Source organism: Chrysemys picta, chromosome 11 (assembly GCF_011386835.1).
Source record: "Chrysemys picta bellii isolate R12L10 chromosome 11, ASM1138683v2, whole genome shotgun sequence".
NCBI classification, from domain to species: domain Eukaryota; kingdom Metazoa; phylum Chordata; order Testudines; family Emydidae; genus Chrysemys; species Chrysemys picta.
Genome location: NC_088801.1, coordinates 61,758,197 through 61,825,564, shown reverse-complemented (window position 1 = coordinate 61,825,564; position 67,368 = coordinate 61,758,197). Strand labels below are relative to the sequence as shown.

Sequence of the window (67,368 nt, the reverse complement as noted above, 5' to 3'; positions counted from 1 at the left end):
TCTTTAAAAAAATAATAATCTGTTACTCTTCAGATTGGTTTTAAAGGAAAATATATAATTATTTAAACTCTTATTTAAATATAGTCAATTATTTAATTTTTAAAAAAATCACTGACTTAGGGCCCTACTTACAAAAGATTTTTCATGCAAAAGTGCATAACATTTTTTACATTCTAAAGTTTTCAACATGTGGCTATTATGAGGTTCCAAGGGAAAGTTGTGTATGTGGGAGAAACACAAGTTTACAATTGATGAACATGAAGGACAGTCCATTTATTGACCGTAAGTTATATAATTTTATATCTCACACACACACATAATTGTTCTCAAGTAGAATGTGCACAAAACCTTATTTACAAACAGAACTATGCATATCTGAAAATGAGTCAGAACAGGTTAGGTAGAGACGACATTCTTATACCATAAAAATATGTCAGCATGAGATTTACCTATGGTACTAACTTAGTTTAAAACTTTGATTTAAAACATAAGTTTACCTCTAAAGAAAACCCTTTTGTTTTAAAACGTTTATTTAAAAATTAGCTTTGCTATAAAAACCTTTCCTTTACAACTTTGCTTTAAAAAAATCAGTTATATTATTAGACAAAATATCAAATTAAAGAGGCACAATTAGTTAATGGGGCTACCAGTGGTGTTTTTTTTTTTTTTTTTTTTTTTTTTTAAAGAAACCCTTATTTCCAGTTATTTATAACATGGTCCTAGGATTCTGTCTTGGACGGACAAGTGTATAAGAAGGTCTCTGGGAAAATAAAAGCTATTTCCAAAGTTAAAAAAAATAATTAGTTGGACCAAGAGTTATAAAAGAATCTGATCTCTGGTGATGTAAATACATGCAACCTCTTACTTCTCATGGGAATTATGCACATGCACCAAAGAAGAGATGCCAAGAGTATTATTTAAAAAATATATTAGTTGTTTATGGTGCTTTTTTAATTAATAAAATTCAGCAATGGTGTTTTTTAAAACCAACATTTTGAGGTCCATTAAGTCCTTAACTCAAACTAGTGACCATGGGCACTTTGGAAAAATGCAAATAAACCAGTTGTTTAAACTTTTTCTTTTTTCTTTTTGCATACGCACAATCATCCTGTGCATGGGCAAGAAGATGTATAACAAGGCTAGATGGGTCTTTTCCATTCCAAATTACTGCTATTTTTTGTTTAATTTTCAAATGGATTTCAGAAGATTCCAAACAATTTTGTATTGTTTATTAAGTTGTACATCTCCAAATTAAGGTGCTGATCCTGCAGATATTATAAGCACACGCTATACCTGACCTAGGTGAACAGTCTCATGCAGGGCCGGCTCCAGGTTTTCTGCCGCCCCAAGTGGCAGGAAAAAAAACCCAACCAACCAATCAAAAAAAAAAAAAAAAAAAAATCAATCGGCGGCACTTCGGCGGCAGCTCAAACATGCCACTCCATTCTTCGGCGGAAGTTCGGTGGCGGGTCCTTCACTCCCTCTCTTCCTCTTCGGCGGCAGCTCAAAGAGGAAGAGAGGGACCCGCCGCCGAATTCCTGCCAAAGACCCGGACGGGCCACCCCAATAGCGGATGGAGTGCCGCCCCTTTGTTTTGGCTGCCCCAAGCACCTGCTTCCTTAGCTGGTGCCGGCCCTGGTCTCATGGAGTTCAAAGTGCAGAAGTATTTGCAGGATTGGGGTTTGTGTCTTCTAAATATGCCTTGACAAAAGAGGCTGTCACTATAATAGTTCTAAAAAGAAAAAAGGCTATGGGCTTTTGCACTGTTGCCTTCAGAGCTGGGTGGTCGTAGTGTGGCAGCTGCTGGCCAGAAGCCCAGCTCTGAAGGCAGCAGCAGCACAGAAGTAAAGGTGGCACGACGTGATATTGCCACTCTCTTTTCTATGTTGCTGCTGGCAGCAGCGCTGCCTTCAGAGCTGGGCTCCCAGCCAGCAGCCACAGAACTTCCTACAGCCTGGGGAGGTACCCAGAGATGGGTGTGACCTGTGCAGAGGAAGAGGAAGTCCCACCCCTTCCCACCCAAGTCAGAACTAGCAGCTGGAGCCCAGCGCATGGTAGAAGCCCCCAACTGGGGCTCCCACAGCCCGGCCCCTCCCCAGCTCCAGGGCCAGTGCTTGGGGGTTAAAGAGGCCTTAGTTGTGTGGGGGGGAAGGGGAGGGTGAGACCACAGTGCCCTTCTGACCATGGCACCCTGGGAAGTTAACCCACATCGCCCACTGTAAGGTGAGCCCTGCTCCCCTCAAAAGTGATGACCCCACCCATACTATGCCACTCCTACTTCTGCACGGCTGGTGGTGGACGCCTGGCCAGCAGCTGCCACTCTGGCCGCCCAGTTCTGAAGGCAGCACAAATATAAGGGTGGTAATACTGTGACCACTCTACAATAGCCAGATTTCACAGGGGAGACCAGATTTCATGGTCCATGAGGTGTTTTTCATGGCTGTGAATTTAGTAGGGACCACCTATAGGCATGTGGAATTGTTAAGACTGTCAATAACCAACCATAAGTCAGTATGGAATATGATTATTTAAAAACTGCAGTTAAGTATTTACAAAATAGTCCTTCGCTGACTAAACTCTCATGGCCACAGATAATAAAATATTAAAAAAAAAAAAAACAATCTATGGCCATGAGAGTTTCCTTCTTTTTAAAACTTATATTTTACAAAATAGTCCTTAGCTGACTAAACTCTCAACTACAGTAAACTAAGTTTAAGTAAAAACAGGTCTGCTTTAAATACACAAAAAAACCAAAAGGACTTCACAGTTAAGGCTGAAATTTAGGATAACCCACTGCCATTCACACTCACTAGTACAACCTTTTTCTCTGCTCTATTCAACGATGCAAAGGTGAATTATGAAACAAACCATTAAGCTAAATTTTCAGATTTAACTCTAACTTTCTTTTGGTTTTTGAGGTTTCATTAGGATCTCAACCATGTTGCTTGTATAGCACTGGAAAGATTATTATTTCCTTACCAACACCATCCATTATTGCTAGTGTGAAAGTCCACAGTGCTCTTGTTTTGTCCAATAAAGCTGGACATGGTTTTAGAAAAACACTAATTACGCAACTTGCCACAATACTGTAATTGTATATTTGTTGAAGACACCATTGCACTGATCTGCTTTGTATCATACTGTATTAATTTAAACTGCCTTTGAAACAGTCTTGAAAATGTATTGTATGTATAATTGGGTGTGAATATACACATACAAACACAAAATACATATTCCCTACAAATTAATATTACTCCATTTAATTTAGCGCAATTGTTTAATCATATTTTTACACTTTACAATTTTGAGGAAAGGTAGGCACAATAAGTAATGGTGATTCTACATGATACTTTATTATAGTCTAGTGCAACATAATGCACTGAATTTACTATCACACAATACAATATGATACAATTTAAGCTCACAGTTTTTCTCCTGTAAAAGGCGACAGTGCACTGAAGTGTAGTAAATAGGGTCCTAAGTGCTTAATTTAAACAAATACACAATTTCTGTAACTTTACACAATAGAAAAGGAGGTTACTTACCCTCGAGTTGGGTGGTCCCTATCTGTATTCTGCAGAGGGTTTATGCATGCATGCCACGTGTCAGGAGCCAGAAAATTTGAAAGCAGTAGTGTCCTTTGGTCCGCACACACACCCTTCCCTTGCCTCATGGATTTGTCCAAGGCAATAAAGGGTGGAGCAGACCAATCGTGTCTCCAGTTCCTTCTCCACCAGAAATTGAATAGATCCACAGCAGAGTGGCAAGCAGAGAAGAAAGTGGAATACAGACAGGGACCCACACCTCAAAGAACCTCCAGTTACAGGTAAGTAACATGTTCTTCTTCAAGTGATAGTCCTTACTGTATTCCACTGAGCGTGAAGGTGTGAGAAAGAGGAAAAATAAAGGACCCTAGTGTGCCTGTGGTGGGCTGCTATGACAAAGAAAACCTTGGTGAAGACCCGGGGAGCAGTGGTGAGTCCAAATGGTAGGACCCCGCATTGAAAATGCTGAGGACCCAACGTGAACCTCAGGAATCTCCTGTGGGTTGGATGGATGTCTATGTGAAAATAGAGCCGTAACCCACATGCCTTTTTCTAAAGAAGGTATGATGGCTGCTAAGGTAACCATACTAAACTTGGGCTTGCAGATGAAGCGGCTGAAGTGCCGTAGGTCCAGGATTGGTCTCCAGACGCCCTTTTTCTTGGGTACCAGGAAGTAAGTGAAATAACCCTGTGCCCTGATAGTTTGGAAGAATGTGCTCTATTGCTCCCCTTTGCAGGAAAAGTCTATTTTTAGGCCAAGGATGCTGTCGTGAGAGTGGTCCCTGAAAAGGGAATCAAGGCAGGGGATCTGGATGAGGTAGTGTGGTGAACTCGATTGTATAATCCATAGTGGATGTCATCCAGGACCCACTTATCAGTTATTATTGCACTCCAAGCTGGTAAGAAGAGTGCTAGATGACTCCCAAAGGGGATGGGTTGGCTCCATGGCAGAGGGCCTGGTGGTTGACTGTTCTTTAGTGGTACACAGAAATATCGCTTCTGAGAAGATTGCATGTAAGATGACGAAGACTGAGAAGCTGGGCCTGGAGGGTGGGATCCGTTGGGTCTTCTGCCACTTACAATGAGGTTTATATGGCCTCTGATGGAAGAACTAGGGAGATGTGAATCACTGTAGGTGGTGGGCAGTAGAATTTTTCTTGCGTTCAAGTGTATAGATACCCAGAAATCTAAGTGTGGCTCTGGAAGCCTTGAGAGAATGGAGGGATTTTTGGTTTTCTGATTAAACTCATCAAAAGGAAGGTCCTCAATGGTATTCTGCCATTCTCTGGGAAAACTGCATGAGTGAAGCCATGATTCCCTTCGCATGACAATGCCTGTGGCCATCGAGCGTGAGGCAGAATCTGCAGCATTCACAGCTGGCTGAAGCACCATTCTAGCCACCAGCTTACCCTCCCCCAGGATAGACCGGAAACATGCTCAATCTTGCTGAGGCAGCTTTTCAGTAAAGTCCTTCACTTTGCCATCGTTAATTTTAAGATTAAGCTAGATAAGTTTATGGAGGGAATGGTTTAATGGAAAAACATGATTTTAGTCAAAGGAATACCGTGCCATGGCAGGTAAATAGTATAATGGCTAACGAGGGTCAGGCTGGAGACTCTTGCCTACATGCTCGGGGTTTTACTGATCGCCATATTTGGGGTCGGGAAGGAATTTTCCTCCAGGGTAGATTGGCTGAGGCCCTGGAGGTTTTTCGCCTTCCTCCGCAGCATGGGGCAGGGATCTCTAGCAGGAGGGTTCTCTGCCAATTGAAGTCTCTAAGCCACAGGATTTGGGGACTTCAACAGCAGAGTCAAGGGAAAGGGTAGGGACGGCTTTGTGGCCTGCATCATGCAGGGGGTCAGACCAGATGATCATAATGGTCCCTTCTGACCTTAAAGTCTATGAGTCTATAATTGGCCAACAAGGCCTGTTAGTTTGAAATTTGGAATTGGAGGCTTGCTGAAGAGAAGACCTTGCATCCCAGAAGCTCTAAATGTTTGCCCTGCTTATCTGTCAGGATGGAGCACAGATGTTGCTGTCTGGAGCGTTCCATTGCTGCTTACACCATGAGAGAATTGGGGTGGGGAAAGAAAACTCCGACCCCTGGGTTGGTACGTAGTATCTCTTCTCTGTGTGCAAGTTGCCGGGGTATTCCAAACTGTTCAAGCTGGCTGAAGAATAGCATTGTTGATTGGTAGGGCAACCCTGCTCAGTACCAAGGAATGAAAGATGTCCAGGCATTGATGCAGCTTGTCTTGTACTTTCTCCAGTGGACTATGCAGCTCATCCGCCATCCTTTGCAGAAGTTCTTGGAACTGGCAAAAGTCACCAGGAGACAAGGGGGAGGCTGAAGTGACTGCAGCATTTGAAGAGGATGAAGGGAAGCCTTTCTGCTCTGGCGGTACCGTTGGAACAGGACTGAGCAGTTCATCCTCCATAACTTGTTCAGAGTATCTGCTAAAGGGTGCCCTAATTGGGAACAGAGGCAAAGCCTCCCTCGTGGAATAGACAGGTTCTGAGGGTAGGTACTGAGACCAGGACCCTCAATAGGGCCAGAAAGACTGATCGAGTGGATGTTGCAAGGGGAAGGCAACCAGTGGCTTCTCTGTTGTTGGGGGAGGGAGGGTATTGCCATACGACTGGCAGTCCTTTTGGGTACTCATACTGGCAATAAGGAACGAGCGGCTCTTGTGCTCCGTCAGAATCCAAGGATGACGAGAACTCAGATCCTGGTTCCAATGGCAGTACCGTCGGAAGTGTGCAATCCACAGAAGGAGGCATCCAAGTAGGGCCTGACTGTGGCAAGTGCCAGATAGGAGATCAGCCTTCTCTAGGTGCAGGTGGCAGAGGAAGGTGTGAACATCTTGGTTCCCCCCAGGACAAACCGCTCATGGGACTCCGGTGCTTTCTCTAAGCATCCCAGCGTCAACGGTACCTGTTCTGTAGCCAGCACCAGAGCAGAGGACTGTCCAGGAACTGATGGATCCCTTGTCTTAAGGGAAGCTGACAGTGAAGGCATGTGTAGCTGGGTTCTCTGTACCAGCAGATCTGTTGGTCTGCACAAATTTTGTGTCATGCATGGGCGCCTTGGAACACACTGCTTCTCTGTGGCTGGAACTCATGTAAGGCACATCATTCTTTTTTGGCTTGGAGGAAGACTTACTGCCATGCTTATGTCCATGCTTCCTTTCCTCCCGACTAGGCCCTGGCATGGGGTCCATACCAGCGGTACCACCAGAGCCAGGTTCAAGCTCTGAGGCCAGAGGCACACTACTGGGTTTCTCAGTCAGATGTACAGGGGTGGGTCACTGGACTGGGTCCAACTGCGGCGTCATGGTGACCTCCATGAGGTGCTTCTTGAGGAGGAAAGCCCGGCCTTCTCAGGTATGACTTGGGAAGGACTGGCAGATACTGCTGATGAAATGTGGGCTTCTCCCAAGCAGTAGAAGCAGCATTGGTGCTCATCACTGATGGAGAACAAAACGGGGGCAGGAAGCGCAAATCTTGAATCCTGGCATCTTTGGCATAATCCAGCACTGGCGTGTAGCTGCTGGGGACTAGAAAAACAGATTCCCCCAAAGTCCAAATCCTACAAAAACTATTACTAAAAACTTAACTACCTAAGAAACAGTAATAACAGCAGAATAAAAAACTAACTATAGACAATTTCTAAAACATTTTTCTTTTAAAAGTGCATCAGAGTCGAGAGGACACTATTAGCTCTGACTTGGACCATGCAGCTGTGAGAAGGAACTGGATATGCAGTCTGTCCACCCCGACCTTTATCACCTAGTATGAATCCACGAGGCAAGGCAAGGGTGATGCACAGACCAATGGACACTACTACTTTCAAACTCTCCAGCTCCAGATGCATGGCACACATGCAAATTCTCAGTGGAATTCAATGGGAACCATCACTCGAAGAAAAACAGTGCAATATATAGTGTGCCCATATTCCAACAACATGAAATTAGTTTGTTGCTACAGTAGTTTATTACTGGACTTTCGATTCATTGTATCTGCAGTTCTGGCACATCACCTGGATTTTGTATAACCACCTTCTGTTCACTTTTTCCTCAGCCTATTCCCAGTTGTTGGGTAAGTAAAAGTTTGTTGTTGTTTTATTGGCTAGCTATCTCCTGGTAAAACAAGATAGCCTCCCAATACAGGTATACTAGAAGTTCTTCCAGAGGGCCGTTTCACCGTGCTGGGGAGACCCTTATCTCCCAGCTCCTAACTTTGGAAGAGGCTAGTTCTGGCTTCTTCGGAAAAGACCCTGCTGTGATTTTCTGCCTCTTTTCAGTAATCCCTGAAATGACTGTAGAGTTCAAAAATGACCTCCTGGGTTTCCTCCTAACCTTTAGCTTTTTAGCATCAAGTTTTTCCTTTTTGAGGTGCTTTCCCAAAGTAGGTTTCCTTGTCTGGTGCCTATGAATGGAGAAGACAGAAGAGGATTTTTGGGCACAAGAGGAGAGCTTCCTTCTTATATGCTCCTTTTTTTGCTTTTTAGTTCTGGATGCTTGTTTGCCTGAGGCTACTCTACTTCCTCTTCTCACAAGGCCACAATTGACAGACATGGGTCCTGAAGCCTTTTTGGAAAAACCTGGTTCTCTACTAGTGCCTTCTTTCCTCTTCCACATTGTCTTTGAATTCTCCCTCTCCAACCGTTCGCTCCTGATTGACTTCAAAGGTGTTTTGGCAACCCTGCTATTAATTGGGGTTAATCTAACATCTCCTTCTATCTGAGACTGATGGGAGTTGAAAGGTGAAATGACTACGTGTTTATAGGACTTCTCTGAGTGAACAAATACCGGAAAATCAGACCTTTCTGTGGAAATGGAAGCTCCATCTGTCCTCAGACTTGAATTCATATCATTCCCTTTAACTGGATCTGACAGGAAAGTCGCTGAAGAAGAACTATAGAAGCCTGGCCAATTGAAGGATTTAGATGGTGTACATTCTCTCTGTGTATCAGATAGTTTCTGTGTGTTTGCATCAAGGCTTAGACTCCTAAACAGTTGTCGAACATGGGAGGGCTTTTTGGCTTTTTCTCTAACTGTGCTCTTGGGAGGGGTTTTCAGAATTCGATTTGTCAGTGGGTCATAATACTTAAGAGAACATTGTTTGTATCTGTACCTTACAGAATCCTTGCTGTCTGTGGAGTTGCGATTTCTCCTCATTTTGGGAACATCTATGGGTTTGCCTTTATATTGTTTAATCTCTGGACATGAAAGGACATAAACCACTGTCTTGGGCTGCAGAGGGCTCATAATTTTGGTATATGCTTCAGGAAGCTTGAGGGCACACAGTCTGGTTTTCATGTTTGAAATTCTTTCATTCTCTGACCAAATAATGTTTGCTTTCTGATCCGGTGGATCCGGCTCCTTTCTAATGATTTTTCTTTTTACTATTGGATAGTTCACTAAACTGGTTTGGGTTCCATGGCTGACTTTGACCACTTGGCATCTTGAAGCAAGGCGCCACGTCCTCTTTCTGGGCATTTGAAGTATTTGTGGGTTGCATAGTGTATCAGAGGCCAAAAGATTATCAAAATCAGAACCACCACTTATAGCATCATTAAATTCTGCCAATGCTTTAACTGATGAAGTTTCTGTTCTGTTACCTGTAACAATGTCACTCTTCCTTTCATCTTTCTTCTTCTTCTTCTTCCTCATCCTCTTCCCTGTACAGTTGGCAGAGGGTTCACTGTTGAAATGACAACGGAAACGACCTTCCTTGAAATCACGCACAAGTGCTTCAATTTTTATATCATCTTCATACATTATCTGGGACCACGTCTTTCCCACAAAGGAAGGAGGCACATGAGGCAGAGCTGGAAGAATGGATTCCTCATTATGAATTATTATATCCTGTTTTGCTGCTTCTGTTTGCTCCACTGAACCACCTTTTAGAACAGAACTAAGTTGGGTTCCATAGTTCCTATCTTCCAGGTTTACTTGGACCTCTTTTAGGAATTCTATATCCTTTGTAACTGCCTTGGGTAGGCCTGCTCCTGAGCAAACAGGTGCCTCACAATCAAAACTCATTTCAGAGCCCTCTAGACTATTGTGATCCAGAAGTGATGAAATATTTAAATAGGAATTACTCTCTTCATCTTTGCAATACAACTCATTAGGTGGAGCTCCATGGCAGTACTTCAGAATGACTTCTTCAATTATCTCATCTACTGAAGTTTCATCAACCCTGCTCACCTTCAGGTCTTTGTATCTTGTTAATTGTGGAGATGCCCCAAAACTTAGTGAGTTGCTAGTACCCACAAGATCCCTGAGACAGAAGTCAGACACCAAAGTTTCATCCTGAGATTGTAAACCATCTAGTTTAAAAAAAGATTGACCTGAGATAATATATGAAGCATTGACTTGGCTGCAGGTAGGACTCTGATGTGAAAATGAAGGTTTTTTTGGGTCGACTGATGCCAGAACAGGATTAGGATTTGTGTTTAATGATCCATCCTTATGGCATACATCCTTCTGCATGTGATCATATCTAATACTTGGAATCAAATTTGAGGTTGCTGAGCACCTAATATTTTTTGCAAATACAGGGCTAACAGGAGAACTGTGACATAAAGGGGTGCTACGCAAATGGTGAGATATTGGGCTCACAGCTGTAAACTGGCCATCATGGCTACTATTTGCAATCTGAGCACCATCCATTAGTGTATGTTTTTTCTCACTGCTACAGAGGTCCAAAGTTTGCTGGGATATTTCTAAGATGTGTTCCTGTCCCATCTTTAGGTTTTGGATAAATGTCTGTGGCACAGAAACTGACTTTATGCCCTCCTGAGATCTGCAAGGAGGAGGGGAGCATGATTTAACAATGGATTCACTGTCTGTGCCAGGCATCTCCTGTATGCTTCTTACCACCTCTTTCTCCTCCTCTTCTGGAAGCAGGAAAACATCCTGGGGAGCCATTGGGGAGATGGGAAATGGTATGTCATCATATGTTGGTCTGGAAAAAACAAACTGTATAAATGTTGTAAATACAAATAAAGTTTTTCAAACAAAGGAATTAAGAGTTCCATAACCATTATTAAAGTATAGTGCATTAGGACTAAGAACAAACTCAAATCACTACCTACAGTACTTTATAAAGTAAAGCTTCAAGAAAAGAAAGGAAACAAAGTCAATGTTCCATAAAGCACCCCAAAGAAAGAAGACAAACTGGGCATTTTTCTGATTCCATAAAGCAGAGGTGGGCAAAGTTTTTGGCCTGAGGGCTACATCTGGGTATGGAAATTGTATGGTGGGCCATAAATGCTCACAAAATAGGGGGTAGGGGTGTGGGTTCCGGATGGGGGTGCAGGCTCTAGAGTGGGGCAGAAATGAGGAGTTCAGGGTGTGGGAGGGAGCTCCAGGCGGGGGCAGTGGGTTGTGGTGCAGGGAGTGGGGTGAGTGCTCCGGCTGGGGGTGCAGGCTCTGGGGTGGGGCCGTGGATGAGGGATTTGGGGTACAGGAGGAGGCTCCATACTGGGATTGAGGGGTTTGGAGGGCGGGGGGGATCGGGGTGGGGGTAGGGGGTTGCGGGGAGGGGGAGGCCTCAGGGGTGCAGACTCCGGGCAGTGCTTACCTCGAACATCTTCTGGAAGCCCCAGCTCTGCCTCCTATGCGGAGGCGCGGCCAGGCAGCTTTGCACGCTGCCCTGTCCACAGGCCCCGCCCCCGCAGCTCCCACTGGCTAGGAACCGTAGCCAATGGGAGGGGCGGGGCTTGGAGCAGGGGCAGTGTGTGGAGCCCCCTGGCTGCTCCTATGCATAGGAGCCAGAGGGGGGACATGTCGCCTGTTTCCTGGGAGCCACGTGGAGTGGGGCAAGCCCCCGACCCCGCTCCCTGGCGGGAGCTCAAGGACCAGATTAAAGGTCTGACAGGCCGGATGTGGCCCGCGAGCCGTAGTTTGCTCACCCCTGCCATAAAGGATCAGGTAGATATTATTTTCACCCTCTCCTAGCAGGGAGCTTTTCAGAATGGCTAAAAACACATTATCATTATTCTACAAATGATAGCAGAGAAAGGGAAGAGAAAATCTTTTTCTTCTTTTAATCCCATTGATTTATAAAGAACAATTAAGTTATTTTAATTTATAGTTGATCTACTAATCATTCTGCTATACAGAGCTTTATAAGCATCTTTGTACATAAATTCTCTTCTTTTAAAGAGTGGTTCTCTGAAATATGACTCTACAAATATCATCATAGGGTTCCATAGGGGGAGCAAATCTGTGGAGTAAGGAGCAAGCATTTCTACCTAGCCACTTTTCATTGTACAGTCCCACCTTAAGGATTTACTCCAATACAGACATTAACACGTTTGCTGATTTAAGTTGGCAGACAAATTCTCAGCGTGGGAGAACTATTGCCTTCAACAGTAAAACATTCGGTTTGGCTATTTTTTCAAAATTATATTTTTATGTAACAATCAAAATGTTTAGCTAGCTCAAAAGTGTTTCAATTTTAAAACTAAAAAAGTACATGCCATTAATTCATTAAAAAACAAAGTCTAATTATCCTGTTTAGAAACATGCAATTTCTTTAATCTAAGCATTTATAAAGATTTTAACACGTACAGTAATAGATACACCTCACAAATAGGTGCGTATACTTCTAATGAATTAATCATTTTATCAATTTTTTTTTAAATCTACTTTTAAAATGCTAAATATGGATCCACGGATCAATCCTTCACTCCTTATAACAGCAAACTCAAGAGTTTTGCCCAAGTAAGGAGTGCATTTGGCCCTTACATGGTCAGCAAGGCCTACTACTAACAAAGGTGCATGTCCAAAAGCAACAAAAACTTACAGTACTGAAATGCATATCTACCTGGGACAGTAGAAGATCTAAAGGAACTGGTAATGCTGACTAGTTAAGTAATACATATTAATTTGTAATATGCAAAGAGCCTATTTGGAAAGGAGGTAGGCTGGAATGGAGAGACATAAGAGTCTTTGTCCATGCAGGTCTGGCCAGGTTGAAGGCGTACTACACTCTCACAGGCCTTGGGAGGCAAGCCAGTCCTCGCTTACAGACAGCTCCCAAATCTGAAGCAAATACTCACCAGCAACTACACACCACAGAAACACTAACCCAGGAACTAATCCCTGTAACAAACCCCATTGCCTACTCTATCCCCATCTCTAGTGACACCATCAGAAGACCCAACCACATCAGCCACACCATCAGGGGCTCATTCACCTGCACATCTACTAATGTGATATATGCCATCATGTGCCAGCAATGCCCCTCTGCCATGTACATTGGCCAAACCGGACAGTCTCTACTTAAAAAAATAAATGGACACAAATCAGACATCAGGAATGGTAACATACAAAAGCCAGAAGGAGAACACTTCAATCTCCCTGGACATTCAATAATAGATTTAGAAGTAGCCAACCTTTAATAAAAAAAACTTCAAAAACAGACTTCAAAGAGAAACTGCAGAGCTACAATTCATTTGCAAACTTAACACCATTAATTTGGGCTTGAATAGGGACTGGGAGAGGCTGGCTCACTACAAAAGCAATTTTCCCTCTCTTGGTATTGACACCTCCTCCTCAATTATTAGGCGTGGACTACATCCATCCTGACTGAATTGGCCTTGTCAACACTGGTTCTCCACTTGTAAGGCAAGTCCCTTCTCTTCATGTGCCAGTATATATATTTATGCTTGTGGTACCTTTAAGACTAACAGAAGTATTGGGAGCATAAGCTTTCGTGGGTAAGAACCTCTTACCCACGAAAGCTTATGCTCTAATAAATTTGTTAGTCTCTAAGGTGCCACAAGTACTCCTGTTCTTTTTGTGGATACAGACTAACACGGCTGCTACTCTGAAACAGGACCCTCTGTTGCTTTTTACAGATTCAGACTAACACGGCTACCCCTCTGATATATTTATGCTTGTATCTGTAATTTTCACTCCATGCATCGGAAGAGGTGGGGGGGGGGGGGAGGGTTACCCACGAAAGTTTATGCACAAATAAATCTGTTAGTCTTTAAGATGCCACCAGACTCCTTGTTGCTTTTGTGGATACAGACTAATACAGTTACCCCTCTGATACTTTACACTATTTATGATCTTGTAACCTGTACTGCTCCCCAAGAAATAAATGGATATTTCCATTCCTGGAGCAGATACCTTTTACCATATCAGCTCAGAAATTTGAATACTTGCTATCCAGTGAAAGTTGTCAAGTTATATGGACTGCTGCCTTATTTGTCTGGTCAGCCATAAAAATATGAAAATATGTGAAAGTGAGGCTAATTTTGACCAAAAGGAAATCGTGTTCTAATATATTTCTCTTGGTTTTGTATATCATTTTAGTGGTGGTGATGTTAGGGAAGGGTTAATCTTATATATTGATTTGTATTTCTAAAATTTGTATCTGTTTTTTTGAGTTGTCAATTTAAAATTTGTCTCTACTGTATTATGTGCAGTGGCCTATGACAAACACTACATTAATAAAAACTAAACTAACGCAATCTGTAAACTGTGATATATTTATGCTTTTAAAAAAGTCTAGTACTATCAGGATAGTAAATTTGTTTATTTAATATACTGGCTTATAAAGGAAGTAACAGATTTTAAACTTTCATTAGCTTTTTTTAAATTAAAATTACACAACTTTGACAAAGTTAATACATATGTACTACAATTAAATAATGCTAATGAGCATAGTAAAAGCAAGTAAATGGATGGATAGTATGAGGTTGTAACATAAACCAGCCAAAGTCAGACTATCAAAGTTCACACTCACAAAATGTCCTTAACTTACACTATTTTTTCCTCAGAATACAGTGAATTAAACAAATGAATGTCATGGAAACCTTAATGTTGATGTTTGGGTTTTTTGTTTTTTAACTCTGAATTTAAATAAAATGTAGGGTGGATAATAGTTCAACCTCACATTCCGTCCTAAACTCACACCATTCTTTCCCCAGGACATCATGAATTAAAGTTTGAATTTTTAATTTCATGAAAACCTAAACATTCTTTAAATATGTATTTTTAGTTTTCAGTCTGTGAATGTAAATACAGTGTATGAGGGGGAGGAAAGACCTGGAGAATCTTCTGCTTACAAGAGACTGCAGCACTATTCCCAGAAGCACTCCTGGTGCCAAGAATCCTTATCACCGTGATTAACAGTACTCTGACCTACCAGAGCAATGGGGGAGAACGGTTTATAAAATTTTATTTTGGGGACAGCAAAACCAGAAAAGAAATCTGCCCGCTCCTTCTTGAGCTAGCTCCACTGCATTTGATTGGTAGCGCTATGCTGCAGGAAAGCTTAGTGTAATGTTGCAGCGTTGCAGCTCGAGTAGCCTGTGGTTATCAAGCACTTGTGCAAAGGAAGCAAATAATTTCACTCATGTCTTTACATTATAAATAGCTGGACAGGAATATAAGTGTGTGTCCACACACAACAGAATACACATAGGCACACAGGAACTATATGTATATACATGGACTGCACAAGTAATAAATAAATGCAATTTTTCAGATAGATAAACATTCAAGGGTTGTAAATATAAACAAAGTGTTATATGCATTATGTCAACATCATTTCTTTATTCTGAGCTATTCCCTTTATACACTAGGAAATCAATTTCAAACCACAAATTAGTGCTCTACAACACTGGAACATCAGCCGGTTAGAATGTTACAGATCTGTGACAGCATCCCACAGTATAGGGATTATTCCATTGTCCCTTTGAAAGAAAACACTGTCAATAGTGTGGAACATTCTTCAGAAATATTCCTCCTTCCATCAATGCAACATGCAAGAAAATCATAATGGCTAAAACATAAAGTAATAAAACACTTTCACTATCTTCTTATAAATCATATATATCAGTTGCCGGGGTGAAATACTATTTTAGTCTTCACTCATTAGGGTGACCTACTCACTGATTCTTGGTGGTTACATGTGAATGATGTGATTACACTAAAACATAAAAGATGTTTGTTTCACCCCAGGAGTTGATTATTACGGAAGTACTGTAGTGGCTTCATAGTTAAGGCTCAGTCAGTATACTGGCTGAGCTTGGCCATTAAATTGCAAAATTACAACTTACAGGTCTTATCTTTAGAGCCCTGCGCGTATACAAAATTTGTATCCGCATCTGATCCGCAAACATGGTTCATGGATGTAAAGCAGATATCCGAATCAGCTGCTCAAGGGGAACAGGACACATCTAGTTAATGTGTTATGCGGTGTGAGTGTGTTCATTCATGCATGTCTCTATATTATACACATACACAAATGCTTTGTAGATGTGTAACACATTATCTAAATGTGCCATGTTCCCCTCTAGGGGAACAGACAGTACACATTATATATAAAATGTGCACTGAGTTAGTGTGTGTATGTGCATACAACGTCTGTATATTATTCATATAAACATTAAAAAAACATTACAAGGAAGGAAAGAGAGCAAACCAATATGGCTAAATAACAAGGTTCAAGAGGGTATTTAAGCCAAAAAGAGATCCTTCAAAATTTGTAAATCTAACCCTAGTGAAGCCAATAAACAGGAACAGTAGGCAATATACAAGAAAGAAATTAAAAGGGACAAAAAGGATTTTGAAGAGCAAATAGCTGAAGATGTAAAAATAAACAAGAGAGTCTTGAAGTATATTGGAAGCTGGAAGCCTGCAGAAGAATAGGTGGCATGAAAGGCCAAGCCTGAGGAGGGAGGAAGTTGGTTTAAGTTTATGTTTTTAGTTTGGGATTTTGTTGGAGGATTCCAGGGGAGGGTGAATACGGTGAGGCTGTGGGGAGAAGGCCTACTAAAAGGTTACGGTAGGAAGAAGCCCAGGGATAGATATGAATAGACAGATCTTGCCTGCTCACTACAGGATCCCAGGTCTGGAACCCAGAAATGGGAGGCCTTGGGTTTCCTTACTAGCCACCAGGGGAAGGTGGTGTGAAGCACTCCTAATATAAGGGGATAAGGATACTCAAAACCCTGAGCCTAGAGAGCACAAGGCCTACAGGGTTCAGAGTCAAAGCCGAAGACCTTTTGTAAAAGCACTGGATTATTTGTGGGACACTTATCCCAGAAGGGGTGGATTTTAACGTGACCTGGCTGAATTACAAGGAAAGAGACTACCATCAACAGGGGGCACCAGATGGGGAACAAGTCTGCTATGCTACATGCAGCTGCGGGGAGCATGCCAAATGTTGAGTACACTCTTTCACAATTCACAAGTCTATAGAGGACTGAAAGGCGCTTCAGAGAGACTTAAACAAACTAAGTGAATGGGCACCTCAATGGCAAATGAAGTTCAATTTTGATAAATGCAAAGTCATGCAAATTGGAAGGGAAAAAATTAAACTACTCATACACCATATAAGATTCTAAATGAACTGTATCAGCTCAGAAAAGGGACCGCAGATTCACCATAGACAGCTCAATGAAGACCTCTACTCAACACACAGCTGCAGTCAAACAAAGCTAAGCTGTTAGGATGCATATGAAATGGAATGGAGTATAATACAGAAAATATTATTAATGCCATTATATGATACAGACTCATCTGGATCACTGATACTGGTCACCCCATCACAAAAAAGATGTTGCAGAATTCAATAGGGTTCTGAGGATGACTGAGGACATGAAAACCTCATATGAAGAGAGAATGAAAAAGTTGGGATAATTTACCTTGAAAAGGAGATGATAAGGAGATACATAATAAACGTATATAAAATAATAAATGGTCTAGAGAAGGTACATTGGAAGTTTCTATTCTCCCTGCCACGTAGCTCAAGAACAAGGGGATAGAAAATGAAAATAAAGGGCGGGAAATTAAAAATGATAAAACAATACATATTTATGACAGTGGAATTCACTGCCACAAACACACTTAGGCCAAGATCATAGAAAGATTCAAAAGAGGACTAGATATTTGTATGAACATTGAGAATTCCCAGAATTATTATAATTAATGACAAAATTTCAGGACTTAAGTAAAAAGATGGTTTGTATAGCTATCATCCTTGGAAACTCATCCTAGGATCCAAAAGTCATGTTGGGTTCTTCCTTCTCACACATCATCATCAGTAGTACAAGTTCTGTAAGCCAAATCAGGCCCCAGAAATATCCATGCAACCATATTATTTTCACACTGTGCTTTCAATGTTGCCTATACAAGTTCAGTGTCTTTATTGGGTTTCCACGGGTGTAACTGACTGGAACTTTGCAAACAATCTGGTTCATTTTAAAGAATGTATCCACCTCACTCTCTGATCTGAAAGTTAATAATCTGCCATTTTTACATAGTCTCTTTGAAGAGCACAATTGTACTTAAAGCAATGCACTTATTTCTTTTTCTTCTTTGGGTCACTGCACCCACACCATCTATATTTGGGGCTGTGTTCTTCCACAGCCACTCAACTAATTTTTCCATTATTTCTCCCATCCCACTCTTTTATTTCTGCAACTTAATGGGAACTGCTTCTTTCTACCAAGTACATTTTGTTCCCCAAATGTACTAATCTTGCATTTTCCTCAGCTCATCAAACACATGTCCATTCGGATGTTGCCTTAAAGTTCTTCGTGTATTTTCTTCGTGAGAAAATGGAAAGCATTTTCAAACTAGAACAAGAACTAGTACTTTTTATTTATGCTGATGTGTGCATGTCCCAGTTAATTTGACAAGGACAAGCCTGAAAGATTGTTCTGTCATATCCTCTTCTAATATCAACTTGACCGATTCCTGACAAGACAGACTGACTCCTTATCAGATCTCTTCTAGCACTTCATCTGAATGTATTATTTGGAGACATAACTTTCTCTACAAAAGAAAGTTGTCTTAAGGAAGAGCAGAGAGGTTGGCATTAAGGTGCTGGCTCTCTGGAATGTAGAAAGGTGGGTATTAAGGTACAATATTATTGATGTTCTTATACTGTGCCCAACACTGTGGTATCTGAGCACCTACTGGAGACTTAATCAGGAGTGAAGCATGTTTGGTTTCCTTTCAGCTGGCTAGTCTGAATCTTACACAAAATACCTTATAGTTAATATAGTTCTAGCAATTTAAACACACACACACACACACACAGAACAGTACTATACAAAACCTAAGCATTAAGAAGTACTGAAGAAGCCAGTTGGGATTGTTTATGTAAATATCCCATTACCCTTACAGTTCCTACATTCAGATAATAACACTGACATGTAAAAATTCAGTTTACATAATCCACAAGTTATCTTAATCATCATCAAAAAAGCATATGTCTGAACTCTTTCAACAAATGCATCAAAAATTTACTGTCAGTCTAGTATGTATTCAGTTGATGTACACGAGGTAAGGTTTGTAAGTGTGTGGTCTGTTAGTTTAATATGGTGCTTGTTTTCATTTAATGTCACAGGCCATTATGCTACCATGATGATTATATTAAAATAATTAAATAAAGTGCTAAAAGAGAAAGATCTGAAATAAATGCAAAGGGAATACATAAAATACTAGCCACTCCTATTCCTTCTTTGTAAATAGTCTTTTCTTTTAAAGTTGCTTCAGTGTGGAAGTTTCTACCTTAAAATGGGAAGAATGTAGTTGAAGTTTTGTATTTCTACAGCTAAGCTGAACCATATATGCATTATACCAACACATAGATAAAAACAAACTGTATGTTATACCTGTTGTCATGGTATCTGTGGGGATGATGTTGCAGAACATCTTGCAGGAAACGCTCCATCAGGGTGGTGGTACCTGTGCGATTCCTGCAGTACATGGTGAAATGTCTGTGCTGGGAACTGAAAACATGCTGAAAAGACAGAAAACAGATCACTAGCTTGGTATCCTGACTGACTCAGGGATCTTTCCAGGAAGGTGGCTTTCATTTTCTAAGTTTAAAATTCTCCATGTTGCAATGAAAAATGTTGAAAAAACATTTTTCCTCCTCCTCTAAGTCTTTAAGAACCTCATTCAAGATGGTACTTCAGCACGTGCCTAACTTTAAAGCCAAGGGGTAAGTCATTAGGCCTATTCATGCACTCAAAGTTAGGCATGTGTTAAGCATCTTGATGAACTGAAGTGTAATTAACAGCTTCCAAAAGCGTGCATACATCTTACAGCATCTGTTGTGCTTGGTACAGAGTCTCTACAAATGATGATAGGAAAAATAACTTCTTGAACTTCAGATGTTTAGGAAATATAAACCCATAACCCAACGGGAACACACCTTTAAATTATCTGTAGCCCAATACAGAACCAGATGAAGACAAAACAGATTCCTGCTATTTGATTATCATTAGTCCACAAGACAACAAACACTTTCAGACCATGGTAGAGTTAAAGAACAGGGGAAAGAATATCAAATACTCATGTCCTTAGGATGTGCAGTGCAGTTTATATATTGAACATACTCATACTGCTATCTCATATTACATAGTGATCCTAGGAATGAAGACATTGCCCTTGAAAAAGCTTAATAGGTGCAAAACAAAGCTTAGCAACGCAGGCTGAAGAGAACAATCACCCCTCTGCTCCACTCTTTGCACTGGGCTCCCCATTAAACACAGAGCTTATTTCAAGGTCTCTGTCCTTGTCTGGAATGAGTTACCTGACAGACGACCTTTCACTCTACAACTGCTATACTCCACGTAATGAGACTGTCTACCAACAGTACATGACTGTATCACAGGAGCTGGACCAAGACTATGGAACCCATGGTCACAAAAGAATGGTCACAGGTTTCACCGCTTTCAGAAGGAAATTCACAACTCATTTCTTTCACTTAGCTTTTCTTCAGTCAGTTTCTCTCTCTCTCTCTTTCACACATATATTTTTAAAACCCCCACAAACTAATCAAGCAACTTCTCCTACAGCCTAAGAAGGAAGGGGAAAAAGAAAAAAGAGAAATGGATATTTCTATTTTTAAAAATCTGGGAGGTGCTCAGATACTAAGGTAATTGGAGCCTAATAAGCACATAATATGATAGATTCCTATGATGTAACCATCCATGATAGAAAAAGCTATCAAAATGGTTATGTTCCATTCAGTATTGACTTTAAAAAAAGATGCTCAGTATTAGTGATTGACACAGTTGAACAAGCTGGTCAGGCAACACTACTGAGTGCCTGTTATTTCAACCATCTCTTAATATAGGACATAATGATGTGAGAATTAGAGAGGAAAAACAGATGAAATCAAGCTCCCCATTTCCAATTTCCTACTCTGCTCCAAATGTCTTACCTGTTCAAGATTGCTGTAGTGCACGTGGCAGCAGTTGCAATAGCCTTGTCTATTTTGCACACTGGATAACCCAGGTCCAACCTGCTCTGGCCCTCGTATGCTTACACTGACAGGAGAAAAGTTTACTGATATTACTAGTAGTTTTCAGTGAGAAAAATCAGACTTATAAATCTATTATATTTCAGGTGTTTAATAAAACATTAAGACATACTATCAAAAATGTATTCTTTTTCATATTCAAGCATAATCGTTTAGATGGATTCATGGTGCTGAGCTTAAAATCCACTCATGCTGCTGAAGTATTGAAGTTTTTCCTGAATATCATATGTAAACCTAAAAAGAAAGCCAGTCATGTATATCAAGAATTCACCATACTCTCGCAAGCACTCATGGTATTATGAATACAATTAAAAAAAAAAAGAAACTCCCTTCAGAATACTGCAGGGAAGTTTTGCAAAAAGATTGCAGGGGCTACAGAAATTACCATCAGAAAGCACTCTTTCTGCCTTGAAGAACCTATATAACCATGCAGATTTCGGAGGGACCCACAGGTGTGTACAACAAATTTATAGTCATAACCCCACTATTTATATACGGTATTGGCCAGAGATCATAATTATCAAAATTAAAGAAATAAAGATAATAAGAGATGAAATCATCACCCAAAAATAACTATGAAATGTAACTTGAACTGTAACTTGAAATGTAAGTGCTGACTGCTGTCAGGTCACAAAAGATATTTTTAATAAAGATATTTTTAATGAAGCAGATTAAACCAACTCCTGAATATTTTCCATCGTATAAATGTCAAGGAAGTTGATATGATTTAGATTTATATGTCAAAATGACTGCCATGCTGTGGGAAGTGAAAACCATACTTCTCCTGAAGAGTAGGAACACTATTGAGAAGAAAAAACCAAACGAATGCACAGGATGTAGCTGTGTGGGAGTGTGAAAAAATGAAAAAAAACTGTTTAAAATTAATTCTGTGTTGAATACCCATCTTGCCACTGCAATTTGTGAATATTTGCAGTTTACTTTTAATCTGCAGAAGTGCCATCAAGCACCTTCTAAAGACTTAAACAAGAGAGAGGACAAGGAAGAGAAGGGGAGAAAATGTGGCGAGAAGGGAAGAATGAAGAGAAAGAGTAAAGAGGAGGAAAGGACAGTGTCTGCCAGACAAAAATCTCGACTTATATGTGGTCCACACTATAAAAAAGTTTGAGAAGCCCTGGTTTAGGGAGTTAAATAATAGCAGAGAGAAAAAATCAAGAGATAGAAGTAGGGAAAGATACATTTTCAGAAGAGATTGAAATGAGATGGAGAATTGATGAAGAGAAGCAATATCAGAACACTGGTGCAGCCAGCAGCTGCAGAGGAGGGGTTCTGACAGTGACAGTGGCAAGAATGTGCAGCAAGATGTGGAGGCAGCCAGTTCAGAGGGGAATAAAAAGACCTGGTCCCATAAGATAGGCTGCAGTGAGCCCTTGAAGGATTTTAATTAAAAAGGAAGACAATTTTGAACTGAACCAATGGAGTTGTTTAAGGAATGTAAGAAAACAACATAAGAACGGCCATACTAGGTCAGACCAATGGCCCACCTAGCCTAGTATGCAGTCTTCTGATAGTAGCCAGTGCCAGAGAGAACGAACAATATATGGCAATTTTCAGTGATCCCTTCCCTGTAATCTAGTCCCAATTTCTGGCAGATGGAGTTCTTAGGGACCCCTGGGGCATGGAGTTGCGTTCCCAGAGCATCTTGGCTAATAGCCATTGATGGACCTATCCTCCATGGACCTATCGAATTCTTTTTTGAACCCAGTTACACTTTTGGCCTTCACAACAACCCCGCCAACAAGTTCTACAAGTTGACAGAGTTGCGTGAGGAAGTATTTTCTTTTGTTTTAAACCTGCTACCTGTTAACTTCATTGGGTTGACCCCATGGTTCTTGTGTTATATGAAGGGGTAAATAACACTTCACTATTCAGTTTCTCCATACCATTCATGATTTTATAGACCAGTATGATATCTCCACTTAGCTGTCTCTTTTCTAAAATGAAAAATCTCATTCTTTTTAATCTCCCTTAATATGGAAGCTGTTCCATCCCTCTAATCATTTTTGTTGCTCTTCTCTGCACCTTGGCCAATTCTAATGTATCTTTTTTAAGACTGAGTAACCCGAACTGCACATACTATTCAAGGTGTGGGCGTATCATGAATTTATATAGTGGCATTATGATATTTTCTGACTTATTATCTATCACTTTCCTAATGGCTCCTAACATTGTTAGCTTTTTTCACTGCTTCTGTAAATTGAGCAGATGTTTATAGAAAACTATCCATTATGACTCCAAGATCTCTTTCTTGAGTGGTAACAGGTAATTAAGAAAACATCATTTTATATGTATAATTGGGATTATGTTTTCCAATGTGCATTACTTTCACTTATCAACATTGAATTTTATTTGCCTTTTTGTTACACAGTCACCAGTTTTGTGTGATCCCTTTGTAACTCTTTGCAGTCAGCTCTGGACTTAACTATCTTGAGTAATTCTGTATCATCTGCAAATTTTGCCACCTCACTTTTCACCTCTTTTTCCAGATAATTTATGAATATGATGAACAGCACAAGTCCTAGTACAGATCCTTGGAGGACACCGCTACTTGCCTCTCTCCATTATGAAGATTGACCATTTATTTCTACCCTTTGTCTCCTATCTTTTAACCTGTTACTGATCCATGAGAGGATGCTCCCTCTTATCCCATGACTGCTTAGTTTGCTTAAGAGCTTTTGGTGAGGGACCTTCTCAAAGGCTTTCTGAAAGTCCAAGTACACTATGTTCACTGGATCACCTTTGTCCACATGCTTGTTGACAAACTCAAAGAATTCTAATAAATTGGTAAGGCGTGCTTTCCCTTTACAAAAACCGTGTTGACTCTTCACCATCATATTTATCTATGTATCTGATAATTCTGTTCTTTACTACAGCTTCAACCAATTTGCCTAGTACTGATGTTCAGCTTACCAGCCCATAATCGCCAAAATAACCTCCAGAAACTTTTAAAAAAAAATCTGTTACATTAGATATCCACCAGTCATCTGGTGCAGAGGCTGCTTTAAGCAATAGGTTACATATCACAGTTAGTAGTTTTGCAATTTTATATTTGAGTTCATTCAGAACTCTTAGGTGAATATCATCTGGCCCTGGTAACTTATTACTGCTTAATTTATCAATTTATTCCAAAAAAACCCTCTATTGACACCTCAGCCTGGAACAGTTTCTTGGATATATCACCTAAAAAGAATGGCTTCGGTATGGGGATCTCCCCCACATCCTGTATTGTGAAGAGGGGTGGAAAGAAATCATTTAGCTTCCCTACAATGGCTTTATCTTCCTTGAGTGCTCCTTTAGCACCTCGTCCAGTAACTCCATTGATGGTTTGGCAGGCTTCCAGCTTCTGATGCACTCAAACAAAAATTCGCTGTTACTTTTTGTCTCTTTAGCTAGTCACACTTCAAGTTCTTTCTCGGCCTGCCTTAGTATAATTTTACACTTTCCTTGTCAGAGTTTATACTCCTTTCTATTTTCCTCACCAGGATCTGACTTCCAATTTTCAAAAAGATATCTTTTTGACTCTAACCACCTCTTTTCCTCTGCTGTTTAGCCATGATTGCATTTTTGATCCTCTTACTGTTATCTGGGGTAAACATTTAGTCTCAGTTCTATTATGGTGTTTTAAATATTTGCCATGCATTTTGCAAGCATTTCATCCTTGTGACTGCTCCTTTTAATTTCCATTAAACTAGCTACTCCCTTTTTTGTAGTTCCCCTTTTTGAGGTTAAATGCCACCCTGGTGGGTTTTTTGGGCATTTCCCCCTCCTACACAGAGGTTTAATTTAATTACATTACAGTCACTATTACTGAGTGGTTCAGCTAGATTTACCTCTTGACCAGATCCTGTGCGCCACTTAGGACTAAATCAAGAATTACTTTTCCCCTTGTGGGTTCCAGGACAAGTTGCTCCAAGAAGCAGTCATTAATGGTCGTAGAAATTTTATCTCTGTATCCCTTTCTGAGATGACATAAACCTAGTCAATATGAGGAGAGCCGAAATCCCCCATTATTGTGTTTTCTGCCTTTGTAGCCTCTCTAATCTCCCTCAGCATTTCACAATCACTGTCATCATCCTGGTCAGGTGGTCAGTAGTATGGTCCTACTCCTATTGTTCAAGCATGGAATTGCCATCTAGAGAGATTTTATGGTAATTTAGTTCATTCAAGATTTTTGCTTTATTTGACTTTATGCCTTACTTCACAAAGTGCCACTCCTCCACCAGCACAACCTACTCTGACATTCCTAAATATTTTGTACCCTGATATTACCATGTCCCATTGTTCATTCTCATTCCATCAAGTTTCTGTGATGCTCAATATTCTTTTAATGCCAGGCACACTAGTTCATCCATCCTAGTGTTCAGCTTCTAGCATATAAGCACCTGTACATTTTGTCAATATTCAGTTGCTTGCCTTCATTTGTTATATTTAAATGGGACTCTGATGTTTGACTGTTCCTCACTTGCTTCTACCTGTACTTTACCCAGCTTCTTTCCTATCCTCTTTACTAGTACACAGAGTTTCTCCTTTAATCAACTCATCCCTTAGGGATTTCTCTGCCTGAATCGCATGCACCTCTGCACCTGTCATCTTTTCCCCAGTCCTTAGTTTAAAAAATCCTCTACAACCTTTTTAATTTTACACGCCAGCAATCTGGTTCCATTTTGGTTTAGGTGGAGCTCATCCTGCCTGCACAGGCTTCTCCTTTACCAAAAGGTTCCCCAGTTCCTAATAAACCTAAAACCTGCCTCCCTACACCATCATCTCATCCACACATTGAGACCCTAAAGTCCTGCCTGTCTTTCTGGCCCTGTGTGTGGAAGGATTTGAGAGCATGCTATCGAAGAGATCCTGGATCTTCCTCTCTTACCTAGCAGCTTAAATTTGGCCTACGAGAGCTCTCTCCAATTTTTCCCTATGTAACTAGTACCTACATTTACCATGACCACGTGCTGGAGAAAAGAAGCTGGGATTTGGGGAGGCCACAGAGAAGGAAACAACAATAATCCAAGCAAAAGAAAATGAAGGCCCGGATAAGCACTGAAGCTGAGGTAATGATATGCACAGGCAGCCCTGCAGAAGAAGTGACAGACAGATCTACAGACCTGAGAGATATGAGAACAGAGAACACAGAGTCAGCAATGATGCAACAGTTTTGAACAGAGGAGACAGATGGGAGGTCTGAGCTGAAAATGGAGACAGAAGAGATGTAGCTGTACTTGAGAATTAAACTGAAAAGGAGAATAGAGAGGAGGAGAGAGAATGAGAGCAGAAAAAGGATGACAAAAGCTAGGGATGAGGAGGTGGGGAGAGCAAGGGAGACGAAAGTAGCAGCAAAAGAGATAGATTTTTTTTTAACTTCAGAAATGAAACAACTCCATCCCAGCAATATCAGCATTTCTATATAAAATTCTTATTAGGAAGTACTTGTAAAAAAATCAAGAATCTTTTTAATGTAGCCACAGGTAAATGCCATCAAAACCCATGGCCAGTCTACATGATTATTTTTTTAATAAAAAGAGAAGGTAACAGGAATTGAAGTCATATTTAAACCTTCTGCTAATCTTGAAAAACGACTTTGGGCTAGTTGGCTGCTGGGGTTTTTTTCAGGTTCTCTGGAATTCTGAAGCCAAAAATGAAATTTTTGACCTTCAATCTCACTGCTGATATTAATGAGGGATCAAAGGGCACAACTGCAATGTACGTGTTTAGTGATACCTATACACAGGATAAAGAGACCATTAACCGTATAGTTGAAAATATTGCATTATCATCAGTTTTATGGGGTCAAATTTAATGTCAAAAGCTAGATTCTCCCTAGTTAATTTAGTGTAAGCAATAAAGTTTGATGCTAATTATATCATCTAACTCACCTGCTACTGCTCTCCTGTCGTAGGGATCCTTCGATACCTCGTCTTTCTATGCCTATTTAAAAAAAAAAAAAAAAAGCAGAGATAGAAAACCAGGCAGAAGAAATCAAAACTGGTCATTGTTACCTATGCACTAAATTGTCAGTGTCAAAAATAATGTGTTTTATAGGACGACAAAAGTAGAATTGATTAAATTTAGGAAAACTTGCATTTATACAGAATCAGTCACCCCCAAAGAGCTGCATAAACTATAAGCCTTATCTTTTTACAGTTGACATCATTGGAATTTTTCTATTGAATTAATCGGGACCAAGGTTAGGCCCTGTATGCTGAAATCACTTCACCTGTCACAATAATGCAGTCACCTCTGGGGTAAAACACAGCAGCTGTTTAACAGTTCACTATAAAACAATTCATTGCACCTACAAGGAAGTTGAATTAATAATTTAAACAGTCTTTCGTCTATCCTTGACGTCTAGGATTCTATGAATTTAGAACAGGAATTGACAAAACTACTAACCCAACTAAAACAACAATGGGAATTGACATATATTTTTAGTTAAAATAGATGCTTTTTTTGTGTTTTGAATGTCAGTATTTTTGTTTTAATAATTAAGTTGCTTACCTTGTGCTGAAGCAGCAGAAGCTTCATCAGTTGGCTTGCTCCTGTCAAACATCTATAAACCAAATACAAAAACAATGTTATCATTTCAAATTCCATCTTTTAGGGTTGAGTTTGTGAGCCATTGTTTCAGCTCTCTGCAAATCCAAGAAGCATGCCTTGATCTTACTTGTTCAATGATTGTATCATCTCCTTTTTTATGGTTATACTTAGTTCACTGATCAAGACTGATTTCACACATTTCTGCTTAGAATATAGCATACAAAAGCCAGTCATTCCCCACTTCATTACTGTGACTTTAACTAGTAGTATTAGATGCAGAGCTAGCACAAATAGATATACTATAGAAACCTCCTGGACCCAGGTTATGAAATTACAGCACTTGCATGAAAAGACCCAAGGCTAATATGGTGATGAAGAATTGCATTTGCTTTCGGGACTGTGTATATCTGAAACCAGTTATGAAACCAATATTCAGCAGTACAGGTTTTTGATACTATAAACACTGCTTTCTCCAAATTCAACATCTCCAGAGCCATAAAGTCCATCTGAGGAAAATATCGAAGGCATTGCTATGGTCACTGTTTCCATAAAGTGGTTTTTTTAGGGGTAGCTCGAAGACTTCTTAAGGCCTCAAGGAAAAAGTCGTTAATCCAAAAATAAGTAGGTATAGAAGGCAGGAAAAAGAAGCTGGGGGTATTGGCTTCGGGGGCAGGATGAAAATTATTTTGGTACCATAAAAGACGGTTACTCACCGTTGTAACTGTTGTTCTTCGAGATGTGTTGCTCATATCCATTCCATTAGGTGTGCGCGCGCTGCGTGCACGATCGTCGGAGAATTTTCTACCCTAGCAACACCGGCGGGTCGGCTGTGGAGCCCCCTAGAGTGGCGCCTTCATGGCGCTGAATATATACCCCAGCCGACCCGGCGCCCCCTCAGTTCCTTCTTGCCGGCTACTCCGACAGTGGGGAAGGGGGGCGGATTTGGAATGGATATGAGCAACACATCTCGAAGAACAACAGTTACAACGGTGAGTAACCGTCTTTTCTTCTTCGAGTGCTTGCTCATATCCATTCCATTAGGTGACTCCCAAGCCCAACTTAGGTGGTGGGGTCGGAGTGAGACATTGCTGTGTGCAAAACCGCTGATCCGAATGCAGCATCGTCCCTGGACTGCTGCACTAGTGCATAGTGAGCTGTAAACGTGTGGACTGATGACCAAACCGCCGCTCTACAAATGTCCTGGATCGGAACTTGCGCCAGGAAAGCCGTCGAGGAAGCTTGGGCCCTCGTGGAGTGAGCGGTGAGGTGCGGTGCTGAGACACCTGCCAGGTCATAGCAAGTCCGGATGCAAGACGTAATCCAGGAGGATAGGCGTTGTGAGGAGACCGGTAAGCCTTTCATTCGGTCGGCCACTGCAACGAAGAGTTGCGTCGTCTTTCTAAAGTGCCTTGTGCGGTCAATATAGAAAGCCAGGGCCCTGCGTACGTCCACAGAATGCAAACGTTGATCCTGGCGAGTAGCATGTGGTTTAGGATGAAAGACCGGGAGAAATATATCCTGGTTGATATGAAATGGAGAAACCACCTTAGGGAGAAAGGCAGGATGTGGACGAAGCTGCACTTTATCCTTATGGAAAACTGTGTAAGGGGGCTCGGATGTAAGCGCCCTGAGTTCAGAAACGCGCCTTGCTGAAGTGATGGCTACGAGGAAGGCTGTCTTCCAGGATAGGTACAGAAGTGAACAGGTGGCCATGGCTCGAATGGAGGACCTGTGAGCTTGGAGAGAACCAGGTTGAGGTCCCACGTCGGAACGGGCTGACGTTGTTGTGGGTACATCCGGTCTAAGCCCTTGAGGAATCTAACGACCATCGGGTTAGAGAATACCGAGGACGCGAGTTCCCCTGGGTGAAAGGCCGATATAGCGGCCAGGTGGACTCTAATTGAAGATATCGCCAACCCCTGCTGTTTTAGGGAGAGGAGATATTCCAATATGAGAGGAATAGGTGCCTGTAACGGGGACGTGGCTCGTTGTTCGCACCAACAGGAGAACCGCTTCCACTTGGCCAAGTATGTGGTCCGTGTTGAAGGCTTCCTACTGCTCAGCAGAATCTGTTGGACAGAGTGCGAGCATTGTTGCTCTGCCTGGGTGAACCATGGAGCAACCACGCCGTGAGGTGAAGAGATTGCAGGTCGGGGTGACGCAGCCGGCCGTGGTCCTGAGAGATGAGATCTGGACATAATGGAAGCGGGATCGGTGTCTGAACCGAGAGTTCCAACAGTGTGGTGTACCAATGTTGTCTCGGCCACGCTGGAGCGATCAGAATTACCTGCGCCTGGTCTCTGCGCAATTTGAGCAGTACCTTGTGGACCAGAGGAAACGGAGGGAAGGCATAAAACAGGTGGTCTTTCCAGGGAAGGAGAAACGCATCCGAGAGGGAGCCCGGAGCTCGACCTTGCAGGGAGCAGAACACGTGGCACTTTCTGTTGTCTCGAGATGCAAACAGGTCTATCTGGGGAAACCCCCACTTCTGGAAGACGGAATGTATGATGTCCGGACGGATAGACCACTCGTGCGTCTGAAAGGACCTGCTGAGTCGGTCCGCTAAAGTGTTCTGGACTCCAGGGAGGAACGATGCCGTGAGATGGATTGAGTGGGCGATGCAGAAGTCCCACAGGCGAATGGCCTCTTGGCATAGAATTGATGAACGTGCTCCTCCTTGCTTGTTGATGTAAAACATGGCCGTGGTGTTGTCGATGAGAACTAACACACAGCGGCCACGTAGGAGATTGAGAAATGCCTGGCACGCCAGGCGCACCGCCATCAGTTCCCGAACATTGATGTGCAGGGCTAGCTGGGGTGCAGTCCACAGGCCCTGGGTATGGTGTTCGTTGAGATGGGCGCCCCAACCCAGAGATGAAGCGTCTGTGACCAGGTGCAGAGAGGGTTGTGGGGCGTGAAATGGCATCCCCTCGCAAACCACATTGTGATCTAGCCACCAGGTGAGGGAGGTCAGGACCGAGTTCGGGACCGTGACCACCATGTTCAGGCTGTCCCGATGTGGGCGGTATATCGATGACACCCAGGTCTGGAGAGGGCGAAGCCGAAGTCTGGCATGCCTGGTTACGTACGTGCAGGAAGCCATGTGACCCAGTAGGGTGAGGCACGACCTCACTGTGGTAGTTGGGAAGGCCCTGAGCCCTCGAATGAGGCTCGTGATGGTACAAAAGCGGTTGTCTGGCAGGATGGCTTGTGCACGTCTGGAGTCTAGGACTGCTCCGATGAATTCTATTCTCTGGGTAGGTTCTAGAGTGGATTTGTCCTTGTTGAGTAGGATGCCCAACTTGTTGAATGTGTGCACTATCATGTGGACGTGAGCCCGAACTTGCTCTTTGGTGCGACCGCGTACCAGCCAGTCGTCTAGGTACGGGAACACCTGTATCCCTTGCCGACGAAGGTATGCTGCCACGACAGCCATACATTTCGTGAACACTCTTGGGGCCGAGGATAGGCCGAAGGGAAGGACTGCAAATTGGTAATGCACCTTGTTTACCACAAAGCGTAGGAAGCGCCTGTGAGGCGGGTAGATTGCTATATGGAAGTATGCGTCCTTCATGTCGAGGGCGGCGAACCAGTCTCCAGGATCGAGGGAAGGGATAATGGCTCCTAAGGAGACCATGCGGAACTTCAACTTTACTATAAATTTGTTGAGTCCGCGCAAGTCCAAGATGGGTCTCAGACCCCCTTTGGACTTGGGGATCAGGAAGTAACGGGAATAAAATCCCCTGCCCCTTAACTCTACTGGAACCTCCTCTATGGCCCCCATAGCAAGGAGCGTGGAAACCTCTTGTATAAGAAGTTGCTCGTGAGAAGGGTCCCTGAAGAGGGACGGGGAAGGGGGGTGGGAGGGGGGGAAATGAAGAAAACTGGATAGCGTATCCTCTCTCCACCGTGCGAAGGACCCAACGGTCCGTGGTTATAAGGGACCAAGCACGGTGGAAATGGGAAAGGCGATCCCGAAAGGAGGGGGCTGGATCCTGGGGGATGACTGGGGCGCCGTCCTCGACCGCACCTTCAAAAGTTCTGCCTGGGGCCTGAAGGTGGCCTTGGTGGCCCCTGGTTCTGACCGGGTTGAGGGCCAGTCCACCTTCTCCTACCACCTCGCCCCCGCCTTCCGGAGGCAAACCCGAAACCTGAAGCCAGGAGATCCTCCGCATAGCGATACCTGAAGCCAGGGTTCTCGCAGCCGAGTCCGCTATGTCCAAGGAGGCCTGTAAGGAGGTCCGAGCCACCTTCTTACCCTCCTCTACCAAGGCCCCAAACTCCTCCCTGGACTCTTGGGGAACCAATTCCTTGAACTTCCCCATAGAGTTCCAGGAATTAAAGTTGTAGCGGCTCAGGAGCGCCTGCTGGTTAGCCGCTCTAAGTTGCAGCCCTCCAGCTGAATAAACTTTACGGCCAAACAAATCGAGGCGCTTAGCCTCCTTCGATTTGGGCGCTGCGGCCTGTTGACCGTGGCGCTCCCTTGCATTCACTGATGACACCACCAGTGAACACGGCTGGGGATGGGTATACAAGTACTCGTAGTCTTTGGAGGGGACAAAGTACTTTCTTTCCACCCCTCTCGCTGTGGGTGGGATAGAGGCAGGAGTTTGCCATATCGTAGTGGCGTTAGCCTGGATCGTGCGGATCAGGGGCAACGCCACTCTGGATGGGGCATCCGCAGAGAGGATGTTCACAATGGGGTCTTGCACCTCCACTATCTCCTCTGCCTGAAGGTCCATATTACGGGCCACCCTACGTAAGAGGTCCTGATGGGCCCGAAGATCTATTGGGGGTGGACCTGTGCAGGACGTGCCAGCCACTGCCTCATCCGGAGAGGAAGAGGAAGATGCCTCCGGTGGTAAGGGGTCCAAGGGAGGGTCCTGTTCTCCCTGTTCCTGGGACGGAGCATCACCTGCCCTTGGGTCCAGGACGTCAGGTGGTGAGGGCACGGAAGCCTCCATGCCCCCTGGAGGAGGGCGAGAGATGGTGGACTCTGGGGCCCTTCGCTCAGAGTGCACCGAGCGAGAGGCTGATGGTGGTGGAGCCCCTTGCGCTTGGTGGTACGCCCACGGGGTCCAAAACGACCAGTGCGAAGGTCCCTGAGCGGGATCCTCCGCTACCTCCTGCCAGTGGCCCATGTCCGGATCATCGGCCTGTCCCTGAGGGGGGTATGCCGATCTCGATGCCCCATCGGAGGAGCGGGACACTGATCGAGATGGCCATGGCGGTGCCGACCGCGCCGAGACGAGCTCCGAACGGTACGGTGCCGTACGGTGCCGGTCCAGAGATGAACTGTCCCTGTGCGGTGCCGGCGAACGGTGCCGAGATCGGGATCGGTGCCGACGACCGCGTCAGTGCCGGGAGTCCGACCTGGACCTGGAATTGGATCTTGAATAGGCCCGGTGCCGGGAGCGGCCTCTCGACGTCGAGCGTCGATCGTATCGGTGCAGAGAACTACGTCTCGATGTCGATCGGTGCTGACGATCATAGCGGTGCCGAGACGTAGAGCGGTGCCGCGACGATGATCTTGGCCGCAAGTACGACCGGTGCCGAGGTGATATCCGGCGCCGGGACTGCGAGCGGCGTGGGGACCTGCTTCGGGACCTGGACCGGTGCCGTGGTTCCAGCCCCTGCGATGGAGGACGCATCAAGGCAGGTTTCCCCCTGGATTGGACCGGACGAGTCAACGGTGCCGACGGTGCCGGTGGTTGGGGCGGTGCCGGCTCCGTGAGAGCGATCAAGTCTCTCGCCGTCGCGAAGGTCTCTGGGGTCGACGGGAGGCACTGTATCACCGCCGGTCGCGGTGGTGACCCTGTCTGCACCGGACTCAACGGTCTCGGAGCCGGAGTCGACGGTGCTGGAGGCACCTGTTTTCGGTGCTCCACAGGCGGACGCGGCTCTACCCCCGGCACCGGGGGAGCCGGCGTCTTCGGCACGGCAGTCCCCGTCTTATGGGATTTTTTATGTCCCGGGGATGATGAACGGCGCCGAGGCACTTGCTGTGAGTGCGGTGCCGACGAGGTTCGGTGCCGTGGAGGCTTGTCCGACGTGGTCGGAATGGTCGGTGCCGCCGGGGCACTGCGCACCGAGGTGCTGGGTGCCGGGGCCTGACGCGCCGATGGAGCGTCCGGGCTAAGTGCCGCCTCCATAAGGAGTTGCCGGAGCCGAAAGTCCCGCTCCTTCTTGGTTCTCGGTCTGAAGGCCTTACAGATCTTGCACTTATCTGTCTGATGGGACTCTCCCAGGCACTTCAGACACGAGTCGTGCGGGTCACTCGTTGGCATAGGCTTAGCGCAGGAGGCGCACTGTTTGAAGCCGGGAGCCTTGGGCATGAGCCCGGCCACGCGCCGGGGGAAAAAGGGGGAGACAACCCCCTTAATCCCCTTTAACTATATAACAACTATTAAGAAAGAGAATAAACAACTATCTAACTATATACAACTAGAACTATAACTATAACTGTGAATAATGGAATAAGCTAGGGAGAGTGGAGAACAGCTACGCTGCGCTCCACAGTTCCAACGACCGTCAGGGGCGGTAAGAAGGAACTGAGGGGGCGCCGGGTCGGCTGGGGTATATATTCAGCGCCATGAAGGCGCCACTCTAGGGGGCTCCACAGCCGACCCGCCGGTGTTGCTAGGGTAGAAAATTCTCCGACGATCGTGCATGCGGCGCGCGCACACCTAATGGAATGGATATGAGCAAGCACTCGAAGAAGAACTGTGTATTTGTACGCTTGTGAATGTTTGATTTATTTTAAGTTCAGCACAGAGTTTGTATTTCCTGGTTGTTTAATAGCTACAGCATTTTTATAAAGTTTTTTACCCTTCTATGAGTGAAACAGTCAACACTAAGTCCAATTTAGCTAGATTTGGAGTCTGGTATTATACCTTGTCATGCACTTCCTTGAAAACAAATATGAAAAGCATAGTCTTGGCTTTTACCCCATTCTCAATGTCAGCATGGCTGAGCCCCAAGAAAATAACAACACTGAGAAAACACAATACTGTTTCAGATAAGGATTATAATTTAATATCAACTGAATCTTCATGATCAAAACAAATTCCTGTTTCATTAGACTATTCTATAAATGCCACATACTATCCACTATCCAAGGGCCCAGTCATTGTATGAAGACTTCTTAATCAACCCAAACCTAGAAAGGTGCAGATGCGGGCTTTGCATGCAGCAGGCCAGATTAGTCAGAAGAAAATTATCTGCCAGGGAAGCAAAAAACCACCCCCAAAAATCTAGTGCTTTGGTCATTGTGACAGTGCACACTCACCTCTTGTGAGCGCCTCCTGATGGGTGAGCATGAACCTGCACTCTCTCTTTTTTCGTGGTGCCCCCTGTCAGCTGTTGCCTTTGTCAGGCAAGTCTTCAGTGACTCCAGCTAAGTCACACGATCAAACGCATGAACGAATTTCTTCTGGGGTAAAAGGTCCAACGGGGCCTGTCCCTGTGCCCTTGGTAATGTCTCCAGCCCTGTCTCTGGGCTCAGTTCTCAGCCCCTTCTGGGCTAGCTTTAAGTCCGTCCCTACCCTGTTATAGAGTAGTGCCCCCCAGGACATCTTCCCTGGAGACTCTAAGTCCTGCCTTTCACTTGGGCTTTTAAATGAATCTTGTCCCCTTCTTGGGGCTTTGGCCACTCTGCCAGTGGGCGGATCTGTGCCCACACACTATTCTGGGTCCTGACCCAGGGTCCCTCTAAATAGCAGCCACATGGTACTCCCTGTAATAGTTGCTGCTTTTATTCCCTGGGCCACTTCCCACGTAGCCGCTTCTACTTTACCATTACCTCAGGGCTAAAATTCTCTGTCTGTTTAAGTAGGGTCTCTTTCAGGCCTCCTCACCTGGAGAGTTTCACAGCCTTCCAAGTCTGCCTCACCCTTTTGGTCCCAGCCAGCAACTGAGCTGCTCACACCCTGCAGCTTCTTTTAGCTGACACTCCTCCATTCTGATTGGCTGCTTTCCTGCAGGCACTCTAGGCAGGCCTGGAGGACCCACCTTCACTGCTTCTTTCTGGGACAGCGTGTGATAGGACTGTAAGGCCTCCAGCACACCCCATCACAGTCACAAACTGGGCAGTTTTAAATTGTATAAATCTTTCTCCTTTTACTAAAGATTTCTATGGAGAGGAACATTTGCACTTTGGTTTTGTACATTAGATCAGGAAATGTCTCCTCCTTTCATAATAGATAAACATTATCCTATCCAGATCTTAAACTACATTAGTAGGTCTATGCAATGTCCCTGCCAAATTCATTTAATGGCTTAATGGCTTCAGCTACACTTAAAACACAGAACAAAAACCTATTTAGTAGAAGCCATGAATGAAATGGAACAAATATGATAACCATCCAGGCTGGAAAAGCCATCTTTATTGCTCAGCATTATCTCCTGATGCACAAGCTGACCTAGACAGAAGCATGGCTCTGCAAAAACATCCAACTTCATGTTTTAGTGTCAGGGAATACAAAAGAGCTCCAAAGTGTCCCACATTAGCTTTACAATGCTGCAATTGAAACTTTAAATAATCTTTCAGGTACTAACCTTGGTGTTACCAACCTTTGGCCCCCACCAAAAGCTGATTTCAAGGCTGTCGAACATTAGATCTCAGACAGGAGGCCATTTTCTGCACAGGACACTCACCCACGCTCATCTCCACTGGCAACCTGGTAATAATGAAATTAAGGGTCTTTTTAGCTAGCTACTGATGTGTTTGTTCTATATTCTAAAGGAGAAAAGGTTTCAGTCTACATAGAATCCATCTGCCAGCAAGTTGGTCCACAAGATGGACAACGCTCTTTTTAAAGCAGCCAATTAACATTTTTGTTTAAGAAATCAATTTTAACAGAGATTCCTTACTAAACTTTGACAGCTTTTTATATATTCCTTAGCATTCCCAGCACTTTCTCGTATGATGATCTCACTCCTCTTCTCATAGTCCCTATTCAACATATACTATTAGGATGTTAATGTTCATGCATTTAAATGTCTATCAGTTAATGAAATTCAGTTCCTAAATATAAAGCAAATTATGCCTTGAGATGATTGTTACGGATAAAGCCACCAACATGCTTTGAAGAATCACTTCTGCTCATATTGTGTAAACCAGCTAGATTAGTAAATTAACTGGCCCTCTCACTGCACTTTAGATGTTCAAAGCACTTTGAAAGTGTTATTAAATTAACCATTTTAACACCAGAGTGAGGTATTTAGCCCTATGTTACAAATGGGGAAACAGTGGCAGAGAGAGTTATTTGCCTATGGACACAGAAAAAGCATCAAAGCCAAGCTCAAAGCTCAGGACTTGCTGATTCCCAGAACTGTGCTCAGCTCACTAGGCCAGTTATATATTTGACTGCAGCATGACAAACTCTTGATTTCAAACCTACTTTATATAAAGATCTTTTTGCTCTCATGAAAACTGTATAAGGATCACTTTAAATTTGCGCATTTTTTCTCTCTTGCCCCCTCCCCCAGTCTCTGTTCTTACAATTGGAGGAGATGCATCTACACTCCAATAAGAAACCTGTACCATTACACATTTTATATAGAGGCTCTTTAGTCTACATGGATTTTTTTTTTTTTTGTATTTTTCCTCTCACTGTTCTGTATATATTGAGTATCTTCCCTCTGTTTGGGCATCGTCCATGCAACTTTTTCCGCACATTTGTTAATGTGCTTGTGATTTTTTTAATTGCACTCAAAAGTGAGCTGATAATAGCCTTGTCTAAAGCCAGTACAGGGTGGGCAGGCACAGCAATAAAAAAGTGCCTTAATTCGGACTTCAGTTAGTCTTGTTAAGGAGCACGATCCTGCACTAATAAAACCAACAGGAGCTTTGCGACTGGCTTCAGTAGGTAGAGGATCAAGCCCAAATATTGTCTTCGGACATTCCTGAGCAAACAAATAACATGCATGAGTGCAGTGATAGTTTTGTATGCAGCGTCATTCATCCCTACATATAATTATGCACGTTACACATGTAGACCTTAATCTTGCAAAGAATTCAACACATGCTTAATAGGGTTGGCTTGAAAACAAGAATTCCAGTTTGCAGAAAGTGTCAAGGTTTTGATGTCTGATTTCATTCTATATTGGAACAAAAACTAGACCCTTCAAAATTTGTTGCACAGAAAGACCTACCCCAGAATAGCCATTAGCCCAGTGTTTAGAGCACACACCTGGATATGGAAGACTCAAATTCAAGTTCCCGCTCTGAATCAGCCAGAGCAGAGACTTAAGCTTGGGTTTCCCACAGGTGAGTGCCCTAACCACTGGGCTTTTGGCTATTCTGGGAGAGTCAATATCTCTCTCTCTCTCTCTGACCAGAAATTCCATTGTGGACCTGAGAAACCTTCCCAATGAAATTTTCATCTAGATACAATTCCGCAAAGTTTCAATGAATTGGCATTTTCTGACAAAAAAAATTCATCAAAAAATTCCAGACCAGCTCTAATGCTTAACTTTAAGTAACACCATTGAAGTCAACATACATAAAGTGCAGGATTAGGCCTTAGGTATATGAGTTAAGTCCAGTGTGGCTCTTATCTCTCACTTTTCACGCTGCAAGGGAGTGTCATGGACCAGATGTTCTCACTCACAAAGGGTAGGGTGTAAATTTGTAAGGCCTCAAGCACCCCTAATAGCTGTCAGAGAAATATCAGTTTCAGAGGAGATTGTTTGCCAAGATTCTGCTGTATATAGTTGAAGCATGAGAGACAAATATATCCCTAAGACAAGAAAAATGTTTAAGGATATTGGTAGGCAAATTAAAACACTTAAACCCTGATTGCTTACCACCGTCCTAAAGGCTGAAAGTATGCTCAGGTCTCAGTTCAGTAGAGCAAGGGAAAGCTCGTGCTTAGATGCCACACTAAACAAAATCTAGACACAGCGAAAGGAGCACAAATCCTCATGAGTTTGATAATGCAGTCTCATTTAATTTCTAATTTAGCTAAGTCAAAAGGTATTTCTTCATTTGATCTATATTTTTATAATAGGTTCTTTTATCCACAGACTTTGTAAGAACAACTCTTGTTCAGTTAAGGAATCTCTAAACTTGAAATAGCTCAATGTAATTGTAGTACAATATACCAATTACTGCTTAAAAATAAATTACATGTGTATAATTTTCCTTTAAAATAATATTTCAACATTGTAAAACATTTGTATTATGTTGCAAACATAGTAATGACTGGCATCAACTGAGAATGGTTGATTTGGCAGATTTATAACCCATAGGCTACTGTAGCTGTCTCTTGCAGTTAGAGAGAGATACTTCTTGTTTAGTTTTATTGAATTACATGGCACACAGCAGTCACTGAGTATGAAAAACTGTACAGAGTCCTGAACAAGTGCAGCTAATGAGACCTGACAGGAGACCAAAAGAAAGATGACCATAAGGCAAGAAAAATATACATTTTTTTACAAATCAGCACTCTCATTTCGATAGCACATGAAAATGTCATAGGCATCAAAGAAACTCTAGAGACTCCTTTCAGCCTTCCCTGCAACAGATAAATTAGAAACAAAAAGGGACAAAGGGGAGATGATGATCAAAATGACTGACAAGGGAGGAAGTGTTGTATACATCAAGAATATATACACTTGTTCTGAGGTCCAGAAGGTGGGTGAGAGGCAGATCTGATGAAAGTCTCTGGGTGAAGATAAAAAGGTGACAAAACAGGGGTGATGTCATGGTGGGGGGGGGGGGGTCTATGATAGACCATCAAATCAGGAGGAGAAAATGGATAAGGCACTTTTAGCACACATAACAGAAATATCCAAAATGCAAGACCTGGTAGTAATGGGGGACTTCAACTATCCAGACATGTGTTAGAAAAATAATATGCCAAAACACAAAATGTCCAGCAAGTTCTTATAATGTGTTGGGGACGACTTTGTGTTTCAGAAGACAGAGGAAATTACTTGGGGACAGCGATTTTAGACTTGATTCTGACTAACAGGGAGGAATTGGTTGTAAATCTGAAGGCTGAAAACAATTTGGGTGGAAGTGATAATAAAATGATAAGAGTTCATAATTCTAAGAAAAGGAAAGAGTGAGAGCAACAGAATAATGACAATGGACTTCAATAAAGCAGATTTTAAGAAACTCAGAGAACAGGTTCCATAGGAAGAAAATCTAAGGGGAAAAAAGGAATTCAGGAGAGTGGGCAGTTTCTCAAGGAGACAATATTAAAGGTGCAACAGCAAACTACCCCAATTCAAAGGAAAGACATGAAGAATAATGAGGCTAATATGGCTCCATCAGGAACTCTTTAATGACTTGAAAATCAAAAAGGAATCTTACAGAAAGTGGAAACATGGACAAACTGCTAAGGACAAGTACAGCAAAATAGCACAAACATGGAGGGACAAAATCAGAAAAGCTAAGACACAAATGAGTTACACATAGCAAAGGGGCATAAAAGGCAAAAAGAACAGGTTCTATAAATACTTTAGGAGCAAAAAAAAAAAAAAATGAAGGAAAGTGTAGGTCCTCCACTCAGAGGGAAAGAGAGCTAACAACGGGTAACACCAAGAAAGCTGAGGTGTCAGAATGTCTATTTTGCTTCAGTCTTCACTAAAATGGCAAATTGTGACCAGATTTTTAACACAATTAATATTAACAACAAGGGAGAAGGAACACAAGCCAAAATAGGGAAAGAAAAGGTTGTAGACTATTTACATAGATAAGTTAGATGTATTCAAGTTGGCAGGACCTCACAAAATTCAATCTAGGATACTGAAGGAACTAGCTGAAGTAATCTTGGGACCGTTACCAATTATCTTTCAGAATACATGGAGTACAGGTGAAGTCCCGGAGAACTAGAGAAGGGAAAACATAGTACCTTATCTTTAAAAAGGGGAACAAAGAGGACCTGAGGAGTTATAGACCAGTCAGCCGAACTTTGATATCTCAAAAGATACCGGAACAAATGATTAAACCAGTGGTTCTTAACCTGGGGTGCACGCACTCCCGGTGGGTGCGAGATGCCCTTTCTGGGGGGGGGGGGGGGGGGGCGAGACATGCCAGATTTTTTTAGAAGGTAAATCACCAAAAACACAAATTAAGCACAGGCACGTAAGTACAACTACTTTGTTTTGTCAAACCTATGTATTTATTAACATTATACATTTTTTAACGATTATTGCAAATACACAAATATATATATATAGGTTTAAAGAACTGACCTACTTCAATGATTTTTGATAATGGGTGCGAGAACATATTTTGATTTTTTGGTAAGGGGTGCGAGAACATTTTGAGAACCAAAGGGGTGCAGGCTGCAGTAAAGGTTAAGAACCACTGGATTAAACAATCAATTTGGAAGTGCCTCAAGGATAATAGGGTTATAAGTAATAGCCACCATGGAATTGTCAAAATCTTGTCAAACCAATCTAATTTCCTTCTTTTGGCCTAGTGAATAGGGGGAAGATGTAGTGTGATATATCTTGATTTTAGTAAAGCTTCAGACAGTCTTATAAGCAAACTAGGAAAAGGTAGCCTGGAAGAAATTACTACAAAGTGCAAAACTAGTAGTTACCAAATGGTTTGCTGTCAAGTTGGGAAAACGTATCTAGTGGGATCCTGCAGGGTTCCATCCTGGATCTTGTACTATTTAATATTTTCATTAATGACTTAGATAATGGAATGGAGGGTATGCTTATAAAACCTGAGGATGACATCAAACTGGGAGGGGTTGCTAGCACTTTGAGGGACAGAATTAGAATAGAACCGGTCTGAAATAAACAAGGTGAAATTAAATAAAAACAAGTGTAATGGGCAAAGGAAAAATCAAATGCAAAATGGAAAATATCTGGGTAGGCAGTAGTACTGCTGAAAAGGATCTGGGGGGTTATAGTGGATCACAAACTGAATATGAGTCAACAATGTGATGCAATTGCAAAAAGGCTAATATTCTGGGGTGTATTAACAGAAGGATCCTATGTAAGACACAGACAGCAACTGTCCCGATACACTCAGCGCCAGTCAGGCCTCCACTGGAGTACTGTGTCCAGTTTTGGGCACCACACTTTAATAACATGTGGACAAACTGGAGAGTCCAGAGCAGAGCAACAAAAATTTTAAATGGTTTAGAAAACCTAGCGACAAAGAAAGGTTAAAAAATCTGGGCATCTTTAGTCTTGCAAAAAGAAGGCTAAAGAAAGACCTGATACCAGTCTTAAACTTTATGTGAAGGTCTGTTATAAAAAAAGACAGTGATCAATTGTTCTCCAGGTCCACCAAAGGTAGGACAAGAAGTAATCAGCAAGGGAGATTTAGGTTGGACATTAGGAAAAACTTTTCAACTATAAAAACAGTTAAGCACTGGGACAGGCATCCAAAGGAGGTTCTGGAAACCCCATAATTGGAGTTTTTCAAGAACTGGTTTGACAACTGCTATCAAGGATGGTCTAGGTCAGTGATACTCAAACCTCAGTGGTTCAGGAACCAAATTAGCAATCAACATTACCCAAAGGAGCCAGAGTAGTGTGAATGGTTTCACACTCTGAAGATCCCTTCCATTTTTATGGTTTCTATGAAAATTGAAATCTGGTATTTCAGCTAGGACACCTCAGAACTACCTCTCTTGATCCTTCAGTTGAGAAAGCCAGTGTCATGTAGGAAACCAAGGAGAAATGGAGAAAAAAAATCTCTCTTAAAACGGACCCACCATCCTCCAACAGTATTACTACTACTACCACCATTATTATTTGTATTACTGTAGTTCCTAGGAGCCCTAATCATGGACCACACCCCTTTGTGCTAGGTGCTGTAAAAACAGAATAAGGAATCCCTGTGCCAAAGTTTACAGATTAAGCAATAATTTTTTTTTTTGCTTCTATACCTCCATAACACATACGTATCTGTTTCATGCCCAGCATATGCATTATGCTGAGGCTGCATGTATCAGTCGTGCATCCAGCTTTTATTCTGTAACCAATAATGGGTGGAGCCATACCAGTTTCTTCCTTAAGACCCAGTCATTTTTGGATTTGCGGTAATGTTGCATTTGCTGTGCTTCCTCCCAATCCCCGGGGTATATGCACCATTGGCACCCTGTAGCTACAGGGCGGAGGTATATATACCTTGCCATCTAGCCACCGACACCATCGTAGTACCCACTCTTTTTGGACTCGTTTGCAAACAGCAGCTTCCTCCCTCGCCTCCTCTATTGTTAGTTTTAACCCTGTTGGTTATATGATGTTACGTGATCAAGTGCTGTTTCAATCCCTTGCTATTGAAATGCTTGCTAATACTACAGGCAAGGGCCTCTCCTTAATTAATCAGCACTTAAATTCCCTTGTTCAGTATAGTATTCAAAATAGATTTATGATTCAATATTTGTTACAATCTTCCTCATTTTGTACTAAATTTGCTGAAGTATATCCCGACTTTGCTGATAAATGCTGTGTTTCTTTGCCTTCTATTTCTCCTAATTTGTCCTCAATTGTTAAAGACCTGCAAACGTTGAGCTCTACTGTCCGAGAGTCCTTCCAGTTTTGGTCATGGCTCGATTGGCTTGGCCTTGCGCCCTACAAATCCTATTTCCAATCCCTGTTTGTGTCCCTTCTAGTTGGGCTCGCTCTTCTCTGTCTCGGATGTGCCTTCATTAAAGCCTGCATTCGCAAGTTTGTTGCCTCGGCCTACATCGCTTCCACCCCCGAAGCGCATCCCCTCATAGGTGGGGATGAGGAGTCGGACTCGGAAGTTTAGGTTTTCGGCCTATTTCGGCCAGGGCATGGGGGCATGTTGAGATGAGTTCCTGTCTGCATCCTGTAAAACTTGCCCATACCGGTATTGCCCTGGCCTCTTCTTTTGTCATTCAGTGTTGCACGCATTCTAAAGCAATATGCATTTCCTCACCTTTTGGGGGCGAAGCCAGACTTTGAGGCACCTGCTCCCCTACTTGGTGTAAACTTTGCTTGTGCCAATCAGAAACGAACACAAACAGGTTTTGGGCCCCGTCCCCTATGACACTTCTATGATATCATAGTTGGTACTTTATGGGCTGCCTGCCATGTGCAGGCAGGGAGAGGAGAAAGAAAAACGAATCCTGTGTATCCTGTGTACACCCGTAACCGAGCCTGATCACCTCGAAGCCTCTCTCTCAGCTCACGTGTTTCAAACAGGGTGTCTACGTTTGCCGGTCGTTATGCGTTGGTTTGTATTTGTAAGTATCAGTTATTACTAAATGCTGCATCTTTGTTTATAAATATTGTTAGTAGATATTTTAGTCAGTGTGTTTTAAGTTTCATTAACTCTATTAGCTAATCAAACGCTGCTCCCTTACCCCTTGTAATTATCCCCAATAAAACTTTAAATTGATTAATTTTAGTTGTGTGTGTGTGTCTGCAGTTTGCATCGTGACCCATACTCTCCTTGCATCCCTTACCAATATAGTCTATTGCCACGTGCAGCCTGGTAAATAACAGGCCTGCATTTTCTTTCGCCCCTGCGTGCCCGTGGCAATCCACACTGTTCACTCTTATTCTTAATTTATGGACTTATATCATTCAGTTCCAGCCTACATCTCTGATCTTATCTCATCTCACCCCTCTGTTCCCAAGGGTGCCTCTTCCCCCCTTTGCTTCCATCCCCCTCCCAATTCCAGGCCATCCCCTATGCATGAAACAACCTCCCAACTCCCTAACCTAACACCCTCTTCTCGTTAAAATCCATAAACTTATTTCTACCATGTTGTTCTACCAGCAAGTTAAAAACAAGTAATGAAATAACCACCAAAATGCACACCTAACTCGTCTCACTTTACACTCATCACTCCCTTTTGTTCACTGCCCTGAGTTATTGCTTCATGTCTAACATACAGAATGCAAACTCTTGGAGACAGAGACTTGTCTTTTATTTGTTCAGTAAAATACTTACCTTGGTTTTAGGTACTAGAATACTTGGTTTTGTGCGCCCATTATGATAACTGCAATATAATCTGGCTATCGGCTGCGAGAGTGCTGGTTGGCTCCCAGAATTATCTTTCAAAGAAACCCGGGCAATGGTCTGTGCTTGTGGCACTTCAGAACCAGCAATTTGTAAGAGAAAAATCCTACAAACTAAATACAAGATGACTTTCCCAGAAATATTTGTTTGTGTGTTTCAGGGGCAGCTAGATAACTAAAGCCTTAATGCACATAAAGATAGTGGTGTAGGAAGGAGAGGGTTAATTTTAGGTTAGAACCACAGGGAAGAAAAACCCATAAAAGGGATGGCCTATGCTTTACATGGAAGGGAACAAAAGCAGGGTGAAAGAGAAAAAGCTAAGGTTTTGGTGGTGGTGGTACACTGAACTGGGTGTGGAGAGCAGTCAAGCTGGAGAATTAAATCTACTATGAACAAATATTCAACACACATTTTGTAGTTGTATAGCAACTTCGATTGGGGTATCTTGGTCTGTTTAACCAACATTAAGCCTCACAACACACCGCTGAAATAAGGAAACATTGTTTAGGAGCAGGAAACTCACACACAGATGGGTAAATGTCTTGGGTGTTGCAGAAGTAAAACAGAGTCCAGGAGTAAGGACTCTCAATCCAGCACTGCACGTGCAATTGTAACATAGGGCTGGTCTACACTGGGGGGAAGAAGGGGGGGAGGAAATCGATGTAGCTGAAGTCAAAGTATCTTAGATCAAATTACCTAGGGTCCACACGGCACGGGATTGACGGCTGCGGCTCCCCCGTCGACTGCACTACCGCCGCTCGCTCCGGTGGAGTTCCAGAGTCGACGGGGAGCGCATTCGAGGATCGATATATCGCATCTTAACGAGACGCGATATATCGATCCCCACTAGATCAATTACTACCCGCCGATCCGGCGGGTAGTGAAGACGTACCCTAAGTGCCCCTAGCTCAGGACAGAGCATACCCACAGTGGCGTTTGAGGGCAGGCAAGTGAGGTGCAGCAATCCAGATAACAGAAAATCCTCACGGGGTAATAGCCTCCAGTTCCACCCTGGCCACTGCCAGTCCCAATTTCAGAGCTCACGAGTCTTTTCCACACGCCCATGAGGCTGCTGGGTACGTTACCAGCGAGATTTGCCGCTCGGGGCGTGGGATGCCCACATGCACATTCACGGGACCAGCCCCACGCCGGGGGTTAGACCTCAGGTGATGCCCTTTCCCTTCCCGCCCCTTTTAATTCCCTCTGCTTCGCGTCCCAAATCGCAGCCTCAGAAGATGCCCTGCCACGCGTGGGACGGGCCCACGAGGATGTCGTCGTGGGGTTTAGACAGGGACCCACGTCCCCTGCCTCATGTCCTACGCCAGCAACCCCAGGCCGGCCCCCACGGGGCCCGTGCCCGGCCGCCGCCGGTCCCCCTCGCCCCGCCCCCCATTCCCTGGCCACACGCCGGCGGGGAGGGAACGGGAAGCACACGGGGGCACCGTTACTTTTCGGCCCGCACGAGTCGAGGGGGTGCGCGCGCACCTGCACACGCGGGATAGCGCGCAAGCGGTTGTTTTGTAAACAGCGATGAAGCCCCGCCCCCAGCGTGCGCGCGCCTGCAGCGGCTTCCCCGGCCCCGGCCCCAACTCCCGCCCAAGCCCTCCCGGCAGTGGGTTTTCTGGTCCCGCTGTATCGGCGGCCAGCGAACAGGCCTACCTGTCGCCACCCTCCCCAGCAGCCCAGTCTCACCTCAGTCGCTTCCCCTTTTTCCCTTCCGTGCTACGTGGGGGTCAGAGGACGGGACCCACCTCCACTTCCTGTTCCGGGTTATTGCCCCGAGCATGACTCTTGTTTCCATGGGCCATCTATTGGGCGGCTCAGGCGGGGCCTGGTGGGCGAGCGAGGCCTATCGCTGCCCCAAGGGCCAGGTCTAGGTTCGCAGAGTCTGGATGAGCAGAGTCTCCCCTGACATCTAGGGGTGAGCTGTGGAAAAAGACTTCAGAAGCCGATCTCATTTGTATGGACCCACCCACCCTGCCCAGGTGCACAGCTGGATGGGGTTGCCTGCACAAACGATCACTTATTGGGGCAGGAGTAATAAAGGGTTGTTATCCTTGTTGTGTGAACTGAGGGCAGAAGAACTGTACCTGGCATACTCCAATGGTGGGACTCACCCTCAACTTAACAGCACTTGCTAGGCAGGGGTCATGGGTTCCAAAGTCCAACCGGGGGGGTAGGTACTTGTATGCAGTGATATGGACTCTAGTGATTTTTTTTAACCTGATCTATCTTCATGGTAGAGTAGAACTAGTTTAGACTGAATTGAGAGTTTTGTTACATGCTGTGAGCTGAAATCATTGATACCTAGGTCTAAGTTATTAGATTTACTTTAGGATAGTATCTCTATTGATGTGAGTGGGGTATAGAGAAGAGGGGCATGTTAAAGGGACTTTGGGGTTGCTGAACTTAAGACCCTGAGTGGAAAAGGACACTTCCAACTTACTTGGGGGTCTTTTGCTCATTGTTTGTGTTTATGAGCCCTAGTTGTGATGTTTTCCCAAATTAATGCTGAGTTAATTTGCTCCTTTTAGTAAAAGTTTTTGCTACACTCAGTGTCTGTGCTTCCAATAGGGGAAGTATTGCCTCTTAGAGGTTGCCCAGGGGGTGGTGTGTAATTGTCCTAGGTCACTGGGTGGAGGCATGAGCCAATTTTGTGTTGTATTGTTGAAAAGGAACCCCTAGATAGTGAACTTGGCCCTTGTTGCTGCTGGCTTCACCTGGCAGAAGGGTTACCTCTACAAGGGCCCTCTCTCACTAGAGAGTTGAAGAGACACCTAGTGAGATTTCCAAAGCACTTGGGCACCTAACGCCTATCAACTTCAATAGGAGTCAGAGGCCTACACCCAATGAAAATCCCACTAGGTTCCTATTTGCATTCTTAGGTGCTTAAATACCTTTAAAAACCTGTCCCTTTCTCAGAAAAAAAGTTACATTCCTGCATAGCATGCAAGTCCAACATCAGTTTTTGTGTATCTTGTGTTATGTCTGGATTTATAACCATGCTAACATGGGAGATACAGTACTCGCGTTTGCAATGTTTAGCCATATATTGTTTCCAACCCATGATTTTATTGCAAGTCTCATGATATTTTCTGTTCTTCTTAACCAGCCTCTAGAGACAAGTGATTACATGAGAATTTCAGCGTTCTTTTAAAAAACAATTAGTTTCTAGTCCTTGTGGTTGTGGAAGAAAACTTGAAAGTGTGACCTGACTGTAAACTTAAAGGATCAACAAATAGAAGGCAAATAAACCCCCCAAATAAATATACTTTTGATAAAAAAAAAATTCAATCTCACACATGATGTTTGGATGCTTGGAGTTGGCAATAATAAAATTTCTACTTTCTAAGAAATACACTGGGCACTTACCCCCTAAAACACATAATTTCTTTACACCATCTGAACAAAGACTAGGACATAAAGACATATCTGTCATTGTCCTTTTAGCAATCAACAAAGAGCTTGTTTTTCATTAAGCATCATATCTGCCCCATCAAACCTTATCAGAGATGAAGGTCCCATTTTGACTTAATGGCTGAATTATAGCTAAGAGTGTTCATGTTATATGGAAGAGCATGAATGTATCTTGGCAGTGTGGTTAAAAATAGTAAACTCACTGCTTAGCTGATGTTCTATTTATTTTAACCTTTAAGGTTTTTAAATTCATCTTATACTCCTTTGAGTGACGAGCTATTGCATCTTTCCCCCTTGCAGTCTGTTCCTGGCATTGGGTCAATATTTTTAGTGTGTGTCCTCATATTTTATGGTAGTAAGGCCAAATGCAAACAAAGTCAAAGCCCAAGCCCTTTGAAGACATCTGTCAAGGCTGATTCCCCACTCTGGCACTTCGAGTGAAGAAGGTGGGGGCCCGGAAGGATTCTAAAAATTAATACTGGTCACTCCAGGCTTGTATTAAACTCCCAAGGTTACAGCTTCTCTCTGACCTTGGATGGGTAGATGCTGCCACCACCCAAATGCAAAACCCCTTGGAACCCAGGAAGGTGCACTTGGGAATTCCTTCCTGTGGGATACCTTCAAGCCCTTTCACCCCACTTCCGGGGAAGAACTGAGAAAGAAAACAAAGGAAATTAGCTGTTGCCCCCAGCTAATTAAACAACATATGCACAAATCTCTTAGGACATCAAAAATCCAATCCTGTTCTTAAAAAAGGTAAATTTTATTGAAAACAAAAGGAAAGAAAATACATCTGGAACTTAGGCTTTTGCTAGATTTAAAAAACCCACTTACAAAAATGAAACATCAAGAATAACCTTCTTTAGGTCCAGCTTAAAGATTGCAAGCAAAACAAAAAGCATTTGGAGTTAGCACAGAGGAGTCCACAAGCCAATAAGAAATAAACAGAAATAAACCTAATCGTGTCTTTCTAGACATTTTCTGATTTATGAGTAGGTTTTAGGTATTATCTGATGATTTCCAGACCTGACAAAAAGCCTTTTACAACATTAGTCCCAGCCCTGTCTCTGCTCTGTCCCCTCTCTCTGGAGAACAACAACAGAACAGACAAAGGGAAGTTTTTCCCAAATTAAAAAAGTTCTAGCCTTCCGATTGACTCTTGTGGTCCGATGCCCACTCCTTTCCTTTTACCTGTGGACTTTTTAACCCTTTACAGGTAAAGCAAGTAGAGAACAGCTACTAAGAGGGATTTTATAGCTAATTGACTGGCTGGGTGTCCATAAAAGGGAGCTACACCCCCCCCTCCATTTATCACAACATCTGTAAATACAGGTTTGGATTCTGCAGTGTGATCCATCTAACTACACCCTTGTGCACATACAAAACCACATTGAAAGTGCCATACTATGGGAAATCTTGCAGAGCAACTTTAAGATAAGAATGTACACTCAGGATTGAAGTAATACAGAAAATTATACAGAAAAATTGCATAGGACTTTTTTTAAAAGGGGGCTGCTTCATTGTTTTTACTTTTACACTAGTAGCTGAAGGCCCAGGCTATCATAAAGTCATCTGTAAAAAAAGTCAAAAATGGGTAAGAACTTAAAAAGTGTATGGTAACAGACCATGAGTCCCAGTGATGACAGAACCTGATGATATTCTAAACAGAAAGAGCTCCCAACCATGCTTGTAGCTGTTCCCATCACTTCATACTGGCTCAAAAGACATTCTCAGGTTTCAGAGTGACAATCCTAGAATCATATTATATAGATATACATGCACATGCATGGGTATGTATACATATGAGCAGCAAAAGTGAAAAATGCTAGGATGTATGAAGATTCGGATGGAAAATAATACTGAAAAGTATTGCAACACCATTATATAAATCACTGGTATATCTTCATCTTGAGTACTGAGTTCAGATCTGGCCACCCTATCTGAAAAAATATATAACAGAATTAGGGATGGAAAGAAGGATGATGAAAATTGGAGGTATGGAAAAGATTCAAATAATGGGAACTGTTTGGTCGGAGAGGGAATATGATAGAGAAATATAAAATAATGAACAGTAAAGAGAAGGTAAAGCAGGCATTCCTATATACCAGGGATAGGCAACTTATCGCACACGTGCCAAAGGCGGCACGCAAGCTGATTTTCAGTGGCACTCACACTGCCCGGGTCCTGGCCACCGGTCCGGGGGGCTCTGCATTTTAATTTAAGTTTAAATGAAGCTTCTTAAACATTTTAAAAACCTTTTTTACTTTACATACAACAATAGTTTAGTTATATATTATAGGCTTATAGAAAAAGACCTTCTAAAAACGTTAAAATGTATTACTGGCACGCGAAACCTTAAATTAGAGTGAATAAATGAAGACTCGGCACACCACTTCTGAAAGGTTGCCGACCCCGGGTATATACCCTTACTTACAATACAAGAATAAGGGAACATTCAACGAAATATTGAAAAGCATTAAAGCAACAAATTTAAATCTATTTTTACACCACATACAGTTAGCCTATGGAGCTTACTGCCACAAGATACTATTGAGTCTAAGAACTCAGCAGGATTCAAAAAAGTCTCAGGACAGCAGACAATGGTTAAAAGAAAGAAAAGAGATACAAACCTGATACAACCTTCAGAGTAGCAGCCGTGTTAGTCTGTATCTGCAAAAAGAACAGGAGTACTTGTGGCACCTTAGAGACTAACAAATTTATTATTTATAATAATAATAACTTATGCTCTAATAAATTTGTTAGTCTCTAAGGTGCCACAAGTACTCCTGTTCTTTTTGCTGATACAACCTTGTTTCCATTTTAGTTTTAACTCAGCTGTGTTTTATTATGTTCCACTAGAGGGCTATCTGATCACCTGTATTCTTAGGCCTTGGCTACACTTGCAGCTGTACAGTGCTGTGAGTGAAACCTGTCTTTGTACAGCTGAGTAGGGAAAGTGCTGCAGTCTGTCCACATTGACAGCTGCCAGCGCACTGTCATGGCCACATTTGCAGCAATTGCAGCGCCACTGGGAGCAGTGCATTACGGGCAGCTATCCCACAGAGCACCTCTTCCCATTCTGGCGCTGTGGGTTGTGTAGGGTTACCATATTTCAGCAAGCAAAAAAGAGGATGGGAGGAGCCCCGCCCTAGCCCCGCCCCTGCCCCTCCCACTTCCCACTTCCCGCCCCCCCAGAACCCCCAACCCTCCCCCCGTTCCTTGTCCCCTGACTGCCCCCTCCTGGGACCCCTGCCCCTAACTGCCCCCCAGGACTCCACTCCCTATCTAAGCCTCCCTGCCTCTTGTCCCCTGACTGCCCCAACCCTTATCCACACCCCCACCCCCAGACAGACCCCTGGGACTCCCACGCCCCATCCAACTACTCCCCACCCCCTGACAGCCCCCCCCAGAACTCCCAACCCATCTAAACCCCTCTGCTCCCTGTCCCCTGACTGCTCCGATCCCTCTCCCCACTCCTGCCCCCTGACAGCTCCCCCCCAGAACTCCCAGCCCCCCACCCCCCCGCTCCTTGTCCCCTGACTGCCCCCTCCTGGGACCCCTGCTCCTAACTGCCCTCCAGAACCCCACCCCCTACCTAAGACTCCCTGTTCCTTGTCCCCTAACTGCCCCCTCCTAAGACCCCCCCCAACTGCCCCCCAGGACCCTACCCCCTACCTGTACCCTGACTGCCCAAAACTTTCTCCACTCCCCCCAAAAAGCCCCCCCCCCGTTTCTTGACTGCCCCCTCCAGAACCTCCCTGCCCCTTCTCCTGCCCCCTGGCCCCCTTACCCTGCTGCTCAGAACAGGGTGTTGGGCTCTGTGCGAGCCGGACACGTGGCTAAGCTCCCCAGCACAACAAAACCCGGTCCCTGGCCCTGCACAGTGCTGCCGGACCGGGCTGCAGGGGAGAGCTGCCCTTGTATCAGCACAAAGTGCTCTCGCTCCCGTTTTGCTACGCTGCATGGCAGAAACCGCTCCCAGTTGCAAAAGGGGAGGGCTGCACTTTGTGCTGAGACACTTGCTCAGAATGCAGGGCGGATCCGGCTCCTCTACAGCTGCTCCGGAGTCCAGCCCGGGACTTTCCTGCAGCCCTCCCAGCCGCTCGCTCTGCTCTGCCGGGGGAGGGGGGAAATCCCGGACATTGTGAGTGCTTTACAAATTCCCCCCGGATGCTATTTTTAGCACAAAAAGGAGGACATGTCCGGGTAAATCCGGACGAATGGTAACCCTAGGGTTGTGGGAAGGGGGCGTGGGTGCGGGGGATTCTGGGTCCTGTCCCAACGCCCCGTGATGCATCGCTTCGCATCCCAGAAATCCCTTTGTTTCCGTCCACCTTTGGCACCATCTTTCAACGGTTTCTGTGCAGCGCGATCTGTCTGCGGGAAATGGAGTCCGAACTGCTGAGGCGTATGCTGACGAGTCTCACCAGCACGTCATGTTTGGCTGTCGAAATATTCCTTAAGATCCAAAGTGACAGTGAGAGTGAGGAGTCCGACGATGCTATCGAGCTGTGTAACGCGTACGACACAAAATTGCTTGTAGCATTCACGGTCATGCTCAGCACCATGGAATGCCGCTTTTGGGCTCGGGAAACAAGCACTGAGTGGTGAGATCACATCATCATGGAAGTCTGGGATGACGAGCAGTGGCTGCAGAACTTTCGGATGAGAAAAGCCACTTTCATGGGACTGTGTGAGGAGCTCGCCCCCACCCTGTGGCGCAAGCACACGAGATTGAGAGCTGCCCTGCCAGTGGAGAAGCGGGTGGCTATTGCAATCTGGAAGCTGGCAACTCCAGACAGCTACCGGTCGGTCACAAACCAGTTTGGAGTGGGAAAGTCGACCATTGGAATCGTGTTGATGCAAGTTTGCAGGGCCATTAATCGCATCCTACTCAGAAGAACCGTGACTCTGGGTAACGTGCAGGACATAGTGGATGGCTTTGCACAAATGGGGTTCCCTAACTGTGGAGGGGCGATAGATGGGACACACATTCCTATTCTGGCACCACCCCACCTAGCATCCGAGTACGTTAATCGGAAGGGGTATTTCTCTATGGTTCTCCAGGCGCTTGTGGATCACCGTGGGCGTTTCATTGACATTAACACAGGCTGGCCCAGAAAGGTGCATGACACACGCATCTTTCAGAATACTTGGCTGTTCAGGAAGCTGCAGGCCAGGACTTTTTTCCCAGAACGGAAAATCACAGTAGGGGAAGTTGAAATGCCCATTGTGATCCCTTGGAGACCTCGCTTACCCATTAATGCCATGGCTCATGAATCCCTACACAGGGAGCCTTGACAGCAGCAAGGAACGGTTCAACTACAGGCTGAGCCGGTGCCGAATGACTGTGGAGTGTGCTTTTGGCCGTTTAAAGGGCCACTGGCGATCTCTGTATGGGAAGCTGGACTTGGCTGAACACAGCATCCCCGCGGTTATATCCACGTGATGTGCCCTCCATAATATTTGTGAAGGGAAGGGTGAAAGCTTCACTCAGGCATGGACCTCCGAGGTTGAACACCTGGAGGCTGAATTTGCACAGCCAGAGAGCAGAGCTATTACAGGGGCCCAGTGCGGGGCTGCAAGGATTAGGGATGCCTTGAGGGAGCAATTTGAGGCTGAAAACCAGCAGTGATATCTGGTGCCCTGCACGGGAGTGAAGTGCAGTAGTTCCAATCTTTAGGAATCAGTGTTTGCTAAGCAGACTTACAGTGCCTATTTATTTCCTGGGCTAAGGAATCTTTTACTTTATGCATTAATAAAGAATGTTTTCAAAGCCAAAAAATCCATTTATTGAAAAGAAAATTTAGTTATTGAAAAGAAACACAACTGCTTTGGAATCAGAAAGGGCAAGGGGGTGGAGTGGGGAACAGTACAATCACAGGTTTGCGTATGTCCTGTCTGGTGTGCTGTGCAGTGAGTGCTGCACTTCAGGATAGCTATACTGCATGGTGATGGGGGTTAAGTGCAGAGGGTAAGGGTCGTGGTTTTCAGGGCTGGGTGGTGAAGATACTGGTGTTGGAGGCAGCTGGTGGCGTGAAGAACCCGGAAGTTGGGGAAAGTGGGTTGGAGGTAACAGTGGGGCACAAGGGAAAGAGTTTTGGGACAAGGGCTGTGGGGGGGGGGTGGCGTTTGCGGTACTGCTCCTTCTGCATGGCTACGAGCTCCTGGATAGCGTCTGCTTGGCGCTCCAGGATGCTTATGAGCCAATCCGTGCTTTGCTGCCAGTGCACGGTGCTTTGCCGCCGGTGCGCTGCGTTTTCCTGGCGGATCCTGCTTTCTCTCTCCCTCCAGTTCTGTGCTTTTTCATTCTCTTTAATAGATTGCTGCATCACTTCTTGCAGCATGTCTTTGGTTTTTCGCGGTCTCTTCCTGAGTCTTTGCAGTCTCTGAGCAGGGGATAATACGGACGGCTGAGGTCTCAAGGTTGTTGCAGCTGTATAGGCAAAATGCAACATTTAACAGAGGCCGCATTGTTTATAGCAGACAGAGTAATGATTTCCCCCGCACTTAAGGAGGGCACACACAGGGTCTACACAATAGCATAATTTTCCCGTCCGAAACAGAGCACACATAATCCACGGGAGCCTCAAAATGGTGAGTAAGGGGGACTGATTGTTTCAGGGCTGTACTGTCCTCTGGGTTTCTGTGCCTTGGGGAGAGCCAACAGCTGCAGGGGGCACCTACACTGAACACTGTCCCAACATTTTCCACAGGAGTTCGTCCTGGACGATATCTCGCTGCTGAGGGTGACCTGGGAAGCAAGGGAGGGTCTTCTTCTGCAATGTGGCTTCCGCCCTGGCCCATATGCAGCTTGCCTGTGTGCAGCAATGGTCCCCCCGCCCCTCGCGGCACAGTGGCGGGGACACGTTAGCCTGGCTGGGACAAGGATCATGGTGGCTCTCCCGATAAACCTGCGCAAGCGCATTGCACACGTTCTGGATGAGACATTCAAATAGATTACCGAGGCCGATTACCGCGATGTAATAAACCACATCAATGCACTATTCCGCATCTAGGCATGCATGCCTAACCCTCCTCTCCCAAAGACCCCACACCGAAAAAATTCCTTCCTAAAAAAAACCCACTTACCGGGAATGTGCTCTTCTGTTTGTCCTCCACCAAGTACCAGCCGCTGCGACTGGCTACCTTCCTCCTGGCTCGAGAAGAGCTCCTGGCTGCATGCCTCCAGGGATTCCGGGGTGTCTCCATCCGCCCCACCATCCTCACTCCTGTTTTCCTCCTCCTCCTCCCACTCCGGCTCTGAAGTGTCCATGGTGGTGCTCAGAGTGGAGGTGGGTTTAACCCCAAGTATCGCATCCAGCTGTTTGTAGAATCGGCAGGTTGCGGGGGGAGCACCCGAGCGGCCGTTTGCGTCACGGGCTTTGCGGTAGGCACTCCGCAGCTCCTTCACTTTAATCCTGCACTGCAGGGCATCCCGGTCATGGCCCCTTTCCTTTGATACCTTCCTGAAGGTATCGTAATTCCTGCGGCTGGAGCGCAGCTGGGACTGGACAGCTTCCTCCCCCCAAACACTGATGAGGTCCAGCAACTCGCCATTGCTCCATGCTGGGGCTCGCTTGGCGTGTGGAGGTATGGTCACCTGGAAAGATTCGCTGATAGCACTCCACGCCACGCCTGGCTGAGCAAACAGGAAGGGGATAAATTCCCGGGGAATTTTAAGGGAGGGTCACATGGTTGTTACCTGAGGCCAGGGCAGTAGAGTTTGAACTGATGACCAGAGTGGCTAGAACAGGCATTGTGGGATACTGCCAAATACTTCTGGAGGCCAGTCACAGCACATTGGGCAGCCACACTGGTGCCGCAGCGCTGCAGCGGCGGCACAATACACGCTGTTCCTCTCAGGGAGGTGGAGTACATGCAGCGCTGCAACCACGGAGATACAGCGCTGCAAATGCCTTGCCAGTGTGGATGGGGAGTGAGTTACAGCGCTGGGGGCGGCTTTACAGCGCTGTAACTCGCAAGTGTAGCCAAAGCCTCACGTACAATGTTAGTACCTTGTAAGAGGTGGGTGAATTTCTTACTTTGTTTTCATAGGTAGAATATTGTTAATCTTGGCCCAAGTCGAAAGAAAGAGTTAATTATTACATGTATTCTTAATTTGAAATTGCTACTAAATATGTTCAAATTGTCCCATATAGTGCCACAACACAGAGCTTTTTAAAGCAAAGCTTATCTAGCCCAAACCTGTGATCACAGACACAATTATAATTGTGTTATGTTTTTATTTTACTTTTTTTTTCAATCACACTACAGCATCAGCTGGAGAGCCACCCCTAACTTTGAATCTCCTTTGGTGAATGAACCCCTTCACAGAACTCCAAAGATGTAATTATGTGGGTCAAATGCAAATTTTCCAGTTGATTTAAGGGGGAATTGGAACTGGGCCCCAAGGGAGGTAAGCATCCCTCCCTTCTCTCACATCCATGTTGGTTGTTCTAAATCATACAGTAAAAGCTGTGTTATCCGGCACTTTACCAACTGGAAAGCTCTAGAAACCAGCATTTCTGATATCCATTAAAAGTCAAGTTGGTTTGGGTCCAGCAGGCTCCCTACCTGGCTCCATGTGGCTCCCCAGAAGTAGCAACATGTCCCTGCTGCTCCTAGACAGAGAAACGGCCACAGGGACTCCATGCGCTGCCCTGCCCCACCCCCTGGCTCCGCCGCTCCCATTGGCCTGGAACTGCAGCCAATGGGAGCTGCAAGGGTGACGCCTGTGGGCGGAGGCAGCATGCAGAGCCGCCTGGCCACGCCTCCACCTCGGAGCCGCAGGGACATGTCGCCTCTTCCAGAGAGTCGCCCGAGGTGAGCACATCCCAGATCCGGCACCCCAAAACCCTCCTGTGCCCCAACACCCTGTCCTGAGACCCTCCCGCATCCAAACTCCCTCCCAGAGCCTGTGCCCTGCACCTCCTCCCGCACCCCAACCCCCAGTCTTGAGCCCCCCTCCTACACCCAAACTCCCTCCCTCCCTCCATTGGTAAGTTTAAGTCTTAGTTAACTGGAATTTTTGACTTACCGGCACCCCCCATGCTCCCAACACGCTGAATGACAAAGCTTTTACTGTATTATGTTTCGTATTGTTTCTGCAGTAAATGTCATGAAATATTTCCTCACATCTGAAGCCAAGCCAGCTCTTTTACTCTCTGTTATCTCGTGAGTAATTCTGAAGCAAAAAACAAAATTTCTTCCTCAGGAAAAGAGCAGGAATAGAGAAGTTCTGTTTTTTCCCCAACAATAAACTTTAATTACAGGATAAAAGTGCTGATAAGCCAAACTACCGGCCTTTGTAAGAGAAAAGACATTTCTTTCATTTAGAAAATGTAGGGACTTTTGCACCTGGGCAAACCAGAAGGTGGTGAAAAGAACTTTTGAACAAAAATTATTTATTTGACTGGTAGTTTTCAGCATTCCCCCTGCTGATCAAAGAAACTACTGTATGAACTTGACCTCTTGATTTTTGATTCTGCAATAAAGTCATAAACCTCTGTCATGTCATAGGTTGATATTGTATTTAGGATCCTGGACTGGGACTCAGAAGATCTGCAAAAAGAAGAACAGGAGTACTTGTGGCACCTTAGAGACTAACAAATTTATTAGAGCATAAGCTTTCGTGGACTACAGCCCACTTCTTCGGATGCATATAGAATGGAACATATATTGGGTTGATGGATTTCCATTCCATACGGCTAAATGCAGTGCCTTGTGACAGGTCATTATGCAAGGCACTGCATTTAGCCGTATGGAATGGAAATCCATCAACCCAATATATGTTCCATTCTATATGCATCCGAAGAAGTGGGCTGTAGTCCACGAAAGCTTATGCTCTAATAAATTTGTTAGTCTCTAAGGTGCCACAAGTACTCCTGTTCTTCTTTTTGTGGATACAGACTAACACGGCTGTTACTCTGAAACCTGTCAGAAGATCTGGGTTCACTTAATCTGTGCGTCAGTTTCCCCCCCTCTGTAAAAGGGGGATAATTGCACTTTCCTACCTCACAAGGGTGTATTGAGTGAAGCACTCAAGTACTGCAGTAGTGAGGGACATGTAGCTAGAGAGAAGTATCAAATAACTTAGTCATGTAACAGTCAATTGTCTTGGGAACATTTGAGATGTCAAAATGGTCCAATCCTGTGTGCAGAATTCTCATTTACTTCACAATTGGGCCCAAAATCAGCATTATAAATTTCCTGCAGAATAAAATACAGATATAGAAGACTGACTAAGAAGTTTTAAAAAAATTGATATATTCCTCACCCTCATCCAATTTCTGGTCAGTCCACATTATTTTTCAGACTTTTGTTTTCTTCAGTCCTCTTTGCAGCCTGGCAAATGTCATGAAAGTTCACCAGGTTAAACTCAAGATCTATTCATCTGTATTTTGCTGTGATGATTTGGAGGAGGAGTGGAATTATATTAAAAAATTGGGATAGACAAATGTTGAATACAATTTTTCAAGATTAACTATCATGGTACTTCAGGATCAAACATTTTCTACCCTGTACTGATAACTCTTAAGCAAAGATTTTAAATATATTTATTGAATTCATTGGTTGTCTCGTGTGACTAATTCTGGAACATGAGGTCTTTCTCCAGTAGATCCCTGTTTTAAATCAGGACTGTGTTAATAGAGAGCTGAGCTTAATCTCTGATGGCTGTCCAATGGCCTGAGTGAAATATATTGGCAGTCTCAGCCCACTTTCTCGATATTATGCAATTTGTACACAGCTGCCCCGAGAGGGAAGGTATTCAGAATCTTTCATATAGCACTCAAATAATATGGCTATTGGCTACTTACTGTGATGTCATCATCCATGTTATTGGACAGTCAAATCACATGAATGGATAGTCAACATTCAAAAGCTTTAGCCTCCATTTAGGCTTTGTACTGGGAACATGAGAGAGAAGGAGTGGAGCACAGCATGGGAGTCTCTTCATCCAGCAAAAGTGGAGTTCAGATTGGGCAAAGCCACTGTTTCTCATGACAACTCAATATTAAGCTCTTTTGCATGTAGAGGACAGATGTCTAAACCCAGGGTTGTGAGTTCAATCCTTGAGGGGACCATTTGGGGATTTAGTTGGGGATTGGTCCTGCTTTGAGCAGGGGGTTGGACTAGATGACTTCCTGAGGTCCCTTCCAACCCTGATCTTCTTCTTCTATGTCCAACCCCCCCAAAAAACCTTCGTAGCACTCCATCCTTTGTCATTTTCTACTCAAATCATTTTTAAAAAGAGGGGAGCAAATTTCTTGTTGTAGAATGTAAGCAAAAGCCTAATGGGAAGAAATTGTTTCAAGTAAAATTTTACTCCATTTTGCTTTATACTCCATTTTGCTAGCTTTGAATTAGTAAGAAGAAATTGTAGCCTTGAATTAGTAAGAAGAAATTGTTCTGAGTTTATTCTTTACTGATTGCGTTAATGATTGTTTTTAGAAGGAAAGAAGTTTTATGGCTGTAATTGCCTTATTTACTGTTTGGTGTGAGTGAAGAATGTATGGTAATTAACTGAGAAAGGACAGCTAGGCCAGATGGTCAAGAAGGGAGTAGAGGAGTCGAGAGGCGCCAACTTTCACCTGGATGGCAGATTGACGACCCTAAAGCAAAGGCATACACCCCAAGGACAAGATAAAGAGTGAAGCGAGAGGGACGAGATAAGAAACAACTGCGGATAACTCCTAGTAACAACCCAAATAATGCTGATTGGAGCAACCTTGAACAGCTCCGATGTAACACAGCAAATTCCAGAGGCTTGTATCGGAACTTATTACTATAAAAGAAGAGTGTATTTGGCATATTGCCTTATCCCCTTTAAAAGATTCTGTGTGCTTCTTATAAGCATAACAAGGAGACTGGTAGTATACTTCCAGCCTACATCTGAAGTTGATGAGTTTAGAGATAGATAGCTAATTAAATAGTGTATACAGGTGTTCCCATCCTGGTCTCTTTAGCCATGTAAAATGTCCCTACGGGGAGCTGAATTTAAGGCATGTAGTCGGTTTGTTGATATGTGCTTAAAAAATAGGAAGGGGTTGTTTGGAATCTTTGTTCCTTTTGATATGTTTGAGTGGAACTAGAGTTGACAAAGTACTGGAGTGACCTGTATTGGACAGAGAATTGCAAGGGTTTTCCCTGAATTGGAGGAATGTCTATCAGGATGCAGCTTACTTCCTGCATGATATTAAGGTGAACAACAACAAATCATATTGATTTCTTCCATCCTTAGTGCATTACATATGCTTCCCCATCTAACTGTTTGGTATGAAAGATAAAAACTTCCCCAAAGATTTCTTGTCATACAAAGGGGGCCAAATCCTGGAGTCCTTATTCAGACAAAGCTTTTCAGACTCAATGGGAAGAAGTAAGAACTGAATAAAATTTAAGAAAGAACTTCAGCCATCATTTACCATGATCTCTTGATAAGAACCATGGAGTGCAATTCTGCTCTCAGTCTAGTTTTTCTAAATCTAATACTTGTTCATAGAAGGCAATGCATTTACTCCTGATTCACAGCAGCATAGCTGAGGAACAGAATCCTAATTTACTTATACCCCTCTCATCTATGTGCCTGCTGAGATCCATGGTGGGTTAGATTCTCTGCTGGTATATACTGGCATAGCTTCAGTGACTTTAGTGGATCCATGCCACTTTACACTAGCTGAAAGAGAGTACTAATACATATTGAGGCGTCCATGTAGGAGGAGTGCAGATTGGTGGAATACTTTGTGAAACAATTGAAGTTGGCATGCCCATTTGCTAATTCTTGAGATCTCCACGGTTCTTTCTGAAACTACTTTTCCGTACACCAGTATCCCACTGCATGGGTGGAGGCAGAACCCCCATTGTGTGAAAAGCATTCTTACTAGACCACGGTCTTGTCAGCTTGGTTATTTGTATTCATTAGCTAACAATAGTTACTCTCTGATATTTGACAAAATACCAGAGAAGTGGTTTATTACATGCATAAATTCAAGAATCTTGGGCTGAACAGAGATTGGACTGCCAGTCACAGAGTGACTCTGGCATCTTGTTCCTATTTTGCTATTATAGTACTAAAGAATGGAAATATCTGTGATCTGAAAGGTCTGTATCAGAACCATTTCCAAATATTTGTGAACACTGAAAAAAATCATAAACATCAATGAAAAATTCATGGGAAATTGGACATTTCTCACAAGTAACTTTTCCATGTAATATCTGTCATTGCCCGATGCACCCTTTTCTTTCCCTCTCATCTAAGTTGCATGCTAAAATTGATGATTTAACTGAATTGAGCAGGCCATGAATTCATTCCCTGAGGTGGCAGAGATTTAACTGAGAGCAGAGCCAGTCATGAACTATGCCACCTATTATATTTTAGATTAGTTGTTCTTTTATAGTAATGTCTCTGAAAAATCTTAATATTTTATTAAAACCATCTGAGGGATTTAGCCACATAATCTTCCATTCATTTTAATGAAAAATATTTTTATTGTCTGTATTACTGTAGTACCTAGGAGCTGTTGTGCTAACTTCAAGGGAATAAGTAGCCCCAGAGAGTCAAAGGTGTTAATGTGGCCACGTCCCTATACAACACTAAACAGTTAAATATGGTTTCGAGTACTGAGACCTCTACTTGTTTAGTCCCTTGGCAAACATACTATTAAAAATCCTTTTAATCTTTTTATTAAAGATACAGAAAAGGGGCAGAACAATTAAAGCACTTGAAATAAAAAGTATTAAGGCTTTCATTTTAACAATATCCTTTATTTCCTTTTGCTGTCTGACAGCCTCTGAGATGGTAATAACTCTCCTTTTTGGGAGGAAAGAAGTTAGGTGAAGTGGGTGAAGCTGTTGTTAAAGTTCTATCCCATTCCCTTGAAAACAGAACTAAAGAAGCATGCACACAGGGGGAGAGAAAAGAAGAGCAAAGATTGAAAACACAGATTCCGTCTCTGTCTCTTACTTGCAACCTCACTGCAGGAGAAACACAGGCCCAGCGCACAGTCTGATCAGTCACTCAGAGACCTGGCAAACTCGCACCAGCAGTGGGCTGTTTAGGGCATTGCTTTAATTGGCCTTTGTGGTCACAGGACTACAATAGTATTGCAAAATATATAGTCATGGCTGGCTGAGCCAGGTGCTTATTAGACAGAAGGCAAAAGGAAAGAGTAAGAATAACGTGTGGAAGGAAAAGGAAACGCCTGGAAAGGATGTGCGTGACAAGGTCTTATATCCTAGGTGGTGTTTGGGATTTAGCTGGATCTAGTGGAGGTGGTGATGTCATCTGGGTTCCTCCTTCTGGCCTGGGCTGGTCAGGACATGTCTCAGGATCAGAACAACAAAGGTCCAATAGTGTCACAGTTGATCCTGGGGTCCCAGGAGTTGGTGGGGGTGGCAGCCGTGATGGTGAAGCTTGCTCCTTCTTAGTCCACCTGTCTTCCAGACAGCCAGCATTTGATCTTCCGCTGAACATAGGTGCCAACTTTCCCTCTATGCGGGGGGTGCTTGACCCCCCCCACCTCCACCCCAGGTCCCACCCCCACTCCCACTCCACCCAACCCCCGGCCCTTGCCCCGCCTCTTCCCGGCCCTGCCCCACACTTCACCCCCTTCCTCCAAGATCTCACCTCTGCCCCACCTCTTCCTGCCCCTGCTCTACCCCCACCCTGCCTCTTCCCCACCTTTTTCCGCCCCGTCCCTTGAATGCGCCCCATCCCCACTTCTCCCTCTCCCTCCAGGAGCTGACCTGCACACAGCGAAACAGCTGTTTGCGGAAGGCAGGAGGTGCTGGGAGGGGGAGGGAGGGGGAGGAGTGATCATCGGGGCCACCGGTGCGGGAGAGGTGCTGGGAGGCGGAGGGAGATGGGGGAGCTTGGCTGCCGGTGGGTGCTAAGCACCCGCTAATTTTTCTCCATGGGTGCTCCAGCCTTATGCCCCCGAAGCCTTTTTTTTAAGGACTCCAAAAGGAAGTGATGGGTGGAATAGTCCATCCTTTCATTACTGTGTTCACCAATTAGGCCTAATTTTTGACACACCAATTTTGATTGATTGATTTCTGGTCTCACACTTCTCTTGTTTACAGGCATAATTTCAAACAAGAAGGCCTACTACTATCACTCAAGGACTCTGTTGACTAATTCCATCTGTTTGTCTCCCTTTTGTACTTTTCCCCCATCAACATTTATTGTTATAGGTGACTGGAAAATTTTATAAACTTTTATCTACCTTCCCACTGTTGAGCTCACAGTTCGGGTAGGCCTGTTAGACCCCCATTATTACAACTAAGCGCTAATCATGGACCCCATTATGTTAGGTGCTGTACAAATATGAGGCTAAATACCTAGACTGTTTGAAAAATCCCACCAAACTATCAGGGAGCATATGTATAGATAGTACTTTATTTGTAAGTGTGTGTGTTTCATCTGAAAAGTCAACTTATATTATCTACAGAGTTAATTGTAGCTTCTCCAACGTATTAGATTTAAAAATACCCATAATTCTAATACTGAAGAGGGTGGAAGGGAGTGGACCTGCCTAAATGACCCTTAACATTCCATTAAGCAGATGTTTTAGATTAAATGTGTCATCGGACCATGCCAAAGATGGTGTCACTCAGATAGTTGCTGCGTAGGACATAAAGAACAGTTAAGCCAGGGATGGGCAAACTTTTTGACCTGAGCGCCACATCGGGGTTGTGCAACTGTATGGAGGGCTGGGTAGGGAAGGCTGTGCCTCCCCAAACCGCCTGCCCTCCCATCCGCCCCCTCCCACTTCCCGCCCCCTGACTGCCCCCCTCAGAACCCGCAACCCATCTAAACCCCCTGCTCCTTGTCCCCTGACTACCCCCTCCTGGGATCCCTGTCCCCTATCCACACCCCCGCCCCCAGACAGCCCCCCTGGGACTCCCACCCCCTATCCAGGTGCCCTCTGCTCCTCGTCCCCTGACCACCCCCTCCCAGGACCCCCCACCCCAACTGCCCCCCGGGATCCCACCCCCTTATCCAACCCCCCCGCTCCCTGTCCCTGACTGCCCTCCCGACCCCTATCTACATCCCCGCCCCCTGACAGGCCCCCCAGGACCCTCACTCCCAACCCTCCCTGTTCCCCATCCCCTGACCTCCCCCCCCCGAACCTCTGCCCCATCCAACTGCCCCCTCCCTCCTGATTGCTCCCCAGGATCCCCCGCTCCCTTACACAACCCCCCCGCTCCCCGCCCCCTTACCAGCAGCAGGAGCTCATAGCCGCGACACCCAGCCAGAGCCAGCTGCGCTTCCAACACTGCCTAGTGGGAGCGGCGGGCCAGAGCGTGGCCTGCACGGCGGCATGGCTGCGGGGGAAGGGTGATAGCAGGGGAGAGGCTGGGGACTAGGCTCCCCAGCCGGCAGCTCAGGGGCCGGGCAGGACGGTCCCGCAGGCTGGATGTGGCCCGCGGGCCATAGTTTGCCCACGTCTGAGTTAAGCACTATTAAATATGACTGCTTTATTCAGAGAGCTGACCTGAAATAGTAATTTGCTTCATTTCTCAGAAAGAGGATATTATCCTTTTCCAGGTTATCAGATAGTTAAAGTCTACCTTTCCAGGGTGGATATTAGTCAATTAACCAGCACCCAAATTCTTAGGACAGCAGAACAGACATTGCAGGAGTCATAAAGCAACATAGAGATTTTCAAAATAATTTGTTTTATTGTCTTGCATGGCTAAAATTAGCCCTGCAAAAATGAAGAATCTTTTTAAAAGGGTTCAGTTTAGAGTTTAGATTTAAATTCATTGGACCAAATCCATTCCTGGTACTACTGAATTGAATTAATCTCCATTGAATTTGGCAGTTGGTATGCTTTAATTTAGAAAATATTATCTGAGTTTTTGCAAATAAGAATAAACTTTATTTTAAATAAATTTTCCTTAAAATCAGTAACCCCCACAATGGGAAAAAAATTTAGGACTACCTGAGATAGTTAGTAATCCTGATGAGGAACCATTTTACCCGATTTCTCAACTATAATCTGTACTTTGGCTAACATTCATTAAGTATCTCCTTCAGAAGGGTTGTTTCTCCATGCATCTTAGCTCCCATATGTCTTCTGTTTTGCATTTTATTTTGAAATGTGTAATAAATAAAATTAATTTTTTTTTAAACCAAAGCATTGATGGTGCCATTATAACTCATTTGCCTTTCAATATAACCATCTTATTCACTATGGAACAGCCCAGGATCTGTAATTTGCATGAAAATAATCCCCTTTGTCTTTTCCTCATCACATACAACCCAAAGTATTTATCTCCCTTCCAAAAAATTTCCATGAGTTGTGTTGCTCATGAATGCATTTAATTGATCAAAATAGCCCTGGCATAATGCCACCCTTACTATTATATATAATAAAAGCCCCAAAGCCTCATTAACTGACCCTGCTTCACCAAAGAAACACAAATGACATGGCAAAGTAAAAGAATTTCCCAGCAATAACAGGAGAGGACAAGAAAGCAAATGAAGAATGGGGCTTTTCATTAACTTTGTTTTAAACTGTTATAACAGTATCCAATAGTCACACTGTAAAAACTGCTAGCAGCAGTTAATGAGTTGCATGAAACCATAATGAAATGCCCAAATAGTACAGATTCACCATGCCTTTTTCACTAGGTCTGGGCACAGAAAGGAAATAAAACACAAGTAAAGCGTTGGGGCCCAGTTCTATATTCACTGGGCTCTTGAGATTTCAGCTGAAGTCAATGGAAGTTATAGAAGGTTAAGATGGTTGTTTAGCTCTAACTGGATCCCACAAAACCCCAGACTGTGAATAAAATAGATTATACTCTGCCAGAATCAGGGCAAAATTCTGCACTCACACACACTGATTATTTTGCTTCCAAGGTGTCAAATGAGAACACATTGTATGTATTTGGATATACTGTGCCAAATCTGGCTATTGCATGGCAGTGAGTTCTTAATACGGGCAAAGATCCGTTTGATTTCAAGTGATGTGATGGAAAATCTGAGTATAATGGATTTTTTTAAGTGGAGTATAATGGATTATTTTTAAAAAATCCTCTTTTAATGTTTGTATACTCTTAACTACAGGCTGGATCCTTAACTGTATTGTGTACCCGCTCAATACAGTGGTTGGGAAAATGACTATAAACCACCTTTACTCCTCTTTTGATCTTGGAGTTAGATAGAGGCCAAACCACATCCAGGTACATATTAAAGCCATGGTGGATCAATTCAAAATCAGTGATTTAAATCTTTGATTTCAAATCGTGATTTAAACCAACAAGCAGGAAACCTTGAACTAAATAATCAAATTTAATTGTGTTTTGCATTTATACTTTGTAGTTATTTTCCTAAAGAAAGGTTAATTCTCATTGGTTCATTGGTAACCAATAATACATGTTGACTGGCAACTAAATATAGCCTTTATGCTAAATTTGGTGCTTCTTTTTGCTAAGCAGGAAGATACACTATATCTATATACATTTATTTAAGCAATTATAGAGCTTAACGTAGATTTATTCAGATTCTTAATTTTTCTCTCTTCTATTATGTTAGGAAATAGTGGATAATGCATTTCATATTTACTAGATGGCGATTAACTTACTTGCAATTTGTGTCAAGCTCTATTTTAATGAAAATTCAAATTCAATTACAGTGCATAAAAACAGCATTTAATTTTTTATTAAACAAAACTACTTTAACTGTGCTGAATACATACAAGAAAAAGTTTATGAAATCATGTTTTGCATTTAAAACTAACTGATATATTAAACAAAGGAAGTAGTATCTGTAGTTAGTGAATTGAATTGTTTCTGGTCATCTTGTCAAGATTTTAAAATTAGTAGATCTCATCCATTCACATCTAGTTTTTATTCAAAGATTGGAAAAGGAAAACAAGCTTTCCTGTGTTTTCAATTCCCAGGAAGTTTCTTAACTCTGAATGAACTAGTCACTGAACTGAACTAGTTGAATAAATTGAAATGAAGAAAATATGCTCTTTGCACCCACAGAAGAAGTGTCAGCTGTCAAAAACTGGTTTAGTACTTGAGTAGACTCTGATTCCAGGTGCTTAGCCAACAACTTCCACCAGTTCAGTGGTTTAATTTTGAAACTTGGCTGAAAACAAGTACCATTTAATATTTTTAAATTTAAATTTAAATTATGTTAATAGATTATTAGTTTAGGCCTTATCATAGGTTATCTATTCCAAAATTAATTTTAAATAGATTTATTTTTTTAAAACTCCAATTTAAATATATTTTTTAAATCAGTTTTTATCCACTTTGACTAGAGCAGTCACAGGGCTGCTCTAATTTATGCTGACTGAAACAGTATTGCACTCTGACAGACTCCAGAAGGCTTCCCACACTGACAACACTGGCATTGTACCAGCCAAGTTTCCCTTATAGAGGGAGAATCTTCAGTTGTCTCATTAAGGCAACTTTAAGTCCCCATTTGCACTGCTGAAGCAGCACAGAGGGAATTGGAGCAGGACCAAGAATCTGGCCCTCGAACTATCTGCCTTACAATATCCAAATTTGGCATTGTACCCTGCAGACATGCTATGTGCCACTCCAAGC

At 43.8% G+C, this 67,368-nt stretch overlaps 1 protein-coding gene across 5 annotated transcripts; it reads right to left on the bottom strand.

Annotated features, from left to right (window-relative positions):
- Positions 1 to 7,600: 7,600 nt before the first annotated feature.
- ZDBF2 (zinc finger DBF-type containing 2) lies at positions 7,601 to 46,212 on the bottom strand. Of its 5 annotated transcripts, none has more exons than XM_005306063.3 (7): positions 46,075 to 46,212; positions 35,967 to 36,088; positions 27,372 to 27,423; positions 26,750 to 26,801; positions 20,760 to 20,865; positions 19,201 to 19,328; positions 7,601 to 10,517 (listed from the first exon to the last, which is right to left on the bottom strand). In XM_005306063.3, exons 2-7 carry the CDS (start codon positions 36,021 to 36,023, stop codon positions 7,745 to 7,747), a joined length of 3,168 nt encoding a protein of 1,055 aa, XP_005306120.2. In that variant the 5' UTR covers positions 36,024 to 36,088; positions 46,075 to 46,212; the 3' UTR covers positions 7,601 to 7,744. The 5 variants fall into 5 exon arrangements, with proteins under 5 accessions (XP_005306120.2, XP_042715576.2, XP_042715575.2 ...); XM_042859642.2 differs by having other exon boundaries at positions 46,042 to 46,098; XM_042859641.2 differs by lacking the exon at positions 46,075 to 46,212 and adding an exon at positions 38,220 to 38,285.
- Positions 46,213 to 67,368: the final 21,156 nt, after the last annotated feature.

Coding starts and splice junctions, on each gene's coding strand:
- ZDBF2 (XM_005306063.3), bottom strand. CDS start 36,023: ATGTTCGACAGCCTTGAAATCAGCTTTTGGTGGGGGCCAAAGGTTGGT. Junction 26,802..27,371: donor TTCTGCTGCTTCAGCACAAG/GTAAGCAACTTA, acceptor TTTTTTAAATAG/GCATAGAAAGACGAGGTATC. Junction 20,866..26,749: donor CGACAGGAGAGCAGTAGCAG/GTGAGTTAGATG, acceptor TTCTCCTGTCAG/TGTAAGCATACGAGGGCCAG.